Source organism: Vigna angularis, chromosome 8, assembly GCF_016808095.1.
Source record: "Vigna angularis cultivar LongXiaoDou No.4 chromosome 8, ASM1680809v1, whole genome shotgun sequence".
In the NCBI taxonomy this organism is placed as follows: Eukaryota; Viridiplantae; Streptophyta; class Magnoliopsida; order Fabales; family Fabaceae; genus Vigna; species Vigna angularis.
In genome coordinates this window covers 26,155,122-26,227,210 of record NC_068977.1, presented here as the reverse complement: position 1 = coordinate 26,227,210, position 72,089 = coordinate 26,155,122, and the positions used below count along the sequence as shown (strand labels likewise).

General features: G+C 34.8%; 2 protein-coding genes and 1 non-coding gene across 3 annotated transcripts; all 3 read left to right on the top strand.

Annotated features, from left to right (window-relative positions):
• Nucleotides 1–27,512: 27,512 nt before the first annotated feature.
• Nucleotides 27,513–32,501, top strand: LOC108343704 (protein SGT1 homolog B). Its single transcript, XM_017582041.2, has 10 exons — nt 27,513–27,904; nt 28,212–28,281; nt 29,312–29,436; nt 29,635–29,761; nt 30,602–30,698; nt 30,819–30,884; nt 31,171–31,309; nt 31,736–31,818; nt 31,888–31,992; nt 32,180–32,501. Exons 1-10 carry the CDS (start codon nt 27,745–27,747, stop codon nt 32,285–32,287), a joined length of 1,080 nt encoding a protein of 359 aa, XP_017437530.1. The 5' UTR covers nt 27,513–27,744; the 3' UTR covers nt 32,288–32,501.
• Nucleotides 32,502–38,519: 6,018 nt separating this feature from the next.
• Nucleotides 38,520–41,296, top strand: LOC108344189 (cation/H(+) antiporter 4). Its single transcript, XM_017582654.2, has 3 exons — nt 38,520–38,729; nt 39,008–40,033; nt 40,169–41,296. The coding sequence occupies exons 1-3, from the start codon at nt 38,520–38,522 to the stop codon at nt 41,294–41,296; spliced, it is 2,364 nt and encodes a 787-aa protein (XP_017438143.2).
• A 2,137-nt stretch (nt 41,297–43,433) lies between these two features.
• TRNAR-ACG (transfer RNA arginine (anticodon ACG)) lies at nt 43,434–43,506 on the top strand. The gene has a single exon. It is a non-coding gene; the product is annotated as a tRNA-Arg (tRNA).
• The last annotated feature ends 28,583 nt before the right edge of the window (nt 43,507–72,089 follow it).

Genomic DNA, 72,089 nt, shown 5'->3' with positions numbered 1-72,089 from the left:
AGCCTTAGAGCCGCCTTTTAACTAAGCCAGAAATTACCTTGCGGATCTTCTTGAGAGTTGCGTAGGGAGGCTTATATATATAGATTCGAATCAAATTGTGGTGGATGACACTATGAAACTATGGAGCACCAATTTAAGTTTTAGGACAATCGGCACGCATGAGTACTGTCACATGAACTTCACCAAGTACTTTAGGGTAAGGTTTTGGTGAGACGCATGATTCACGAGCATGTTCATAAGGAGGAGACCTTGATACTTCAACACGGGTGTGATGGTGATAGATCTGGTGCGGTAGGGGAAACACAAGTACAATAAAAGGGTAGAAAGGTGGATGAAGATCTAAAAGAGCGACCGGATCTACGAAATGAGTTCTCTACCACTATTTCTATTGGTGTTTGCAGGACATGTGTGGCCCATTAAGAACAAGTGGAATCAACACGGGTTGGGTGGCAACAATGTGAAGGGGAATTGTCAGGACCTTCACATTGGGCTGAACTGGGGTCAAGACCCTGTTAGTAGCAACAAGCGCAAGTAGATTGGGGTTTGAAGAAAAACAAACATGAAGCTTTGTTTCTATTTTTTAGTATGTTAAATCCCTCAACAACAAAGGGTTCACTTATTTTTTGGTTAGTTTCATTCGATTCGATGATGGAAAACCATCAAGCCTCTTTCATTGAAAGGGTTCAGTGAACTGTAATTGTGAAAAGGTTAGAAGATCTACCCAACGAAGGTGATAGCATTGTAGATTTGTTCCATGATTCGATCCTTCCATTAAAACGCAGCGTGTTTAAATTAGGATCACTATTACTCGAGAAAGTGGAGTCATCGTTTGCGTAATATGCATAAGGGATGCTCGTGTTTGTTGGCGCACGATGCAAGTTCAACAATAGTGTTTCGTGGTGGTAGATCTTCAAAATTTTCTTTTCTAACGAGCCAAGAAGAAGGTCCGATAATTTTGGCTAGTGAAAGATTTTCTATACTAGTTGTATCTTTAACCTGTATAAAAAAATGAAACTTTATATATAAGTTTTGGAACAGATATAAAAAGTCAATACTTTTTATACCTCTACTTCTATATTGATTCCAAAATTAATATAAAAACCGTTTTTAACAAGTAAAGAAAGGTTGTCTACACTAGTGTATACTTATAATTTTTGTTTATGCTTAATAATTAAATTATAATACTTTAATTAGTTTGATAATTTACTTAATTATAGTATAACATAATAGATAAAAAAGATTTTCATGATCAAACTTTAAAACGTTTAAATAAAACATACCAAACTTTGGTGTATTGTAATAAAGTTTTAAATATATTTTTAATTAATTAGAGAAAGCTTAACATTTCAAATAAAATTAAATAAGTAACCTATTTACAACATGTCACATAAGTGTCTCCTTTCTTCTTTTTCTTATTTTCTTTCTAAATATTTTTTTCTTTCTTTATAAAATTTCCTTTTTATGTTTTATTCCTTTTCAAATCTAATTATATGTTACAAAGTTACTTAACTTCAAAATAGGATTTGGGGTGAGAGAAGAGAAGTGTAAGAGCGAGAAAAAGATTTAGACTAATATGTGAAGATAGAGTGTTAACATTAATTTAACGGATAAGATTATTATTAAGATATTGGCAAGTATACCAAATCACACAAGTAATAAAATGAAAAATTTAGATATTGTTTTTTTAAGACACTCGTGTTTGTTTAGATAAATTATAGATTATTTATTGATTTAGACTAAAAACTTTAAAATAATGAAATGATTAAATTTTTAATAAGATAAATATAAATTCTAAAAGCAATTAAATTGATTAAATTAACTATGCAATAGAGAACTCACCGGATTGGATTTTATGTAATACAATGTAAACACATTAAACAATATACTTCCAATTTTTACTCTAACAATTACACCACATACTAGCAAGTCCTAATTCTTTATAAGAAATTCTAAACCTTACTAATAAAAACTCTAATCCTTAGATATTTTTACCAAAAACTCATTAAATTCCAATGTTTTAAATTGAATATTTGATAAAACTTTATGTATAGAGGCAAAATCTATTCGTTTTTATATCTTAATAAAAGGTTCTAAACTATTTTCTAATTACAAAATAGTAGGTTCATTTCTTGATTTCTTCAACAAAAATCAAACTTTCCCAATTTTTTATTTCTAAGAAAGATAATCAATTAAGTGAAAAAAATTAAGAAAAGTCTATTATCGGATTCGAATTGATGACCATGCTCTAACCTAACTAAATAAGCTAACATAAACAAAATATACATATATAGAATAATTTAATGGGATCTTAGTTATAAATTTTTAGTTATTTATAATAAAATTCAAATTAATACAAATATAACAAATATAGAAAGAAAATATAGAAAATCAAACCTCATATTTATTATTTCTATTATTTATTTTATGTTAGTTCATAACATAAAGTACAAGATAATAATTAAATTTATATTGATATAATGTATTTAATTTATTTTGATACCAACAAATAAGCAATCAATAATTATACAATCAAGAACAAAATACAAAAGTAGTAAAAAAGAAATATATTAAATATAATAAATCATTAAGAGTATAGATACATTACATCTAACTCCAGTAAATAAGGAATTTAGTTACTCTTAGATATTTTGAACACTAGAAAATAGATAAATGATGCAAATAATGATGGTGATTAATGTCTCCAACCTCGAGAATGTGTCTCTATCGTCTCTCCTTTATGGTTAGATTTTTATTCCCCAAAAGATTATTTTTCTAATATGTGGTGCATTCTATTTAATGATTTTCGCAATGCATTGTTCGTTGGACAACTTGAACTTGCTCGTTGAGTGAGTTGGACCAAACTAACTAGGCATAGAAAATGTACTTAAATGAATTGTAATTGATAATCCTTTATATTCTTCAATCTTTTGAGATTTTCATTTATCTATAAAATAATTCATAAATAAAATTCAAATACTTTTCTTTTCAAAAGTGTTTAATAAACTCTTAATTATTTTAAATAATAATAATAATATTAATAAAAAGTAAAAATAAAATAAGAAAAATAATGATAATGACGATTATTAATTACATTACAATGAAAATGAAATTGAAGATAAAAAAATTATGATATCAAATTGAATAAACATCATAAGAGAGTAGAAAATAGGATATTATAAGTAATAGTGTGTTCAAAATATTAAGACTCGTTTATTTTAATATTAAAACTTTAAAAGTATAAATAGATTTCAGTTAGTGAGTTCATTAAAAATAACATATAATCTCTCTAAAATTTGTTCTTATAGAGTATTTTACTCCCTCTCTAAGCTTTCTAACCCTTAGTTCTTTTGTTTGAATATTAGAGAGTGCCTAAGTGATCAATGTAGCAAGGTCTTCAATTTTGTCCGATCAATTATTGCAAAAGAGTAAGTTAATTTTTTCTCTTCTCCCAAGTTTTGTACTTTTTCCCATGCATGTGAACAATTAATCAATGCATTTGTCCTTTGAGTTCTCTATAGTACTATTTGTTGATTAGTGGTCCTAATGTCGTACCTTGATCATGTTTTATGATTTGTAGGAGCATATAGAGTTCCTTGAGCTGAAAGAGTCGTTTAGGTCCCTTAGAATAGCTTGAACTTTTAATAGGTAAAGAAAGCTAGTTATCATATCTTATAGTTATTGTGATGTTTGAAATTTGTGATGTATTTTTAAACTAGTCTGAAATTGGTAGAGTGAAATGGGTAAACTCTACGGTAATTGCTTGTTGAATGATTTTTGTTTTGGTTGTCTAAGAGTATGAAATTTATGACTTAGTTAAATTTGCTGTTAAATTATGGTTAATTGATATGTTGGTGTGTTGTTTAAAATTTGGTTGAAATTAACGTGAGCTGATGGACTGAGTCTTTAGTCATTTGAACCAATTCCTAAGTTAGGAATATCAATTTGGCCATCTGGATAGGTCTTTAATGCAATAAGATCATAATTTGAAATATGTAGTTTTTCTAATATGACACTGAGCACCAATTTAAATGTTGAGCGGACCAAAGTCCAAATGGTTTGGCATTGAGCGATGGTAAGGCATCACTGAGCATCAGTTACCACTACAAGTATGGAACTTAATTTCATGTTAATTCGTTGACCAAGAGGTTTATGGTGTTGAGCAAGAGAAAGTGCGAGAGCTTTGGCGCTAAGGGCCATATTTGGTATTGAGCTTTAGTGTATGTTTTCTGTGTTTACTGATTCCTATTTTGTTTGAAGTGGTTTAAAATGAATTTAATGCATTCTTATTTGGAGTTAAGGATGATTCATGGATTGTAAATATGATTGTGAATATGTATGGCATGTGGTTTGAGAAGAATTTCAAGAAGAAGCTCTTGTAATGGTTTTTATTTAGTGTATGTATTGATGTAAGGATTTCGTATTGGGGGTTATCATGACACTCTAATAATCATCCAATCTTAAGTAGAAACGGATAGGGTATGTCGGGACAAGTGATCATGCTAAATTTTACCATATTTTAAGCATCATTTTAGTGGCAAAATCAACTCCTTTCTAACTTATAACTTGTTAAATCCTCTTCTTTTGTCTTGTTTAGCATCCTCTTCTGCTTCCAGAGGGCGAGCGTTCTCTCTTTGCTTATGGACGAGCGTCCTAGTCTTGTGTTTTTCTGGACGAGCGTCCCCTCTAAACGTCCTGGACGAGCGTCCTTTTCTTGACGACGAGCGTCCTGAATCTTGGACGAACGTCCTGCATGTGCGAGCGTCCTGCATGTGCGACGAGCGTTTCTGCGTGCCTTGGTTGGTTCATCTCTATAGTTTGTTGGAGAGTCTTCCAAGCTCATTTTTAGCTACAAAATAAGGGATTATTGATGAAAGTACATCAAAGTAGCCAAAAACACAATTATTTAGAAAACAAGACAAAAGAAGAGGATTTAACAAGTTATAAGTTAGAAAGGAGTTGATTTTGCCACTAAAATGATGCTTAAAATATGGTAAAATTTAGCATTATCAAATACCCCCAAACTTACAACTTTGCTTGTCCTCAAGCAAAAGTACTTCTCCTAGCAAACAATTCAATCACAATGGTCTAGCAACTCAAGCATAGTTTCAATCAAATAAACAAAATCAATCATGCTTGCTCAACTTATAAATCACATTCAAGAGACAATATAGTCTTAGCAAGCTAAACTTCAATCATCGTGCTAACAGTTCAAAATCACATGATAGATGCAATTGATAGATCAACAAACATGGCAAGTTATTTTCAATGAGTGCATGGAACCAATCCTCACCAAGGAAAGTGTTTCACTCAAGCACAATGGTGTATAAGGATGTGTGTCTAACTCTCAACTATCACAATGTTACATAAATCAACTTTGCCTTTTGTTTCAACAATTTCAAACACATTAACAAACAAGTTACATCACAAGGACTTTTTGAAGCTTGTATTGTGGCTGGGCTAAGAAGAAAAATTGGTTTTTCTAGACAACAAAGCACTTTGAGATAAGAGATCAAAATTTTTAATTCATGATATAACATAGTATCTCTTTTTCTCCAAAATTGAATAAACTACTCTCAACTTATTTCCCAACTCTTTTTCATTGAATTCATGTTTTTGTTTTTCTTCTTCTTTCTTCTTTTTCTTTCTTTTTAACTCAACTTATTGTTTTCTCAATGCTCCCCTTTTGACAATAACTCCCCCAAACTTAAACCATTCTCCTCATTCTAACATATATGTTCATCTCAACTCAAGGTAAGGAGGTTAAGGATTTTTCAATAAGCTTAAGGTTCCAGGGGTGAGAAAGTTTTCTTTCTAAGGTTCAAAGGTTTAGCATTGGCTTTTAGGCTCAAAATGTAGAAGAGGTGGAAGAACAAGATGGCCTTGATCATTTGTAACAAGCAAGTAAATAGTTCAAATAGAGAAACTTAGGCAAAATCAATTGTGCGTCCAAAGTAATAACATTCAACAATAAACTCTGAGGCACAACATCTCACAGGTTTACTCAAGGTTCCAAAATTTGATAAACATCATGCCAAGAATATTGATCACAATTAAAACCAAGCATCTATCTAAACAGATACAAGCAACCACAATCTCTGCTCAACAAGCTCAACCACATAATCTCAATTAGATTTTCAAAACAATTCTCATGGATAAAGAATAAGCACAAGAGATTTGCATTCAATTCAAGCTTAACATATGATTCACTCAAATCACTAGACCAATTGCACAAGAACTATCCACTAGGCAAGTAAAAAAATAATAATCCAAATTCAAATACTGAAAGCAAATAAAACAAGAAATTAAAACTGAAAAACCGAACAAAATGGACTCTTTGCATCTCCAGCAGTGTAGGACACTAGCTTCACTTTCATCTACAACATCTTCCTCCAACAGTAGCTTATACTCCGCAACTGCTCCACCTCCCCCATCAGTAGGGGCCTGGCCCCCAGGCCATGCTATACGAGTAGCAAATCTTCAAGTCATAGGTTGCTCAGCTCAAGCGTGCCTCAAAGGTTGACCAATGGTGGTTTTCAAACTTGTAAACTCCTAAGGAAAATGTTATCTTGGACAAGAAAGCTCAAAGTAAAATTAGCATCCCTTAGTCAACAACTGAAGAGAAGAATCCATCAAACATACTAAAAGAAAAATGCACAAGAAAGCAAAGAAACAAGACAATGAAAGCCAAAATAAACAAAGACAAAAGTACAAGAACAAAGAGGGAAGTCTTAGAATTAAGCTTCCCAAAGGTACAACAACACAAAAAGGTATAAAAACACATCAAAAGGAGTGTGTGGAAGAGTGCAAAAGAATGGGAAATTCATCATAAATCAAGAAAAACAAAAGTGCAGAACCAGAATTTTTGGTGCTGGGCGCCCCTGGTGCAGCTCGCGCCTGGGCGCCCCTCAGCAGGGGGCGCTGGGCGCCACTCAGTCAGTTGAGTGCAGAATGGCCCTGGTGCAGCTCGCGCCGGGCGCCCCTAAGCCAGGGGGCGCTGGGCGCCATATCAGTTTTCTGCATAATGCAGATTTCTGCGAAATTGGCCACTCACCCTGTGATTTTTGGTTCTAGACCTTCATTCAATGCACTCACACACCAAACAAGCTAAAACTAACCTAATACACTTATACAAATCATAAAAACAACATCACAACTCAAAAATCACAACAATTCAAAACTACACAAACATGCATAACATAAACCAAAAATGCAAATAACACAAAAATCACACAAACACAAGTAAAAAGGGTAAGAAAATTGGGTTGCCTCCCAAAAGCGCTTGCTTAACTTCATTAGCTTGACGGATTACTCAATGAAGTGCAAATGTTGATGTTGGTGTGCTCCTTCCACCAACTCTTCTTGAATCACATTCTAGCCACCAAATCAACTCTCTTAGCATAATTCTCTTCATCTTAGCCCTTCCACTACCTTGACATCTTCAAACACTCAATCTTCTTGATCAACTTTGGCTTGCTAGGCTTGAGCTCATTGTCTCTCATCAAAGGGTGGTGGTAACTAGTCTTTCTCTTTTCCTTCTCCCTTTCTTCTTCATCTTTCACTTAACACTTGGAGCATCTTCAAGGGAGGAAGAATTTTGGGCAGCTTGTAGTGCTCAAGCTAGTTGTCTCCTTGTGTCCTATAATTTCTTCAATCTCAGGGTCTTCATGATGCTATTGAGGCTGCAGTCCTCCTTGTATGAACATCCCCTACATACACTTAGACACAACTAGGCTAAAGCCACAAATTAACCCAAATAAAAGTGAAAATCTATTTACAACAAAAGAGTTAGTTCTATATACAAAATCAAGTCTACATAAGTTAGAAACCTCACAAAAGTCTAGTATTGACACGAGTCCCCGGGCAACGGCGCCAAAAACTTGATAAAGCCAGAAACTTGTTGGGCTCGATTTCGGCAAGTGCACCGAATCGTTCAAGTAATAAACCGGTAAGACCGGGTATCGTTTTCCCAAGAGACTCGTAATACTAGAGAATTTTGCGATTAACAACTCATCTAGACTAAAGAACATAACATCAATTTACAGAACAAGTGCAGAAATGTAAATTCACACATAATTACAAGGTTGGACTTTGGTATTGAAGACACTTGGAAATGGAAAAGACTAGAAATGGTAAGAAATGACATTGCTAAGGCTGGTTTTCACCAATGCACTCTTGTGTATGACCAATTTCGTCTCCTCTCTATCAATTTACTAAAGTCAATCCACTAAAACACTCTAGCCCTAATTCCTTAGGTGAAAGAACCTAGGTTTTCCTTATCAAACCCCAATTCCTTGGCAATCTAACAAGCAAAACCCGCATTAAAGAGCTGGGATCTAAGACAACATGTGAATCATCTTCCATTCCTAGAATCAATGACCCACAAGGACTCCTATTTCAGTTCCGGGTTTCATCTTACGTTCCCATAATCCATAAAACCCCAAAATCAAGTCATGAACGTTCCCATTACATGAAGGCTTTAAGATCGGAAACAAGAATACTAGATATTGATAGAAAAGGCAAATATATATATTCAAATCATTCAACAATTACACAAGAATTCAATGGCTACAACTAACCCCAACAAGATGAGTTTGGTTCTTCATTTCCATGGAGAACCCTAAAGCTTACAAATGTGGAAGATTGAAGAAGAAGGAGACCCAAAGGAAGAGGAGGAGATGTTCCCACAAGCTCCTCACGCCCTCCATGAGCTCCAGCCGTGAAATCGCACCTCTAAAGAACCAAAGACGCAAAACCCTTCGCGTTTGTGGGTTAAATAAGCTGTCTGCCACATCAGTAAAAAGTCGCACCCGGCGTCCTCTGTCAGTCACGCCCGGGCGCGAGGCTCTCGCAAAAAGTCATAATTCGCGAAAAGTCGCGCCCGGCGCCCCTCTATTTTCGCGCCCGGGCGCGAGACTCTCGCAAAAAGTCGCGCCCGGCGCCCTGTCGCGCCCGGCGCGGACCATCTGGATTAATTAAAAGTGGACGAGCGTCCTCAAAGTGGACGAGCGTCACTTCTCGCTGTCGAGCGTTCACTGAGCGCCTCTATGGACAAGCGCCTCTTCTCTCTCTGGACGAGCCTCCTCTGCTATCTTCTCTGGACGAGCGTCCTGCCTGGCTGGACGAGCGTCATCTTCTGCCTGGCTTGGGCGAGCGTCCGCTCGTGCTTCCACTTTGGACGAGCGTCCGCTTTTCTCCCTTGGACGAGCGTCCTCTTAACTCTCTGGACGAACGTCCTCATCAGCTCCTGGACGAGCGTCCTCTTTTGCCTGGCTGGGACGAGCGTCCCTCTCAGCTACTTGGACGAGCGTCCTCTCTGCCTGGCTGGGACGAGCGTCCGCTCGTGGTTCCTGGACGAACGTCCTTTTCTCACGTCATCTAGACGAGCGTCCTCTTCTGCTTCCAGAGGGCGAGCGTTCTCTCTTTGCTTATGGACGAGCGTCCTAGTCTTGTGTTTTTCTGGACGAGCGTCCCCTCTAAACGTCCTGGACGAGCGTCCTTTTCTTAGCGACGAGCGTCCTGAATCTTGGACGAGCATCCTGCATGTGCGACGAGCGTTTCTGTGTGCCTTGGTTGGTTCATCTCTATAGTTTGTTAGAGAGTCTTCCAAGCTCATTTTTAGCTACAAAATAAGGGATTATTGATGAAAGTACATCAAAGTAGCCAAAAATGAGCTTGGAAGACTCTCCAACAAACTATAGAGATGAACCAACCAAGGCACGCAGAAACGCTCGTCGCACATGCAGGACGCTCGCACATGCAGGACGTTCGTCCAAGATTCAGGACGCTCGTCGCCAAGAAAAGGACGCTCGTCCAGGACGTTTAGAGGGGACGCTCGTCCAGAAAAACACAAGACTAGGACGCTCGTCCATAAGCAAAGAGAGAACGCTCGCCCTCTGGAAGCAGAAGAGGACACTCGTCCAGATGACGTGAGAAAAGGACGTTCGTCCAGGAACCACGAGGGACGCTCATCCCAGCCAAGCACAGAGGACGCTCGTCCAAGTAGCTGAGAGGGACGCTCGTCCCAGCCAGGCAAAAGAGGACGCTCGTCCAGGAGCTCATGAGGACGTTCGTCCAGAGAGTTAAGAGGACGCTCGTCCAGAGTGGAAGAGCGGACGCTCGTCCAAGGCAGAAAAGCGGACGCTCGTCCAAAGTGGAAGCACGAGTGGACGCTCGCCCAAGCCAGGCAGAAGAGGACGCTCGTCCAGCTAGGCAGGACGCTCGTCCCGAGAAGAGAGCAGAGGACGCTCGTCCAAAGAGAGAAGAGGCGCTCGTCCATAGAGGCGCTCAGTGAACGCTCGACAACGAGAAGTGACGCTCGTCCACTTTGAGGACGCTCGTCCACTTTTAATTAATCCAAATGGTCCGCGCCGGGCGCGACGGGGCGCCGGGTGCGACTTTTTGCGAGAGTCTCGCGCCCAGGCGCGAAAACAGAGGGGCGCCGGGCGCGACTTTTCGCGAATTATGACTTTTTGCGAGAGCCTCGCGCCCGGGCGCGACTGACAGAGGGCGCCGGGCGCGACTTTTTACTGATGTGGCAGACAGCTTATTTAACCCAGAAACGCGAAGGGTTTTGCGTCTTTGGTTCTTTGGAGGTGCGATTTCACGACTGGAGCTCATGGAGGGCGTGAGGAGCTTGTGGGAACATCTCCTCCTCTTACTTTGGGTCTCCTTCTTCTTCAATCTTCCACGTTTGTAAGCTTTAGGGTTCTCCATGGAAATGGAGAACCAAACCCATCTTGTTGGGGTTAGTTGTAGCCATTGAATTCTTGTGTAATTGTTGAATGATTTGAATATATATATATGCCTTTTCTATCAATTGCTAGTATTCTTGTTTCCGATCTTAAAGCCTTCATGTAATGGGAACGTTCATGACTTGATTTTGGGGTTTTATGGATTATGGGAACGTAAGATGAAACCCGGAACTGAAATAGGAGTCCTTGTGGGTCATTGATTCTAGGAATGGAAGATGATTCACATGTTGTCTTAGATCCCAGCTCTTTAATGCGGGTTTTGCTTGTTAGATTGCCAAGGAATTGGGGTTTGATAAGGAAAACCCAGGTTCTTTCACCTAAGGAATTAGGGCTAGAGTGTTTTAGTGGATTGACTTTAGTAAATTGATAGAGAGGAGACGAAATTGGTCATACACAAGAGTGCATTGGTGAAAACCAGCCTTAGCAATGTCATTTCTTACCATTTCTAGTCTTTTCCATTTCCAAGTGTCTTCAATACCAAAGTCCAACCTTGTAATTATGTGTGAATTTACATTTCTGCACTTGTTCTGTAAATTGATGTTATGTTCTTTAGTCTAAATGAGTTGTTAATCGCACAATTCTCTAGTATTACGAGTCTCTTGGGAAAACGATACCCGGTCTTACCGGTTTATTACTTGAACGATTCGGTGCACTTGCCGAAATCGAGCCCAACAAGTTTCTGGCTTTATCAACAAGTAGAGACGGGTGGGGTATGTCGTGACAAGTAGTAGGAAGTCCTTAGTCTAGTGAGTTTTCCTTGGCCATAGATGTTTGAAGGATTAACCTTCAGTGCAGTAACTTGAGTAAGCAAGTTGACCCACCATACACAAGTGCAAAACTCCTAAAGTTTGAGATCAATACATGTATTTGGATGGTTAAGTCTTGAGTTAATGTTTATATTCTTAAGATTTGTTTGATTTAATTGTGTTTAATTGTTATATTCATAACTCAATTGTATGGAAGTTTCTTTGGTAAAATTAGCTTACCCTTTTGTCTTTGTTTGTTTGTGTGATTGTATTTCTCTTTTGTAATGATCACCTTAATTGTGTGAACAAATGAAGATGTTTTAGTTAAGCTGGTGTTCAATGGCGATGGTGCATATGCATAGGATAGAATGAGTAGTTTTATGTGTATATTTGATTTTTTTGTATAACTCTTTTAAACCTTTAACTTTAGTATAGTAACTCTTAGAATTAAGATATTGTTGTATATATTTTGGTGTTATAATTAGGTTTGGATAACTGTAATACCATTTTATATGTTTTTTTAAGTTAATTGTTCTTTCTTATGGGATATGTGATGCTTCCATATATAATAATAATAATAATAATAATAATAATAATAATAATAATAATAATAATAATAATGTTAAAATATTGAAATGGGATGTTATAATAAATATAAAAACATAAATACTAATTGAATCTATAAAATACAAATGACTCATAATATTTGATTTAAAATTATGTAAAAAGGAATAAAAGGTCTTATAGACAACTATGTTTTTTTAAACGTGTCTCTCAAGTTTATATTAAGTGGTTTCAAGGGAGTAAAAAAGTGAATAAATGTTGATTTTAAATATAGGTGATATACACTTTTGAAAAGGAGCCTTTTTCTCACTCAATTTTGTTGTATTATTTGATGTGGTTTCGTATTTTTTTAAAAATATAGTTTATTTTTGTTAAACAGATAAAAATTTCTTCTATTAAATTGGTAATAACACCATTTAAAGAATGTAAATATATGATTTTACAATTTGAATATTTATAATGCATACATTATTTATATTGTCACGTTAATATTTTCTAAAATGTGTTAACACCGATTTATTTTAAGATATCACATCAACTTTTTTAACAAAAAAGTAAATAATAAATTTAGACGAAGAAAAGATTGAAAGACTATATTGTATAATTGGGACAAAATATAGGACATAACAAAAAACTATTAAATCATTTCAAAAAGACTAAGTAACCAGAAATTGGGATTTAGAGTAATGTATTTCAAAATAGCAACGTAGATGACTTTTGTATTAACTTCATTCATACAAAATATAGAAAGGAATTGGAATCATCGTAAAGTAACGGGTGAATTCCTTTTCTCTTCATAAAGAGAATATGACAACGCAAACAAAGGGTTTTGGTTCTTCCCTTCTTCCCCAGCCTCAAGAGAAGAACAAAAGAATTTACCAAAAGAAAACAAATGGGAGATACTAAGTCACATTCCACAAAAACACGCTTCTTCCTTTTCGTAGTTACTTCTTTATAGATAAATATATTGATTAACACAATCATATATCAAAGTCTAACTAAGTTTTTCATAATGAAATATACAATATAGTTTAGGACTAACTAATATTATAAATATTCAAATTGACAATTTCATATAATTGAATAAAACCTCTGTAATTCTATTATAATTATAAGTAAGGATTAAATATGTTTTTATTTTAAATTAAAACTTGTTTTTATCTAATATTTTAATATATTTTTATTTTCAAATTTTAAAATAGATGAATGTAGTTTTTTTAATTTAATATCTATTGAAATTTGTGATTGATATGTAAAAAAATTTAAAATAATTAAATTAAAAGAATTTATTCATTCAATTTTAAAACTTGAAGACTGAAATACTGAAATGTATAAAAGTTTCTTATATAAATAAATTTCAATTTTAGGTGAAATTAAGGAAAAAATAAATACTTAACCCTAAGTATCACACATAACAAATAGACTAAGTTTCATTATATTAAACTCGCACAAGATTTTTATCCCAAAATCGGAAAAGTCTAAACGAAAAATGGTTTGATGTACTAGTTCTACCTAAGACTTAGATTCAAGGTTGATGGTTAATTATTTTGATTTGAGAAATTGATTTTATTATTGTTGGATATCTTGATCTCTTAGTATTAGCATTTTCATTCTAAAAGTTAATCTTATTGTTTAAGTAAATTCTGGTCATAATTCTAGTTTATTCTTCTAGGTAATTCTAGAAGTTATCTTGCATCAAATGGGTGTCATACATTTAGGACAAAACTTATGTTATATTATAACTGTTATTTTTGTTCAACAATCAAATTTAAAATATTTAGTGACATTTGATAAAAAATTATTATAATATTCAATTCTTGAAAATAATAACAATAATATCGGTGACATTACGTGTGAGATTTTTTTTTGGAAAAATTAATAGTTGATAATTTAATTTATAATTTATTAGCTAGTCATGAGAGATAAGATTATAGTTTATGTAACATCTGTAATATAAAATCTGAGATTTCAAGTTTATTATTAGCTAAGTTATAAAGAAGATAATTTACAACAAACAAATTTGAGATTTCAAGAGAAGAAAAATCTTCACCTGAAAAGCAAAAAAGACTAATTATAATGTTGTTTCACCACTAACACCTGAGCTGAGACAACTAGAAAGATGTCCTTTCTAAGCTCACACTCATCAAGATGATTATCGTAAAAGAGAAAACACACATATAAACAAAAACAAAAGCAAAGATAAACTAATAATAAAACAGTTTAATATGGTAAAAATAAAATTCAACATACAATTTCAATCACCCAATTAGTAGAACATGTTCTCCCCATATCAAAAGATCTTTCCTATTCATACCATTGACTCAGACTTGGCCAAACCCTTTACAATATAGTATAAATGTCGAGCCATGAAAAGTTCTTCACCTAGTATGGTGAAACAGTTGACTCACTCAAAGCTACCACATAAGATTAGTCCTTAAAAATGCCCTTTGTCACCATGAAGAAAGGTCCTCAGGCTAGGATCTCCTGCTCCTCTTATGACATGACTCATTACTCTCTAATTGAGCATGGATGATCATTAGAGTGTCAGGATAACCTCATATCGGCTTCTTACAATTTATATTAGTCTCCCATAAACCAATAAGAGATTCCTCCTTGAAATTCCCATTCATAATAATTCACACAACACATTCACAATAGTTCACACAACACATTCACAATAGTTCACACAACACATTCACAATAGTTCACACAACACTTACAAAAAAGAAGGGCATTACCGAAGGTCATAATCCGTCGGTAAATCCCTTATCGCTAACAGTAACTGATGGTCTTTGGCCTTCGGTAATTACCGAAGGGCGAAAGCCTTCGGTATCATCTAGGCAAACCTAAGTCATATTTTTATTTTTTATCCAACCAAACAAACCTACATAAAATGTTCACAGTATAGACAGACCTACATAATATTTTCAAACCACATATAGACCTCCATAATATGCATCCCAAAATCATTCAATCATTAATGACAAAAACAACAATATAACATCATTTGTATTCTTCAAATTTAAGAACTTTTATTTATAAATGAAACATGAAACATAAAACCTATCATCTAGACATGAAACATAATGTTCTAACATCCAAATGTTTTAACAACTATGTTCAATAACAAAATAAAACTAATATTCTACATAGTCATCATCAGAATGATCTTCATCATCTTACTACTCTATAGATGGTTGGACTAGTGTTGGCTGGACTGATGTGGGCTGCTGAGGGACGACGGGTGACGGGAAGGGTCGTGGCTGGGTCGGAGGGACGGTGGAATGAATGTTTGAAGCATCAGGCAGCGCGCTCATGACCAGGGACTTGAAGTTTGTAAACTCGTTTTTCAAGTCACTGTAATTTTCTCTCAAATCACGATTTTCCTGGTCACGTTGTAGTAGTTGTGTCAAGTGCTCGATGGTCTTGTCAGCAGTAGTGGTGGAAGAAGAAGGTTGGTGCTTCAGAGTACCTCCTCTTGATGCTGTATAGTTTGCAGCAAGTTGTCCTACACCATACACTCGTCCCTTTTTCTTCCCACCAACGACATTGACCAAGCATTGTGTCCTACGGATGTCGTCCTCCTCATTACTTGCATCATCCGGTGTTTGAGCTTACCCATGTTCGGATCTAACTTGTGAAAGTCTCGTAACTTGTGAAAGTCTCGTAACTTGTGAAAGTCTCGTAACTTGTGAAAGTCTCGTAGAAAACTTGTTATGATAAGAACATTACACATTTTTAGGTTTCTTTAGGTCAATTTCGAAATTGTCACCTATTTAGTACACTTTTAGGTTTTAAGTAGTGTAATTTTAGGTCCTCAATAGTAAATCTAGTATTTCTTTGTATTTTCGAATTGTGCCCTCATTTTTATCTTTCTTTTATGTTTTAAAACTTGTGTAGATAGTTTATTTACTGTTTTGGTTAGTACTTTAATACACTATGCATTATGACTACTTTTAGCCTATTCTAGTAACTAGTTTTAGGTTTTAGGGTTTCATATTTTGAGTTCTAGATTGTTTTTGTAGTGTGAGTTTCTAATTAGCTAGGTTTTACCATTCTAAACTTGTTAGGACAATTTCTTTGAAGTTACTTAGGCTAGTTTAGTGTAGTTTACAAAATTTGACCATTCTAGTGCATTTCTAGTAGTCATTTTGAGGTTTTAGTAGTGATTTCAAGAAATTGTGTCAAGAATCAATTCTTCATGCCAATACAAAATATCACTCGGCTTTATGAAGTAGGGAAAGAAGTATATCTTCACACACCTCACAAACTTTAGAATATCTCAGCATTCATGCCAATACAAAAGAGCAAGGTGGCAGCCAACCAAACAGTAGCATGTACAACAGTATAATAATACAACATGGTTTTATCAAAAAGAACATAGCAAGAAAAATACAAGCATAAGTTGATACATTATGCATCATAACACCACAAAAAGGGCCTAAAATCAACCCTTAAACCTCTAAAAGAACATGTTCCAGCAAAATATGACCACCAGGATAAAGCATAAACCAAGCTGCACCTTCTAGACTTAATTTAAAGTAGAATCAACCAACACCACCACATACATCAACAAATTTATAAAACAAATTCAATACTCACCTCTTTAGTAGACTTTATTTGGTGGGTGTTAAACTGAGATTGGTCGCACAAACTCAGAACAAAGTCTGGTCCCCACTAATGTAGCATAGGGCAACCAGAATATCAATCATAGGACTCAATAGAATTAAGTTTTAAAATGTAGAGTTAAGTCTTGTATTTATTTACTAATTATTTACTTACTAACTACTAAACAGGTTTTAAATGAATGAAACTAAAATAAAATAATTGAAACTAATCTAAACTAACATCTGTTTAAAAGAATAAAGAATTTGAAATATAATGAAAAAGAAGAAAATAACAGTATCAAAACATCAAATCCTACTCTAAACAGAGGTAGCTAATAACAAACATGCCAATATTATTCTCAAATAAAACTGAAATCAAATGAGCAAACATTTAAACTAATAAGTAGAAACAGATTGATTGATTGATTGGAATCATGAATCAGAATAAAAAGTGCAAATTTTAGTGTAGAAAAGCAGCCATTTACCACTCAGGAAGACATCCTGGACAATCATACCTACTGTGTGGTATTTAAATTCTAAATCAGAACCTAGATTGGGTAAATGTCCACTTACTATACCAAATTACAGCAAGTTCAATTCCTAATTCATGTTTTTAATCATCACCAGATGCAAAACCTAATCTAAATGCAATTGAAACATGTAATATACTCTAAAACATACTAGACTCTAATCAAAATGAAATAACAGAAACAAAATACAAATTATAGTGTTTTTATTTCATTAGACTCATCTCCAAACTCGAGAAGACATCTCGGTAAATCATGCTCACTGTGGAGTCATGTAATTTCCTAAGGAATTTCAATGGTGTGGAGTTATAGAGTCTAAATCAGATTTTTCTTTACAAAACACAACAAGAAAGACTCTCACATCATCAATCAAGAACACAGAAATAATGGAAAAATCAAGCTAACAAAATTATCAAATGCTCAACACATGCAAACATCAAGAAAGAAATTTTATTCACAAGAAAACAAGGATTACACTAGAATATACCGAAGAAAAGGCGAGCAAGAACGCAAGAAACTCGAAGCCGAAAGTGTGATAAAACCCTAAACTCTTACGTTCGCTCTATCTATTCCTAAGACTAAAAACGTAAGCTAAAAATATATGTATATGTGAAAGTAAAGTCTGTGCACATGGCAAAAGCAAACCCCTTTATATAGGGTTGAAGAAGAAAAGAGAAAAAGAAAAAAAATGGGAAAGGGGAACCTTGCTTCACTTGGACGCTTCGTGCTTTTTGATCGGACGCTTCTCCTCTCTTCTTAAACTTTAGCTCCAGTCATCCTCTCTAGACAAGATCCACTTCACTTTGCCTTTGGTTGCCTCAGTCTCTGAGTAAGTACTCTTGAGCCATGAAGCTCTTCTTTCTTTCACTCTGCCCAAGCCCTAGCTTTTGTTTCTTTTTTTTTCCCCTCTAGCTGGAATCTAGCTTTTCTGCCAAATGTGCTCGAGTGTTTTGCAAATGAGAATGAAGATAGGGGACCCCTAAGGCAGCTGCTGCCAAGACTCCAATACGCTACGTTTCACTTAAGCCCAAGATGTGCACATGCAGCGGCCCATTGCTTCAATTACTTCCAATGGTGGCAGTTCAGACCATCATCGCCCCAAGCGGCCCAATTCCAGCACGTTCTCAGTTGCTCAATTGTGGTAGCAGCATCAATTCCAATCTGTCAGCCCAATTCAGTAGCAGCCCAACATCATTGGCAGTAGTAGTGGCCCAATATAGTTTTGTTGACCAAATCGCCCAATTGACTAAGGCCCAAAACCCAAATCTGCGGAAAAAAAAATCAATCAACAATTAAATAAAAGAACATTTCAGAAATTAAAGAAAATAAAAGCCTGTCTAAACAAAAATAAAGAATAGAATTCTTAAAAAAAAAACTAATTTCCTATGTATGAACAAACACTAAAAAAAAACTCCTAAAAACCTAATTCTAAGTACAATTTTATAAAACTAAAGAATTTAAAGAAAAACCTAAAACTAGCCTAATTCTAAATAATTAAAGACTAAAAGAAGTTAAGAAAGACTCCTAATCACAGAAAAATGTGCAAATATAGAGAGTTATCAGTGGGCTGTAAGTTTGATAACAAATTCCTGCAAGGACATAAAATTGCAAGATGTTCAACCATGGTTTAAATGCCAAACAGAAGAAATGGAAAAATTGGACTCAAACAAAGATCCAAAAATTGGTGGTTTGAGATTCAAAATTACACAACAGCAGCTCGAGATCAAAACTAGCCACTTCAACAACTTTGTTTGATGAATTGAAACATTTGGAAACTAAAATTTTACTCAAAACCAACCTGCTACTCAAAATCCCTTTCTACTTCCTAAAATTGACTCAAAATTGGTGGTTTTAGAAGTAATTTTGTGCCTAATCCATTCTGACCCTTTGCTAACCATTTCAACACTCTTAATTCATCAAAACACACTTGTTTGAACTCTAATTAGGCACAAAATAGAACTACAATTCAGATTCACTTTGCAAGTTCCAAAAATGGCTCAAATATAGGTTTGGCATACTAAATTGCATAGAGGTCATTCTAACATCATATGAATAGTTCTAACAACTTTAATACATCAATTTGAACTTGTTTCAACTTCTAAACTTCACATAATGAAATGAGCCAAGCACAAAAGAGAAAACAAAAAAAAAAGTTGAAATAGAATGAAATGAGAGAGCCAAAGGCTGCAACAAAGGCGAATTGAATGTATTTAAAATGTTTCTGGTTTAAAAATTTGCAGCAATTGGGTGTATTAGTGATGGTACACTCACTAATAACTTCTCCGAAGATATGCGATGCAGGGAATACAAAAAAAAGGTTGTTAGAGTTCAACACCAAATCTACACTTTACTCATTGTTGGACCGTACCATATCAAGAATATCATGTGCAACCCCATCTCATACCTTTGTGTTCCCTCTAACAAAAAAACTTCTTTCTTATTTTGTTCCATATTTTTATAATTTGGCTATAATAATGTTATTTACTACAAAATTATTTATATAGTTCCAAAGGAAGATGTGCTTAAATATATCTATATAATTTCTATTATATATTGATATAGTAGCTTCAAAACAAGAATGAACACTGAACAAAGAGAATTGAATATACAAAAGAATGAGAAGCACTTGTATAAAGATACAAAGTTCATCAAATATAAGGTGTGATATATAAAAGAGCACATGAATCACTCACTTCTATAATAGCTTATGTGAGGTAATATTTGGCACAATTTTTCTTACACCTGACACTTTTTCTTATTAGTATCTATAGAAAAAAAATAGTTAAAATCAGTTTTCAAAATTTATACATAATTTAAATTACAAAAGTTATTCTATTATTGAATTTTTCTCATGTAGAATTGTTCTCCATGATAATAATTTTCCTTATTTATTTACTAAATGTATTCAGTATTTACAATCTAATATAACAACAAATTTAAGAGAAAGTTTTACTACAACTATAAGTCTGCAATGGAGATGCCAAGACTTAGAATTCAAACCACAATGAACTTACCTAATTTTAAAGTTTTACTACAACTATAAGTCTGCAATGGATATTTTCAAAACTCACACTTCCTATGTTCAGAGCAGAGCAACTTCAGTTGCAGGTGGTCCTCATCGTGGCAACCCAGACTAGCCATAAACAATTACAAAAATTTTTCAATTCAAAATAATCAGATCCAAAATACCTAAAACTGCACATGTTGAATCAAACAATAATACACTAATTTCATACGACAATAACTCCTAATCTCTATTTCTCTATATCAGATTTATTAACTTAATAGAGCATCCAATACATATATCCTTTCCAAAACTCCACAACCCCTCTCATATCAACACAAAACATCAACAACTTAATTTCATTTCCACCGAACATAATGTTTTGTAATGGTGTTAAAATATTATAAAATATTAAATTAAAATAGATATTAATGTTAATATATAAAAAGATAAATAAATTATTGTAATGTATCTCATTTTACCTTAACTTAATAAAAAATAATTAATAAATTTCAATGATTTTTTTTTATAACATATAGTGCTCTTCTTCCATATACATTTTTTTTGAGGTAAAGTTTATCTCTTAAATTTAATAAATTTAATCCAAATAACTTATTTATATTTATATTATTTTAAAATTTGCATACAGAAATCTTGCTAAAATGATGTGATTGCAATTTTTTTAATTTTAAATTTTATAAATAATTTTTATATATTAGTTAAAACAAGTAACAATAAAACATTGCACACTATTATAATTCCTAAATTCATTATATTAATTTTTATATATTATTTTAATTGTTTTTATCCTTTATATGATTTTTAAACATATATATTAATAGATAATAAAAAAACTATTATAAAATATACCAAATTAAATATAATAACTTAAAAAATCAAATCTAATAAAAATAGAGTCATACGTGAAAAAGAAAAAAAAATACATGCTTTCCATACAATGGTTTAATTAAATATTAAAAATCTGAAAACTTTTAGAATTCTTAATTGAGATTTTATTAATATTTTTTATAAATGTTTTAAATATTTTTTACTTTTAACTTTTTTGTTTGATTTTTACAATTAAGGAATGATGTGACCACTACTATTCTTTTTTAGTTTCAATTTATTAATAAACTTACTCATTTTCTTCTTAATATCTTTTAAATTCTTAATAACTCACTTTTTCTTTCTTTCAAGAATTGAAAAGGAAGATGAAAAGATAAAAATAACATTATTATATTATTATTTTGTTTACAAAAAATCAAATATTAAATAAAATGAAGAAGTATTGTGAATACTCAATAAAATTACTTCAAACTTAACTAAAAATATATAATATAATTAAAGAACATTACGTGTGTGTATATATATATATATATATATATATATATATATATATATATATATATATATATATATATATATATATATATATATATATATATATATTGTACCAGGAGATGCCGGGCGCCGTACAGAGGACGCCCCTGAGGCGACCGGTGCCGCCCAAACGACGCCCATGTCATATCCGCCTCAGACAAATGCTCGATCGCCCAAGTCTTGGCCGCCCAAGTAAGTACGGATTGAACCTAGCAGGAATCCGGCGTCGCACGTAGGGACGCCCCCTAATGAGGCCGTCCAACCATCTTGGTGGATACGCCGACCACAAGCCTAAGAGAAACTTTGAAGAACTCACAAGGAATCCCATCACTACGAGATAGCGTCGCACTCTCCATGCTCACAAAAAGTGTCCTACAGAATAATGGAGATCACGAAATGCCGAGCGTCCGCCCAACGAAAGACCGGGCGTCCGCATAAGGGATCGTCTGCCCAACGAAAGACCGGGCGACCGCATAATCGATCGTCCGCCCAACGAAGACCGGACGACCGCATAAAGGACCGTTCGTCCCAGTAAGACCAAGCTGGTGAAAAAGAGTGTTCCAACGAGAACAACTCTCAGCATTGGCCGGGCATGAAAGCGAAGGACCGTCCGTCCCAGTAAGACCAAGCTGGTGAAAAAGAGTGTTCCAACGAGAACAACTCTCAGCATTGGCCGGGCATGAAAGCGAAGGACCGTCTGTCCCAGTAAGACCAAGCTGGTGAAAAAGAGTGTTCCAACGAGAACAACTCTCAGCATTGGCCGGGCATGAAAGCGAAGGACCGTCCGTCCCAGTAAGACCAAGCTGGTGAAAAAGAGTGTTCCAACGAGAACAACTCTCAGCATTGGCCGGGCATGAAAGCGAAGGACCGTCCGTCCCAGTAAGACCAAGCTGGTGAAAAAGAGTGTTCCAACGAGAACAACTCTCAGCATTGGCCGGGCATGAAAGCGAAGGACCGTCCGTCCCAGTAAGACCAAGCTGGTGAAAAAGAGTGTTCCAACGAGAACAACTCTCAGCATTGGCCGGGCATGAAAGCGAAGGACCGTCCGTCCCAGTAAGACCAAGCTGGTGAAAAAGAGTGTTCCAACGAGAACAACTCTCAGCATTGGCCGGGCATGAAAGCGAAGGACCGTCCGTCCCAGTAAGACCAAGCTGGTGAAAAAGAGTGTTCCAACGAGAACAACTCTCAGCATTGGCCGGGCATGAAAGCGAAGGACCGTCCGTCCCAGTAAGACCAAGCTGGTGAAAAAGAGTGTTCCAACGAGAACAACTCTCAGCATTGGCCGGGCATGAAAGCGAAGGACCGTCCGTCCCAGTAAGACCAAGCTGGTGAAAAAGAGTGTTCCAACGAGAACAACTCTCAGCATTGGCCGGGCATGAAAGCGAAGGACCGTCCGTCCCAGTAAGACCAAGCTGGTGAAAAAGAGTGTTCCAACGAGAACAACTCTCAGCATTGGCCGGGCATGAAAGCGAAGGACCGTCCGTCCTAGTAAGACCAAGCTGGTGAAAAAGAGTGTTCCAACGAGAACAACTCTCAGCATTGGCCGGGCATGAAAGCGAAGGACCGTCCGTCCCAGTAAGACCAAGCTGGTGAAAAAGAGTGTTCCAACGAGAACAACTCTCAGCTTGGCCGGGCATGAAAGCGAAGGACCGTCCGTCCAGTAAGACCAAGCTGGTGAAAAAGAGTGTTCCAACGAGAACAACTCTCAGCTTGGCCGGGCAAGAAAGCAAAACGGCGACCGTCCATAACTTGGCCAATTTTGGCAATATGATCAGCCGACCGGCATTCACGTAGCAAAATCCGGCATTCGGCAATCACCGACCCATTAAGACCAGACCGGCGACAAAGGGTTCCTTCGGGGACCGCTCACACCCCGGCCGGATCATTATTAAAACTGGGAAAGAGTAAAGACATACAAAAAGAGACATGCAAAGTGAGAAAACATAATTGTGTATTAATCATTGACGCTAAAACGCGCCCCGATTTACAAAACTACCGCCCGGCCTACTTTTAGACAATCCGAGAGGTTGGGGCGGGCGGCAACAAAATACACATCACATCGAAAAAGGAAAAATCTAATTGTCTCCCCCGGCGGCGGCCTCCACAGGCGGTTCGTTTTCCTCGGCGGCATTCAGATCCACGAGGACACCGTCGAAAACATCCTTCTCTATATCTACGCCCAGAGAAAACGGGTCCTGGACACCCGCCAGAAGAGTTACTTGGCGAAGGGCTTTGTTGAACCCTTCCTCATGTTCGAACAGAATTGTTGACTCTAGCTCAACAATTTGTTCCTTGGCCTTGGCAACTTCAAGAGTGAGCTCCTCATTTGCCTTGACACGCTCGGCTTCAGCCTCCTTTAGGCGGGCAACCTCCGCCTTCAGCTGGCGACCCTCCTCCGCCATACGTTCTCGCTCGCCCCGGGCGGCTGTCAAACCTTCTGCGGCCTCCTTTTTGGCCTTCTCAAGAGCGGCCTCTAACTGCTCAATCTTCTTATCATATTCGTCTTGGTTGAGGACCATTTGCTCCAGGGTCAACTGAAGGGAGGCTGCGTTTTTCTTCTCCCGGTCGAGTTCGGCCCGGACCTCCGCAACTCCGGGGCGGTCAGCAAAATTCCTGAGATACCAGGCCAAAGCGGACGTCCGGGTAGACATCTCCAACATGGCGTTGGTTAACTCCAGCTCAGAGAGGGGTTCGATGAGCGCCCTTTGAGAAGAGCTCATGTGGAATCTTGCCCGGTCGCTCATGCTGAACTCCGGGCTGAAAACGCCACCAGGTAGGGGGACGGCCAATACCCTCTCCCGATCCTTCTCTTTGCCCTTATCCTTCCGGGCCTTCTTTGAAGCTGACCGAGACGAAGAACCCTCTTTGTCTTTACGTCCCTCAGCAGCGGGATCTTTTCTCTTTCGAGTAGGATCCGCGGAAGTCTTGGCCACCCCGGAAGTTGGACCTACCTGGACGGCAGCAATTTCAGGCGGGAGACCGGAACCCGAAACCTTCACTCCTGAACCTCCAACCTTGTTAGTGGGAGGGACCCGTCCAGTCGATGCGCCGACAGGAGGCGGGCGCGGCACTTTTGGAACACTGGTTGGACGGGCGGTCGACGAGCTCGCCCCGGACTTCTTCCTGATGGTGAGGAAGTTGGATTTGCGAGGACCCGGAGTCGTCATTAGTTCTGCAAAAAACAAAGAAATTCAGAAAAATTAACGTCAGTATGCGAAAAACAAACACACCCAATGTGACAGGACCATACCGAACGCCTTTGGTCCACAATCCTCAAGACTAAGGCATTCAACCAAGTGACGGGCGGATATCCGGCGGGGGAGGGTGTTAATGGTGCGCACGGCCTCTAGGTCGGCTGATGTCAAATCCCCGAGAGAAGTCGCCCTTATTCGCCGAGGATCCCTCGTCCAATAGAAAGGGAACAGCGGCCTCCCTTCACCATCAGAAAACTCATGGAGACCGGCTTTGGCAACGATTATTTTAAAATAATGTTGTTTAAAATTTTTGAAGGAGTCAGAGAAAGGGCGGAAAAGAGTCCTGTCCCGCACAGACGTGAAAGATATCCAACCGCCAGAAGCAGAAGGGCGGACTTCGAAATAGTAAAAGAAGACCGGGACAGTCGGGGTGACACCCACTGCCGAACACATCGCTACAAACGCCTGTATAGCCGCCCATGAATTAGGGTGCAGCTGCGTAGGAGCCACATTAACCGCCCGAAGAACGGCCGTTTGAAACTGAGTAAAAGGCACCCGGATAAAAAGATGGGTGAAGAAGGCCACGTACATGAAGAAGAAATCATATGGACTAGACCGCCCATCATGAAAGACCCTTTCATTTAATAAAGTCACCCCAGCAAGAATCAACCTCGCATCTTCCATATCCCGGACGATGTGGATACGGCGGACCCTCCACTCTAAATCCTTGCGGTAAGCATAGCAGGAAGCATACCGGCTGGGAACAACGGGAGCCAACTCAGACGCCACAATCCCTTAACCATCCGGCTCGAAGGGCGACCCGACTACACGAACACCGCCCTTGATCAGGAACAGAGGCACGCCGTGGAAGATCCGGTCGTTCCCCGAGACCGGTGACTCAGGATCCCCCCCCAGAAGATCCAACCGCCTCCCCCAAAAAATGAGAAGAAACCGAGCTAAGAGAATCGCTGCTGTCACCACACGCCGACCCCTCCCGGACTCCGCCCGACGACCCAGAAACAAACTCAACGGACATAGACGCCATTTATTACCTGAGGGAAAAAGAATCTCGAGCTCTGAAGTAAGGAAGATAAGTGAAAATGACCCCGTCCAAACCCACTATTTATAGGGAGGAGTTAGTAACCGTTAGAAACATCCTGGCCGTTCAGATTTGGCACCATCAACGCCGCAGATTGATCGACGTTTCACCTCTCGCCAATGGAAACGCGCCACACGTTTTCCCGCTTAATTTTCAAATTCGAAAAGCCCACTGGATAAAGCCCAATAGCGAGTTCCAGATCCAAAGTTCGCCGCACCCAAAAAATCCTACGTTCACTACGTGCACTAGGACTTGGGGGGCTTGTGTACCAGGAGATGCCGGGCGCCGTACAGAGGACGCCCCTGAGGCGACCGGTGCCGCCCAAACGACGCCCATGTCATATCCGCCTCAGACAAATGCTCGATCGCCCAAGTCTTGGCCGCCCAAGTAAGTACGGATTGAACCTAGCAGGAATCCGGCGTCGCACGTAGGGACGCCCCCTAATGAGGCCGTCCAACCATCTTGGTGGATACGCCGACCACAAGCCTAAGAGAAACTTTGAAGAACTCACAAGGAATCCCATCACTACGAGATAGCGTCGCACTCTCCATGCTCACAAAAAGTGTCCTACAGAATAATGGAGATCACGAAATGCCGAGCGTCCGCCCAACGAAAGACCGGGCGTCCGCATAAGGGATCGTCTGCCCAACGAAAGACCGGGCGACCGCATAATCGATCGTCCGCCCAACGAAGACCGGACGACCGCATAAGGGATCGTCCGCCCCAACAAGGTGCCGGACGACCACACAGAGGATCGTCCGCCCAATTTAGTGCCCGAGTCGCCCATAGGAAAGACGAACGCCCATATTCCACTGACCGGCCAAATCATCAATCATTATGGCTCAAGTAAACTGACCTGGTTTAGAGGTAAGTAGAAATTAAGAGCTATTGGGCTGATTGGGCCATGATTGAAATCAGGAGCTATTGGGCTGATTGGGCCGTGATTAACTGTTCACTAATCCCAAGCCCATAGCGAAAACTATAAATACAGGTTCATGGTGAGTGGTAAACAGGTTAGATTGCATGCATATTTATTGCTGTCCCTTAAGAAAAGCCATTGCTCTGAAACTGACTTTGGCATCGGAGAATCTTTTGTAGGTCTCCACCCCTCCGGATCAACAGGAAAGTCAAGGCTCGGGAAGAAGATCCGCCACCGGGACCAGATCGCAGGAGAGCTTGAAGGTTCAGAACCGCACGGCCCGACACATCCGAAACATATATATATATATATATATATATATATATATATATATATATATATATATATATAATTCTTTTGTGTTTATATTTTTTTTTTCAATTTTAAAAATTAAATTAAAATAATTATTTTATCAATATTATCTTTTAAGTAATTAATTATTACGTAAATTTAACCATTTTTATTTGATCATTTTTATAAATTTAACTAATTTTTAATTAAAAATCATCTACAATATTTACAATAAAATTATAAAAATTATTTATATTTAAATTTTATAATCATAATAATAATTTTTTTATTAAATAACTGCACACACGTAATATTATTCTTTGTTATTTTATGTTTCAAAGAAAAAATAATTATCAATTACTAATTATCAAGAGTAATAATTACTAATATAATGATTACTATTTAAATTATTATAATTATTATAACTTATAACAATATAATGTTTTTTGGGAAGACTTGTGAAAGTCTTCTCATTTCCCCCTTGCAGTTTACGTCTTCCACTCTCTCTATCATACCATACCCATCTCACATCCCTCTCTCCCGTCAATCCATCATTCCTATTCCTTCTTCTTTCTCTTCGAATTCCAAATCACACACTCCATCTCTAGAGTTTTCTTTCTCTTCTTCCTTCAAACCTTCTTTTTCCTCTCTTCTTTGCTCCCATGGCTTCCGATCTTGAAGCGAGAGCCAAAGAAGCCTTTGTCGAAGACCACTTCGAACTCGCAGTGGACCTTCTATCTCAGGCAATTAACCTCGAACCCAACAAAGCTGAACTCTATGCCGACCGCGCTCAAGGCAACATCAAATTGAACAACTTAACTGGTACACTCTCACTTCCTCCCTTCAAAAGTTTGTTTTTCTCTTACCCTTTTGTCTATTCTGTGGGAATCATTGAGTTTTTGTTACTCCTGTGTTCAATTGGGTCATGTGGGAGGAGATGGGAGTTTGACCAAGTTTTTATCGATTAATGTCTGTTTTGTTGGTGTTGTTTTTTCATAAAAAAAAATTTGACAAATCTTCGTATAGTCTTTACTTGGGATTGTGTTCATGGTTGTCTGCACCCTGCAGACATGTGGTTTCAATGTTTTACTAAGTTAGAATTTTGATTTGCTTTTCCTCTTTTGTGCAGAGGCTGTTGCTGATGCTAACAAAGCAATTGAATTGAATCCTTCTCTGCCAAAAGCATATCTACGGAAAGGGTAAGTACAACGCCACCTTGTCTTTAAATTTTTTCAAAAGGTTTGATTATTCATTTGTTCTTATACCTGTATTCTATTTGTTAGTCCCTGCAGTTAGAAACCATTTGTTTTAGTTCCTACAAATATGCACCTTTTAATTCTTTTTAGTCTCTGTTGGCCAAATTTGTAGGAACTGAAATAGATTAATAAGTGTGTGTGTAAGGACTGAGAGAGTTAACAGTGTATCTTCTAGTACTAAAATAAGTAGTTCTTAGGTGCAGGACTAAATTTCAAAACATTGAACTCAACCAAATGAGTAATCAAACATTTTTTAATATATAGTATCCAGAAATATTGTTACTTTTGGTAAGTGTTGTCAAAAGCAACCTCTTAAATAGAGAATGACTACTTAATCAAATGGTGGTGTTCTATTAGAGTAAATGATAGATTCCTATTTATGAGGATAACAATAGGAAACAATGCTAAATGGGCATATAAGAGTGAAAGGTGGAGATTCAGTTGAGGAGACACAATGATATAAGGTGGCACAATATCTACCCTCTTAAATAGAGAATGACTACTTAATCAAATGGTGGTGTTCTATTAGAGTAAATGATAGATTCCTATTTATGAGGATAACAATAGGAAACAATGCTAAATGGACATATAAGAGTGAAAGGTGGAGATTCAGTTGAGGAGACACAATGATATAAGGTGGCACAATATCTGTATGCATAACCACTTCAAAATTGGCAATGTATACACAATGTACATATATCTGATACTAGCATGCATATTATATAATTGTCTTCTTATTGAAACATGGCCTTATATTTAAACTATTAATGTGAATTTTTTATTGACTAATGAAGAGATTATTATGCTTGAATATATAATTTATTTAAATTTAAATATGACAGTATTTTACGTGATTTACATGATGGTTAATGACGACATCTGAGGCTAAAGTTGATTGAAATTGCATTCTGTGCATCAGCAGATCACATCCTATTTTATGTTTTGACATTTAAATTTATTGTTTCAATTGCAGTACTGCATGCTTGAAGCTTGAGGAGTATCAGACGGCCAAGGCTGCTCTGGAGACTGGTGCTTCATTGTCTCCAGACAACCCAAGATTTGTTAATTTAATCAAAGAGTGTGATAAGCTCATTGCAGGTGAACTTTGTTCTTTCTAATGGTAAAATCCTTTTTATTTAATTAAACTTATTTGTCTTTGAGGTGTAATTTTCATGTTTTAGATTTTGTTTTATGTCTGACTGATGACTGTTTCTTGACTGTTGGAAGTGAAAATGTGGATTGATGCCATTTTTGGCTAGGAAACTGACTTGAACTTGATGGACATGTGTTGAACAGAAGAATCTTATACCACCATACCTATACAGGAAAAGACCATAGCGCAGGATGATAATCCAAAAGATGTTCAACAACAGGATGATCTTCCAGAGAAGCCACCAGTTGCTGTGAATAAACCTAAATATAGGTCAAACATGCTTTTACTTTATGGTTATGCATATTCACTAGGACTATTTGTGTATATATTAACAGTGCTTCAGCTGTTTTAGTTATTGTGATTATGTTTTGTATTTGATATTTTTTGTCTTAAAAAGTAACACTCCCAAATGCTTAATCTTTTAGATGAAGTTTATGAATAGTTCTGTCTATCATTTTCCATTTTTTGGCTTTAGATGAACAATGAATAAGCTCAGAGTTTTTTGCTGAAATTTATCTTTTCATTAAAAGAATGGGGGAGAAAATATCTAATTTTATACCACTTTATTATGGACTTTGATGCTGTGTTTGAACTAATTATCCCAAAAGTTAAAGATTTGGGTAAAGTCAAAATGAATGATTTTATTTTATTTTTTTATATTTAATGTCCTGGCACATATCTTCATTCAAGAGACCTTTGGGCTTGAAGTATGGCGCTACACTGGCCACTGTTCCATCCTCCATGTGCACAAATTTAGCTTTATGTTAGAATAGTAGAGATAAGGATCAAAGGCTAAACTGCTTGGTCATGGTGGATTATAGAGCCATTAACCAACGATCCGAGAAGATTACATTGTTCAATTAAATATCATGAATCATTTGATATCTATCAATTAACTTATAGAGAGGATATTCCCATAGTTTTTAATTTTTTTAACAATTTTTAATTTAGTATCTGATAGGGAGAACTTGCAAGCAAGTCTGCAATGCTTAACGTTGTATTGTTTGCTTGTGATAATGTTCTACTATGTGAACTGGAATATTTCTATTAAAGGAAGGAACTAAATTAAATTTCTCAGGCTTTGACTCTTTGAAAACAAAATTTATGCAGGCATGAATTCTACCAGAAACCTGATCAGGTGGTTGTAACCATATTTGCAAAGAAAATCCCCAAGGAAAGCATAACTGTTGAATTTGGCGAACAAATAGTATGGTTCACATCATACAATATTTATTAAATGCTTTTTTATCTAGCCTTTGGTGCACTTGTATTCATTTTGGTGAATCACATTCTAATCTTAGTCCCTCCTTATTTTTTTCTTTTGTAGCTAAGTGTTAGTATTAATGTCCCAGGGGAAGATGCATATGTTTTTCAAACTCGCTTATTTGGAAAGGTATGAACAAGACCTGTTTGTCAGCATAAAAGATTGGATCACTGGGAAAATGTATCTTACAGTCTTTTATACGTGCATAGTGTAGTTTTGGTTTTTTCCTAGTGTGGTTGATACTGAAGATAGTTTAAGCTTTGGTTATCTCGTCCTATTTTTATTTTTTTGGCTGGTCTCAAGCACCTTTATTTCCATAGTTGCATTTAAACTCCTTTGTATGGTTTATATTATTAGTGCTTTTTGTTATTTTGTACTGTGTATACTGTGTTGAACTTTGGTTTTCCTCTATCAGATTGTACCCTCCAATTGCCGGTATGATGTATTATCAACCAAAATTGAAATTCGCCTTGAGAAAGCGGAACCTATTCATTGGTCATCTCTTGAATTCACCAAAAACGTTGTAGTTCCACAGATGGTTAATGCCTCTTCAGGTAACTTGACACTTATTTGGATTTTGGAGTTTCCTTCCTCTCTTGTTTGGTGACTTTGGTATAATGGTTTCCTTTTTCTTCATGTGGTGACTTTGGTATAATGGGTCCTATGTGATGGATGTGTAGAGACCATAAACATGGGACTATAATTAGTCAAGTGAAGGGTGGGAAGGTGTACTGTTTTTAAGGAAGGGATAGATTAGAAATTGCACAAGTTAAGGAGAGGAAAAGTTGGGAATTTAATGAATTAAAGAACGAAAATGTAAAACTAGAAGTCACTGAAAAAGGGTGGAGATTTTATCTTAGCAGGAACATAAACCGTTTTACTAGAGGCTAATATTCTAGCTACAATACTGGTGAACATTTGCATGGCAAGGTCCAGTTTTTCATGCTAAAATGCTTTATCCCTTTTCGTGAATTTTGCAGTTACTGCAAGTCATAGACCTTCTTACCCGTCCTCAAAACAAACCAGAGATTGGGACAAGATCGAAGCTCAAGTCAAGAAAGAGGTTTGTAAATGTGTTAACTGTTTGTATTTTAGTGAGTGCAAATCTTGCTCCTAACATTCTTCATTTCAGGAGAAAGATGAAAAGCTCGACGGGGATGCTGCATTGAACAAATTTTTCCGGGAAATATACCAAGATGCAGATGAGGATACCAGAAGAGCAATGAAAAAGTCATTTGTGAGTTTTACATTCTTCATCTATCAAATTCTGCTCATTACATAGGCCAAACTTTTAAATCCTCTTTATTCAGGGCATGTCTAGTGAATCACAATCACAACTATTATTTAGAGAATGGCAGCAAATTGTGTTCAGTGCATGTTGGTGTATTCATTGCACCTTACCTCTCTTCAATTTTATTATATAGGTGGAGTCTAATGGAACTGTGCTGTCTACAAACTGGAAAGAAGTGGGATCAAAGAAGGTGGAGGGAAGTCCTCCTGATGGCATGGAGTTGAAAAAATGGGAATATTAAGATACTTTCTGAATCAATGTTTATATATAATTTGGTGTGGGATTATGCTTTTAATGCTTTCTGTTGGTTAGTTAACTGCTGAACTAGAGATCTTATTTTATTCGAATTTTTTTTTCATAAGGTTTGTCCGTCTTCGCTTGGACCTGAATTCATGGTTGTTGGTTGAGGACAAGGCTGTTCATATTTGGTTAATATAATGCAACTTTCTGGTTTATCTTCCCTTGAGTCATTCTTTATATTAATACAGCTGAACCAATGTTAGTGGAAGATGGACCATAATTGTTGAAGGAAACAAATGACAGTCCACAGTTTTTTATACTGGTTTATCATATATCATATCTATTTCCAACCCCTTCTACCATAGAAGTGTTTGACAACAATTTTATACCCAAAATTGTTTGTCCAAGTATTCAATAAAGAGTGAAGATGACAAAGTTATAGCATAATTATAAGAAAAGTTTAAATAAAGTAAGCTAAAGATTCGTCTCATATAACGTCTAGTTTCTTGATGAAAGGATGGCCTTTTATATAACTTCTTTGGGTAAGTGAATATATAAGTTTCTTAAAAATGCCACTTTTATGTTGTACAAATGAAAGACTTTTGTAGTATCTACTTACTACTTTGATGGAAGAGATGATAAAGTATTAGAAAATTAACTAACACGTAATGTATTATTTGTTTGACCAGCATGCTCTTTTCCTATTTTGTTCTTTTTATATGAACTTCTCTTCATTAATTGACTACTTTGTTTCAAACGAGTACTTATGCAAATTTAAAAATAAAAACAATCTTTTAATAGATGTAAATATATTTTAGCATTATAACATATCATAAAGAATTTCTTTAAATGTTTCTAAAACTATGTTTGGACATGGCCTGAAATTTGAGAAATTTTGTTTTTATTAAAATTTTAGTATTTCCTCCATTCCAAAACTATAATTGTTTCATAAGTTATATCTTTAATTATACATGCTAAAGCAGTACAATTTTCGAAGAACTTAAAATAAATAAGTTTATTTTTGTCCACAAATGTAACAGTTAATATTTTGAATAAATATGTAGAATCTAAAATAATTAGTTTTGGAATTAGAGATGCCGTACTCATACTTTTATCCCAGGTTAAGCATGCTTAACCATGGAGTTCTTATGAGTTAGACTACCGAAAATTCCTTTAAGTTATCCTTCAACTGTATAGTCTCATACCTATACAGTCTTTAGATTCCTCTCATTCCAGTGTATGTTCGATTCATCCATGTGCCCCTTCCACTAGAAGCCTGTCAGGAGCCGCTCCTTGTCAGTGCCCCCTGCACCATGCCTCTTGCACCGGCGATCACTCCCCGCCCTCGTTAGTGCCCGGGTGTCACATGCCCACCAGCTTCCGTCTGGTTCGTCCTCGAACCACACCGTACTGGGAGAGGCTAGGCTTTGATACCATTTGTAATGTTCCGGCAACTCATAGGGACCATTGACTGCCCCCACAGATCACCACCAGGCTTTCCAGTGTGCTTTGTCCTCACTCGCACACTTTCTGGGAAAACTTCCTAGAAGGTCACCTATCCCAAATTACTCCAGGCTAAGCACGCTTAACCATGGAGTTCTTACTAGTTGGGCTACCGAAAAGCAAATGCTTGGTGATATGAGTAGTCAAATCAATTCCTTTAAGCTATCCTTCAATTGTATAGTCTCATACCTATACAGTCTCTAGATCCCTCTCATTCCGGTGTATGTTCGATTCATCCATGTGCCCTTTCCACTGGAAGCCTGCCAGGAGCTGCTCCTTGTCAGTGCCCTCTGCACCATGCCTCTTACACCGGCGATCACTCTCCGCCCTCGTCAGTGTCCGGGTGTCACAGTTCTAAATATTGGTTAAATAGTTTTCTTATAAAAAAATCATAATAAAAAATATATAATATTATCAAATATTTAATATCAAAGTTTTTTTTATGTTAAATATGTAGAAAAAAAATATAATTATATGTATATCAAATAATAATTAAATATATGTTAAATAATTATAGAAAAGAGTAAAAATTATTGTTTGTCTTATAAATAAATTACAAAATTAAAATAAAATAATATTTAATATAAATTTTTAGTTAATGTGAGGATTTCCAATAAAAAGTAAGATGAATTTGAACAAAACTCATAAAAATCACTAAAAGGAATTCATTTGCTATCTCTATTTGAAAAAAATACTAAAAAATTGGACGAGATAAGTTGGATTTGATTTGGACAATAAAAAGTAGGGTGTTGCTCACTCCATCACCACCCTATACTTCCTCCACCTCCCCACATTATTTTAAATATAATTATATCCTTAAGTTAAAAATATTTTTACTTTTACCCTATTTTAAATAATTTGAAACCCTAATTTTACTTTCCCAGCACCCACCCACGGAACTCTCTTCCCCTTTTCCTATTTTCGTTTCACCTCCCCACCTCCCGCACGTCCATTCCTTTTTTTTCCCAGTTTTTTTTTTGTTTGAAAGCTTCCATTGCTGCCGTGGTGTGAAGGAGCGTCGTCGCCGTGGTGTGGAGGAACATCGAAGAACGTCTAGAGCATCAACCAGCGTAAGGAAGTATACATCAACGGAGGTGACATCCTTCAACGGATGTCCCCTAATAAAACAAACTCTAAAATAAAAAACGTAACCTACGGGAAGTGACATCTTCAACGGATGTCAACATCCGTTTAAGGTAAAATGGATGTCGACATCCGTTTTTCCTTAAACGGATGTTGACATCCGTTGAAGGATGTCACATCCGTTTAAAGGTTACGTTTTTTATTTTAGGGTTTTATTTCAAGGTTTATTCGAATACGAGGAAGCACTCCACGCACTGCACCATGAGAGGGAGACTGCTTGATAATTCTTTCCACCACCAGCAACCTTTGCAACTTGTAGTATCTCACAACGACGAAAGAAAGAGAGGAAGAAATATAATGTTAAAATGAAAGAAAAGTATTTTACTCATGTACAGAACTAGAATAAGTTATTAATGAAATAGGTTGTGAATGGGTAAAATTAAAAAATAATAACCCTAAAAATAAAATTTTACTGAGGGACAAAATAGTAAAGAAGAGGTGGAGGGAAAAAGGTGTGGTGGTGGAGGGAGCAACACCCTAAAAAGTAACATAATCGAATGCATGAAGTTGTACTAATGTTTGTGTAATAGTTTTTTTTTCAAGTTTGCAAAAATATTTAGTGTATATAAAATTGGAGCATTCTATTTTTAAAGTTTTGGGCACAGGTTTTTGACACACAATTACGTTCTAACTTTTAATGTTTTATTTTAGATATTTAAACATTGTAGTCGTCTTTTAGATGAACGTAACAATTGTTTCCAAATATCTCTTACAAGGTTCAACATGAGGATGTTAGAAAAAACCCAAATATATATTTTTAGGATAAATTTTGTAGAAGATTTCAAGTCAATTAAAAATAAAATTAATATATAACACTAGTAAAAAATATGGATTTTAACTCATGCATTTAATATCGGTTTTGTTGTAATCGAAGTATAAAATGACGTGATAACATTTTTGTAATTATCGCAAACATATATGTCTTGGTTAAAAAAGAACTGAAACCTAAAAGAGTCTATAACCTCAATTGTTTAGAGAACCGATATCATAGAGTACTTATGCCTCGATTCATTGTAAAATTGAGGCATAAAATAACTGATTTTTTTTAGAGGTTTTAGGCAGCGGTTTTTTATAGAACCAAGGTAATAATATGTATTTAACGTTAAATTTCACAAACAGAGCCATTTTCTGTGTGTGAAACTCTGCCATTGCTCTCCCGTCTTCCATTTTCGCGATCATCATCTTCAACTTTTTTTGCATTGTTTCTTTCCTTCTATGTTGATTAAGTGCTTAAGTATGATTTTCTTTCGTTTTGACTAATTGATTTTGTGGACATGTGTTCTTCAAATAAATGCTTTGGGATGTTCATTTCGTTTCATTTTCACCCTAAATTCACTTTAAAGGTTAGTTTCGTTTTAGATTTTTCATGTTTTCGTTTAGTTGTTTGTTCATCATACATCATACACATCAGAACATTGGTATACTCCAAACTCAGAGTATGCTTAAATATTTTTCAAAGTTAAAAAAAACAATTCTCGATAAAAGAGAAAACAACGTTTTTGTTCAATCTGGAAGGACTACTAGCTAGTTGCTCGAGTCACCACAATATCATAAATTTTTTTGTACCCTAAATTCATATATAATAATAGCAAATCGGACAACCAGTGTGAAAGTTATGATGATTTTAAGATTTGCAATCAAACTAATTTTTAAACTTCATATTAAAGGCTCCTGGGATTTTTCTCCTAAAATAGGAGTTTAAAATAGTGCTAAAAAAAATTTCGTTCAAAAATAATAACCATAGTTATGAAAACCAAAAATCACATTAAATAGTTATATGTTGGACTGTATTTTTGGGTTGTTGATACTTGCTTTTATGTGTAGGTTTGTTTCTGTGTTTCTGGGATTGTGTGATATGGTTTAAGTGATATGGAATGTTTACAAAAACGATCAATTTTAAAAAAAAACATATTTTAGATAGCGATTCTGGTAAAAACTGAGGCAAAAGAGGGTCTATTGCCTCAGTTCTGGATCCAATCGAGGCAATGAATGATATTGTCTCGGTTGGATCCAGAACTAAGACAATAGATCATTTATTTATTTTTTATTTTTTTATTTTTGCTTTACTGCTTTTAAGTTTTTTGAACCGAGACAAAATCGTAAACTTTTTACCTATTTTTTGAGCCGAGGTCAAAAGTCCCGACTTTTTATCTCATCTGAATATACTTCGATTCTAACACCACTGTTATAAACCCAAAATAACTGAAGCAATATCCCTTCGTTGCACCAGTGTAAGTATTGATAATATATGAGTTTTGATAATTTTCTTTTATTGTAATTTGATTTTGTAAGAATGAGTTTGTTTAACTTTAATTCTTAATATGGTATTAAACTATTTTACGACTAGATTTGTTGAAATATATTAACATTTATATAAATATCTAGTTTAATATATGTATATATTTTAATATCTAAAATATATTACAAATTTTACGTCAACTAAAAATAAAATAAATTTATAAGGTATAACTAAAAATAATTATCATCTTAAAAGTTGATAAATTTAATAATCAATTTATAGTATAAATAGATGCAATTATCATTTTTTAAATCTTTCAATCCGATTACAAATATAAATAGTTTGAAGTAATTTGAACTTTACATTTGTAAATATAATAATTAATTTATAGTTAGAAGTAATTTATACTTTATAATTGTAAATATAATAATTAATTTGTAATATATAAGTAGATACAATAACTCTATAAACCTCACAATCCATTTACATATTTATCCTATGTTTTGCGATTGTTCATTGTGCAAAAGTGAAACTTCTCATCCTAAAAGATAGTTAACAAATTAAGTGTTAGTGATGAAGGTATATTCGTATATAATTTGTCCAATTAAAATGTCAAAATATCAAGTTGCCTTCTAACATACAACGTAAAAAGATACCGTATGTTAAGAAAGTTAATATAGTTTGATCTTGTTAATTTTATTTTAAACCTTTTGTCTATACAGTTTATAGTTTGATAACAAAAAGTATAAAATTACCCGAAAATTCCATCTCATTATACGATAAATATTTTAAAGATTGTTTCATCAAATTACTTAAAATGTGTTTATATTCTAAAAAGGTATAGATAAAATTAATTAATTAATTTGAGCTTAATTAATTTACATGATCGTGATGTACAAGATGGAAGTTGGTTGGTATCTCCCTGTTAATTTTTTTATAATTAAAGACAGTTGTTTAGTTTCGCTCATCTTATCTAAATTTAGAAGATTTGTTTTATTAACAATAATAATTTGACAGTGACAATTACAAAGTACAAACAACAGAATATATATGTAATTTGGTATAATTAGAATGGAAACTGGATACTGCAAGGACTAATAACCTGTTAGTTTTCAATGATCATACAAAACGACTTCTACCATTGCCTTCAAATTTATATGTTTGACCATGAAAATTCAGGAAACAAAAACATAACAAATATCTACTGTGAACCTCTTAATATTTCTGCAATTGTTCCTGCATTATTGTGCTAGCTTGCTGCCCTTTATTGTCTTTCTTGAGTTTTATTCTTTCTGATACATAAGGGTTGCATAGAACACAGTTATATATATAAAGCATGACAACAGAAATGGGCGATAAAGAGTTTTACGTTACATCATGCACGTACTTGCCCCCTCGGGTGAATTCAGACACACCATGGTGCACCACAAATGGCATGCTTCCAACTAATGCTTTTCCAATGTTGGAGATGCAGATATGTATTATCTTTCTTGCAACCTTTCTCTTGCACAACATTCTGGGCCGTCTAAGATTCCCCAGATTCACTTCCATGAGCATTGTAAGTTCTTCCCTTCAACATGCATGCCACAATATCCACTTTAATATACTTGTCAATTTCAAATTACTTTCGCATGAGTACTAACCAATAGGAAGATTAAGATAATATTAAACATGCACTTATTCATTTTCAGTTCATGATTTTTTTTATACCATTATTTGATGCATCTTTAAGCTTTTTAGTTGATCGTGTCCATAACATCATAGGCATTGTGCAGATGCAAGAATTGTTACTGTTTTGGATATTAACTAACACATGGTGGTGGGTGTTCTGAGCAGGTTGGCCTGATACTTGCAACCAGCTTCACTGAAGAATGGGCTCGGAAGAGTAGAGAGTTGTTCTTTTTTGACTCTCAGGCAAGTCTGGGGATGCTTTCAGTTTTTGGCTACATGCTTTTCCTGTTCTACACAGGGGTGAAAACAGACGTGAGTGTGATTCCCAGGACCAAAAGTAGTTCAGCCACCATAGGGTGTGTTACTATACTGGCTCCATTTATATGCAGCATGACTGTTGTAAATTTATACTCCACAAAATACCTGAACAGTGATCAGGTAGCAAAAGTTAGACTTATCACTGGTGTGTTCTCGGTGACTCCTTTCCCTAACATTTGCACAGTATTAAGTGATCTCAAGATTCTGAATTCGGAGCTAGGTAGATTAAGCCAGTCCGCAGCTTTGGTTACTGAGCTCTTCAATGTGGTCTTCACATCAATCCTTAGTATCTCCAAAATTTTGTCCAGTGATCCAGAAAAAGCCTGGTTTTGCCTCATAGTTTTCATTTTGTTTCTGCTAATTGTTATGTTCGTTTATCGCCCAGCCATGTTTTGGATCATAAAACAGACCCCAGAGGGTTCTCCTGTTAGTGATCACTATGTGTATTTCATACTCATAATGGCTTTTATGGCTTCCTATATCACACATCGCATTGGATTTTTGGCTCTCTTTGGTCCTTTTGCATTGGGCATGGCTACCCCAGAAGGGCCTCCATTAGGCACTGCAGTTATCAAAAAGATTGACACTTTTGTTAACTGGATGTTCATGCCTCTCTTTGTGACCACATGTGTGATGAGGGTGGACCTCAGAGACTTCATGAAATGGAGAGACGAAGTGAGTGGAGAAATTGACCAGTTCATGTTGCAAGCCCTGATTATCATTGCAGTAACTAGCACTGTCAAATTTGTTGTATGCGTGCTGCTTCCTTTGTACCACAGCGTGCCCTTCAGTGACTCAGTTTCTCTCTCTTTGGTCTTGAATTGCAAGGGCGTAGTTGAATTGGCTGGATTCTCTATAATCAGAGATCTCATGGTTAGCACTCTCTTTCATGTCTTCTTAATTACTTCACCTCTCTTGCTCCAGAATCATTGTACATGAGTTTGACAGAAAAAACAAACGAATCATGATTCTAGGATAATGTTTGTGTTCGTTATGTCTTTAATGCAGGGCATGCCAGACAACGTGTTGGCATTGGTGATAGTGAGCATAATTCTGAGTGCTACAGTGGGGCCATTTCTTCTGGCATATCTCTACGACCCCATGAAGAAATATGCAGGAAACTACACCAAGCGAAACATCTTTGACCTCAAAAACAACTCCGAGCTTCGAGTTCTGACATGCATCCACAGACCCGACAACATTCCTCCGACCATCAACCTTCTCGAAGCCACCTTCCCCACCAAAGACAACCCTCTCTGTGTCTACGCCCTCCAGCTCATAGAACTCATCGGAAGAGCAGCTCCTGTCTTCATCTCTCACCAACTCCAATCAAAGAAAAAACACGACTCAAACGCTTCCATGGCAGACAAACTCATCGATGCGTTCCAAAACTTCGAGCACGAGTTCAAGGATGCACTGGTGGTGAACACCTTCACATCAATCTCACCAACTGAGTTGATGTACGATGACATCTGCACTTTGGCGTTGAACAAGTTCACCTCCCTCATTGTTCTTCCCTTTCATAAAAAGTGGTCTTCTGATGGCAACAGCATTGAGATAGAAGATGAGTCTCTGAGAGAGTTGAACTTCCGTGTCATGCGGAGAGCTCCATGTTCTGTTGGGATATTGATTGAGAGAATGCAAATGACGCATATTTTCTCCCCAGAGACGCCTTACACTGTTTGCATGCTTTTCATTGGAGGGAAAGATGATAGAGAAGCACTTTACTTTGCTAAGAGGATGACTAAGAATCCGCATGTCAGACTCACTGTGGTCAGGTTTTTGGCTAGGAATAATTATTCGGAGGTAACGGATTTGCAGGAACTACTTGACACTGAGATTCTGAATGATATCAGGATTAACGGGAAGGTGGGTGAGACTAATATGAATTACATAGAGAAGATTGTGCAGGATGGACCTGAGACGGCTTTGGTGATTCGGAAGTTGGTGAAGGAGTATGATTTGATCATTGTTGGAAGACAAGCTGGGATTGAAACTCCTCAAACATCTGGGTTGTTGCAGTGGAGTGAGTATCCAGAACTTGGGGTTCTTGGAGATTTGTTGGCTTCAACTGATGCTGCTGGCAAGGCTACTGTGTTTGTGATGCAGCAACAAAGAAGAGAAAGTGATGCTTAAAGGCCAAATTTGGTTTTCGTTTGCTGTGGATGGAACTTTTTGTTGCTGAAAAGATTAGTCTTTGAAGTTCATGCATGACTAATTTTTTTCAAGTGTAATTTTGTCAAACAGCTGAACTGCATAGAAGACTGAATTTTCTTTTCATATATTCAAAAGATGAAGTTATTTGTCAACTATGCCATTCCATTCTGTAAATGAAAAGCTCCGTCAACATTTTGGTTTCTATAAATACGAAAAACATTTTTAATTAATTATATAAATGTTGTGTGGATCCTTTAAAACCAAAATGTTGAATACGAGAAATTCAGTATTAAGAGATTATTTTAAGTTAAATAAAAATTACATAATTTTGGGATGACGTGGATAGTTAAATAAAATTCAACTTAAACCGTTTTGAATTAAAGTAGCACAAATTTAATATTATATTTGATCCATAGCAAACTACAATAAAATTTTACGATAAGATCAAATAAATAACTTTTTCACATAAAGAAAATCAAATAGCCCACTATGTTACTAGTGACAATATGGGTTGGATGGATGGGCTATTAATAAGGTGAAGAGAGTTACTCCCTACACCATCACACATTACTTCTTTTACCACCACATTTTTTTTAAATTATAAAACTATTCTTTATATTTTAAAATATCATACACCTCCTCTTTTTCTCTTCAACGGATGTGTCCATCCGTTTAGTCCGGAAGTTTTTCATGTATTCTATTTGTCAAATGTTGGTAGTGAACGTTTTAGGTATTTTAACCTTTATAAATGAGTTGTTTTAAATTGTAGGTAATTCAACTCATGTTGCAGTTGCAATTTTTGTACGAACATGCTAACCTATTTTGAGAAATGTTAAAGTATGCATTCTTCTTATGACGTGTGCTAAAGTTAATTTTAAATCCATTTTTTATTCCTACTTTGTGCTTTTCATGTATGGTTAGTCAACTTTCTTCTATGACTAAGAACAATCACTAATGTTGAGATGGTTAACTGCTCCCTTCTCTCACAACATCGTGCTTATTGCTTAATGTAATCTATTCATGAAACAATGTTTTTTTTTCTTCCTTGTGATGTTTGCTGGAACTTGGTGGAATTAGCACTGGCATGGAACGACAAAAGACTTTACTGCAGGAACGGACAGATGTCAACATCCATTGGAGATGAAACAAATGTTGACATCCGTTTCAGAGAAGGGTAAAATTGGTATAGAGTGGTGCAAGGAGTATTCGGTGGTGGTGGAGGGAGCAACTTCCTAAGGTGAAACAACGACCAATATGGCAGGTTGGACCACTGGCCTACTCTTAAAAACAATAGAAATTTTAACAAATCTTAAAACATAGATCCTATAACTTTTTTAAGAATTTTGTTTTTTAAACAAATATAGGCTTATTACCATGATTGGGTGATGTTATGAACTTTGTCTAATATGTTAGATTAATAGATGGGATTGTGCGTTTTGATATATATATATAAAAACTCTGACCGTTTTATTAACTAATTTTTAAATTAAAATAAATACCTATAATAAAAAATTACGTATAAAATAAACAAAGACTTATATACAACAAAATTATAAAAACTATTTACATTAATATTTATAACTATTTTTTATGATTTTTTTATAATTTAATAAGATTTTTTGTTTTAATAATTATTATAATAATACTTTTATTTTTTTTTATTATTACAAGAAAATAATACACATGATCGTAGTACATGTGTTTTTACTGATATTGATAAAAAAATATGTATTTAAAATATAAAACAAATTATTAATATATTTTGTTATTTAATCAAGTTTTTCCTTAGATTTTATTTTATTTTTCATTTTCTTCACATGCATGAATATAATGGATCATGATTTTCAACCAGTCATAGTCAGATTTTGACATGTTGGTGATAGTTGGCTAAAATGGATGGAATTGACACATTTTCCTACCTTTAATATGGAAAATAGATAGTTCTGTAGTGATTTTAAAAAGTTAATTTTAGCATTGTTTATTTTAGTAATTTTTTATTATGTTGTGTCATTGCAAAATATCCTGATCAAAAGTTCAAGTCAATAATGTTGTCTCAGTCTTTGAATATAATATGTTTAAAATATATTTTAACCTTCATGCCATTATTAATCACAAGGACTCCATGGCCCAATGGATAAGGCGCTGGTCTACGGAACCAGAGATTCTGGGTTCGATCCCCAGTGGAGTCGTTTTAACACATTATTTTTAATATATATATATATATATATATATATATATATATAGTTTGATATATATATATATATAGTTTGATAGGATTTATAAAATGAGTCAAAAAAAATTAAGAAACACATTGGACTTTTTCTTCATCAGAATACTAAAGTTAAAAAGAAAAATTATATGATTTGAAAATTTACACTTAAAAAATAGATATTTTATTAAATTAATTTAAATTTTAGATTAAAGACATAATTCCCTTTATAAGTAGATATCTTAACATGATTACATTACTTAAACTCAACATGAATTTAGTTTTTAAAAAATACACTCACATTACTATATAATTTTATTTGTTTTCATCCAACAATAGTGTCTAACATTGGTAAAATCATCTTTGTTAAAATAATTATTAGTGCAAAATCCATGTTCTAACTTGTATATTATTGATAAATGGGTTTTTTGTAAATTTCACGTAACATTTTACTTCGGTTTGTAATATTTTACATATACAAAAGAAATAAAAGAGAAGGGCAAAGAAAAAACAGAAAGAAAGAGAAATAAGTGTTCTTAGACAGTGTGAATTCCCAATGCATGTGGGAGAGCAGGTCTGGTGTCTAAGTACAGCACGACAATCACTTAAAACTGGAAAAGATAAATACCATTTTGGCTCCATAATTTGCATGCCACATGGCACAACACTCTCTTACGATAAGTGTTCCTCAAAAAGGTCACATGAACTAGTGATCCATTCTTTTCAACATAACGAGTGGTTTCTACCCATTTATCAATAATACACATGGCTGAAATTAAATACATTTATTAATCAAGTACACAAAATTTATTGCTGCACCGTGTATCATCATCGATTCCTCCTTTCTTTTATTGCATGATGTTGTTATCTATAAGTATAGTCAAGAATTAATTTTTTATATATTTTTATTGATAAAACTTAAAACCAAAATCCTACTAGAAACTATAGTTTAATATATTAGGATTAACAAATTTGTTGATAGAGTTTTATTAAGTGAATTGAATAGAAGCAAAGGAGTGCATTTGATTAATTATGAGAAGTGAGGGAGATGAATTGAAGAAACATCACACTTTTTTCTTCTTTAGAATTCCAAAAGGGTGTGTTTGGAAAGAGTTATGCAACGTGTTCCTAAAATGGGGTATAGTGTGAGAGATTTTCAAGAATGTTAGAATAGAAAAGGGTTGGATTTGATGAGAATCGAGAATGTGAAGTTGAATATTATATTCCGTGAGGGACATGTGGAAGCAAGAGACATAGTAATGGGTGTAAAATTGAACTTACATCTGTCAAACTATTAGGTGGGAGAGTTAAATGGTCTTATCATGTTTAATATGATAACAGAATCATCATTGTTAGTAAAAAGGATGTGAAGATGGAGATGATATGATGCTAATAAATGGGGATGAGGTTGAGGTAAAAGAGATTTATTGTTCATACTGTGGAAAATTATCCCATTTGTTTCATCGTAAAAAATAAGCCCAAAACTCATTTACATGTATGAAAGATTACCTGAGTCCTTCGAGTAAAAACTATTTCGAAAAGTTTATTGGTGATCTTGTGTTAGAACTAAGTTTAACAAATATTGCGTTTGGTTTTAAATGTGTGCTTAAGTATAAATATAATTTAATATTAAATTATGTTGTATGTAAAGCATTTAATTTAATTTATGATAATGTTTGACATAATGATCAAAAGAAAAATTTTCATTATCATTAAAGAGAATAGAATCACTACAAAAGCGGAAGCAAAAATGGGATTATATACATAATAAAGGAACCTTACAATAAGAAAAATAGAAGAAAAGATATGTTATTTCTCTCTCACCCCTCAAGTGAACATGAATATTATGCATGTTTAGCTTGGATATTAAAAGAAGAAGGATAAAGAGACTTTGTAAGAACGTCAACAACTTGATTGGTAAAAGGCACATGAAGAAGTTTGATGAGACCATCTTAAAGCTTTTGTCTAGTAATGTGACAGTCTATGTCTATAAGTTTGGTTCTTTCATGAAAGGTAAGATTCTTTGCAATGTGGATAGTATACTTGTCACAATAGACTGAATAGGGAGTAGGACACAATATATGTAAATCTTTTAAAAGGTATTGCAACCATTAAATTTCACAAGTTAGAGAAGCTAAGGACTTGTATTCAGCTTCAGAGGAGGATTTGGAAATTGTGGTTTGTTTCTTTGACTTCCAAGAAATTAAAGCAATTCAAATAAAAGCACAGAAGATAGAGATGGATCTTCTAATGGTAGCACAAGTGACCCAATCAAAATCAGAGTAGGCATGAATTTTAGAAGAATTATCATTAACATATAACAATCGAAAACCAGGAGCATTCTTTAAGTACCTAATAACTCTCATGGTTTGTTGCATATGAGGTTGTCACCAGAAGAGACAAATTGGCTAAGTTGTTGAACGACAAAAGCAATATCGGGTCTCGTATTGGTAAGATAAATTAACCTTCCAATTAAACGACAATAAAAAGAATGATCTATGAGGAAAGTTCCTTCATCAGCATGCAATTTTACAGAAGGATCAGCGAGTGTAGAAGCTAGTTTACATCCTAACATACCAGCTTCAAAAATCAATTTAAGACAATACTTTCTCTGATTCATACATAATCCAGCACTAGACCTAGCAATTTTAAAACCTAGAAAATATTTGAGATCTCCATGGTTTTTAATGTGGATTATTCTTAAAAATGGTAATTTCAGAAATTGTTTCCAAATAGAAGGATATCATCAACGTATACCAAAATGATGATGATAGTAGAAGGAGAATGTTTGATAAATAAAGAATGGTCAGCTAAAATTTGTGTATACCCGAGAGATAGTAACTCAGATGTCTGCTTGTGATTTCAATTTTTGCTAGCTTGTTTTAAACCATAAAATGATTTATGAAGCTTGCAGACAAGATTGGGATTAGAAGGACAAAGACCAAGAGGAGGCTTCATGTATATTTCTTTAGTTAAATCACGATGGAGGAAAGCATTGTCAACGTCTAGTTGATGAAGGAACCATTGATTGGGAACAACAAGGGCAAGAACAAGATGTACAGTGGTGATTTTAACAGCAGGGGAGAAAGCCTTTAGTTTGGGTGAAACCTCTTGCAACTAAATAACCTTTATATCTATTAATGAAGTCATGTGATTTATGCTTGATTATGTAAACCCAACGATAGCTAATAGACTTCTTGCTAATAGGGAGATTAACCAAAGTCCAAGTTTTGTTCTATCAAGAGCATTTAATTTAGAATTCATGGCTTGTTGCCAACATTCAAACTTGCTAGGCTCTTTAAAGGATGATGGTTCAACTTTTGTAGAGATATTATGACAAAAAGAAACATGGTTAGGAGAGCAATTATTATAAGAAAGGAACAAGTGTATATGATATGGGGTAGTATGGGATGATGGGATGCTTGAAGTAGTAACACAGTAATAATGGTCTAAGTACCTATGTATACTTTTGTTCCTAAGAGAAACTCTTTGTCCAACAGCACGAACAATGGTGTTGTCATAATTAATGTTAGAATTATTGTATGTTGTGTAATTTGTTGTAGTGGAAACAAGTATCACATTCGAAAAGTAAAAAATGGTAATATCAGAAATTTCATCATTTGTAGGATAGGAAAGTGGAGTCAAAGAAATATAATAAGGGAAAATATTTTCATGAAAAATGACATGACGTGATACAAGAATAGAATGTGAATGAAAATCATATCGTACAAACCTTTGGTTCTAGACTTGTATCTAAGAAAAATATATTTATTACTTTTGGAATCAAGCCTTGGGCGTCTTGCACTAGCAGAACTGGAGTATGATAAACACCCAAATACTCTTAGGTTTGAAAAATCTAGTTTGATGGAATAGACCAGTTCATAAGGAGATATATTTTGAAGGTTGTTGGTAGTATATTAATGATATGAATGGCGAGCTTTATGGCATAAGACTAAAAAATATTTGGAACTTTTGATTAAAAGAGGAAAGACCGACAAACATTAAGTATGTGTTTATGATTCCTTTCAACAATGTCATTTTGTTGGAGAGTAACAACACAAGTAGTCTCATGAAAATTCCTTTTGTAGTATAAAATTTATTAAGAAGAAATTATTTTCCATTGTCAGGTCTTATTATTTTAATTTTATAAGAAACTGGTTTTATGTTAAAATGATGAAATTTTGAAGTAAAGCTTTGACATTAGTTTTATGTTTCAAGAGAAGAATCCATGTGAAATGGCTATAGTCATCAACAATGGTAAAAAAATATTTATATCCATCAATGGAAGTAGTAGAGATGGGCCCTAAGTATCAACATGAATGAAATGAAAGAAACAAGATGATTTAGTTTTGCTAATAGAAAATTGAAGATGTAGCAGCATTGAACATTGGGAGTATCAGACTGGGTGGTAGAGGATTCAATGGATGTTTGGGAAACAACATTAGTCATGTTGGCAGAAGGGTTGGATTAAACATGATTATGTTTGGTGGTGGATTTATAACCTTGGGGAAGACCATATTTGATTCAGATATTTTCATATCTGTGATTCTTTCTTTGATAGTGGTCACAATATTTGGTACGACCACTAAACTTGTTAATACTTCCTCGTCGACGAGCACGAGAGAACCTTCCATAAGAAATGTTATAATTCTTGTTCTGATGTTCCTGAAAATAAACATTAGTCGTGGAATCTTGTGTAGTTTGAGATGAGGAATTATGGAATTTGCGTTCTTGCTAAAGGACTAAAGAAAAGGTTTTAGGAAGAGCACGTATAGGTTCCATCAAAATGATTTGAGAACGAACTTGGGAGAATTCATCGTTTAAACCACGAAGAAATTTTATGACAGAATCATCATTTCGTTCTTGTTGAATGATGGTCAATAAGACACAAGTATAAGGGGAAGGGCATGTGCAGAGAAGAATGGTTTTATACAAAGAAAGCTCTTTCCAAAGAATTTGTAAACAAGTATAGTACTGAGAGATAGTAGATTCACCTTGTTTACAAGATTGAAGTTCCTATTGGAGATCTAAAATACAAAATTTATCACCATGAGAAAAACGCTGGAAGATTGTTCCAAATCTTGTAAGCAGAGTCTACCCACATGACAATATGTTTGATTGGAAGAGACATAGAACACATTAGCCATGAGATCACCCTCTTGTTACATCTTTTCCATGCTTTATGAAGAACATTGTCAGGGGGAGGGCAAGAAATGGTACCAAGAACAAATTTTTCTTTGTTCTTGGTTTCTAGGGCCACAAGTATATCATGCCTCCATTTGTGAAAATTGGTGTCTGGGAGAGGACGAGTAACAAAAATTAGGGCTAGGTTTTCTCGAAGATGAAGAAATAAAGGGTAAGCAGGACTAGAAAGATTATCAGAGAAAGAGGTCGGAGTGGCGATGAGGGAATCATAGATATTCAATCTGATACCATGGGAGTGTTTGATAGAATCCTCAAAAAAATAGTTCTCATTATCATTGAAGAGAATAGAATTAGTACAAAGTAGAAGCAAAAATGAGTTGTATACAGAACAAAGGAAATAAACATAAATGGTTACAACAAGAAAAACAGAAGAAGAGATATGTTATCCCTCTATCAATTTATCATAAAGTTATATAGTTAGATAGATGCAAATGTTGTTTAATATATGTTTTTTTAACAATGATAAGATTTTTGTTAAATAAATGTAAGCAATTATACTTTGTAAATAAGATTTTGTTTGAATAAAAAATAAGTATATTTTTGTTTAAAATATATAAATCTAAAATATTTCATAATAGATGTAAAAAATGTTTGTTTATACTTGAAAAATATATATGTTTCTTCGTTATTTAAAAAAAATCTCATAGTATTTTCTCAAAACATAAAAATATCTTGAAAAATAAGTTGAAAATTATTTCAAGCAAACATTTTTTTTGAAAAAAAGGTAAGATGCTAACATTATGAAGTCAGTTAGTTATGTCAGGTATTGTGTTTTGTTCAAAAGGAGAAGGAGAAGTCATACATCTTACCGTGTGAAGCTTTGTCATGTTTTAAAGGTGTTGTTAAAAAAGTCACATGCATTGGATGTTATGTCAAAAGCTTTGAATACATCTTGAAACCTCAAAGCATGCTCAGACTCAAGAAGAAGTAATAGTTGACAATGAACTTCAAAATAATTATGTTCAACAACTATTTTCCTATTAAAAGCAATATATAGAATATTTCTTTGAAAAAGGAAAGCTGACAACAACGAAAGTCTTACTATAAGAAAGTGAGCAAGATCTCAAACTTCTAACCCTTATAGCCATGAGAAAGAACAATGTTTGTGTTTATTAGTAATATAGAATACTAATACATTTATATAAGTCGTAAGACATTACCTCCTTCTATTGGATGAACTTGTGATATTTTATATCATCTTCTTTGTAAACACGAGTGGTTATTATCAAAATAATACTCGATCTTAGCCTAGAGTGGTTTTCAAAGAATACCTAGTCTTGATAAGGAGTGATTGCATTCAAATGATAATTTGTATTTAGTTGTGTAGTTATGTTGTAAAGAATACTCAATTTTTGCCAATTACGAGTGAATGTACTCCAAATTATTCTTTATATTTGTGTTTCAAATAGTAATGTGTTTAGCCAAGAGTAATTGCATTCCAAAGCATATTAGTTTTAGTTAGGAGTGGTTGAGTTCTAAATAATTTTTCTTTTATGGTTTTTCAGAATTGATTCTATTCCAAATAATACTAAGTGTTTACCGATGAGTGAATGTGGTCCAAATAATACTCAGTTTTAGCATAAGGTCCAAATGATATTAATGTTGTATCTTATAATAGTAATTTGCCTAATGAAACTCACCAAGTTGATCGAGAATTAAACATAATATTTATTAACAAATAAATTAGTATAAAAACAAAATATGAACCTTCTACTTAATCTCTTTAGATTGTGTGTTATTTACACTATAGGAAAAACAACTTTTATTGGCAGATTATTACCGACAAACCTTTGGCCGTCAGTAAATTTGGTTTACCGACGACTTGTGGAGTAGGACTTTACTGAAAGATTATGGTTGTCGATAATGGACACGAGTCATTATCGAAGGCAAATGACCGTCAGTAAGTGGATGGTGTATATGAAATTAGAAAGTGAGATTTTTCCTTCCCCCTCATTTCATGAAAATTCCTTCTTCCCCAATATTCAGATTCTCTATCCGAACTCCCTATACGAACACCCTCTGTCGCTTGTGCACACTATTCCCTACCCTAACCACAATTGGGATACGCTTCTTCCCCACTCCTCCATTGTAGGTGAAGTCCGTCATTCCCCAATCTCGTTTTCTTTTCCTATTACCCTTTTCAATATGCGTCATTGATGGAACCTTTTTTCTTATAGCGGTTTTGTGGTGTCCTGAGCAAGGTGGCGGGTGGTTGAGTTCAAGTTGTGTGACGACGGGGTTTTGGGTGCATGACGACTACTTCCATTGTTGCGAGGGAGGATATTCGACGAGGCGCCATGATTAGGGGAGTGTTGTTGCGTGACGAGGTCTTCCATTGTCGCTTTAGAGGTTATTGGAGGGGGCTGTCGTGGAGGTAAGTTGTCATTCTGATTCATGAACTATAAAACCTAAGAAGAATTTGTTGTGACTTTTTTCAATGTATGCTTTGAATTAGTTTGTGTAGTATGATTTGTTATAGAACATGTCATTATTGTTTTGTGCAATGATGATGTTGACTGTGTTATGTTTCTTTTGTTTTCATTTGCATTAGAACATAAGATGTTTGGTTCGATTCATGGTAACAAGTGATATAGTGGATTGTTCTATTTTGGGTGGTAATTGATTGAATGATAATGTTATAAGAGTTGTGTTCTATTATGAAATTGTTATGTACGAGTATGTAGAGGTGAAGAATGGTGATATTGTCAAAATGGTAATTAATTGTTTACTTGAGTATATTAATTATATTGTTATGCACTAAGTTAGATGCTAAAAATATATTAAGTGTGAACTGAAATAATAGTAACCTCAAATAGGGAAAAACCTAAATCAATTGTGTGGTAATCTAGAAACTAAACCATGGAATGAGAATGTTTTAAGTAATGGAACCTTGCATGGGTTAAGGATACCATGAAAATTTAAGCAGCCTTTGCCTATGTAAGAGATTCCACTACTACAATAATGATACACACCTTCAACGGACACAATTTATGTTTCCAGTTTGCCTCCATAGGCATATTAAGTAACTGGAATTTAAGCCTAGGAACGTCCATGAGAGATCTCATTCAAAAACGCAGAATGTACATGATACCCAGGTGATACTTTAACAGGATTGAAGGTGTAATAAAGCTAGCACAATTAGGTAATCTAATTTTTCAACAACCTTATTGCCTTGCAAATTTTTCGTATTTACAACTCTAAGTAAGGCATACTATTAGAGTTTTCATCCTCATCTGCAAATTTAATAATATCTTCTAACTTCATATCGAATATGTGTTTGGTATCTTCTTGCAAGATCTCATCCCATCCAATTTCCACATCCAACTTTAGCAACCTATCCATAAGAGCAGGCAGTAGTGTAGAATGGACAAAATATCTACTTGCACCACTCTTCAACTTGAACATGTTGTGCCAATTGACCTAAAGTAGAGTAATTTTAACATCCTGACAAGTCTAAAGTAGTGTAATCAAGGTAGAAAAGTAGTAAAAAGAAAATAATAGCCTAAAACTTAAAGTTTGAGCATTTAAAACCTAAAAAAGTGTACTTATAAGTTGAGAAATTGTCAATTCACATAAAATAGACTAATTTTAATTAATGTTAACATCTTAACAAGTCTAAAGTAGTGAAATGAACCTAGGAAACTTGTCAAAAGCAAAGAATTAGGTAAAACTCAAAGTTTGAGTAGTTGGAACCTAAAAAAGTGTACTTACAAGATGAAAAATTGTCTATTGACCTAGTAGATTAATTTAAAGTAATGTTAACATCTTAACAAGTCTAAAGTAATAAAATGAACCTAGGAAACTTGTCAAAAGCAAATATATACATTATTGGTCTAGATGAACGTACTGTTTTATTTTTATGTTTTATGTTTACTTTACAAATACAAGTTCTTAAATTTCAACAATACAAATGATGTTATATTATTTATTCCATCAATGATTGGATGATTCTGGGATACATATTATGCAGGTCTATTTGTGATTTGAAAATGTTATGCTGGTAATGTCTATGTTGTGAATATCTTATGCAGGTTTCTGTAGTTGGATAACAAATACAAATTTAACTCCATTATGTCTGGTTCTTACCGGCAGACTTATCGACGGTCGTTACCGACAAAAGGTTTACCAATGGATACATGGTCGTCGCTAATCCGTCGATAATAGGACATTATCAACGGTTTTTTGTTATTTCTAACAGATTATGATCATCAATGATGCCCTTCTTTTTTGTAATATTTATAATTAAATGTAGAAAAAATAATTTACAAACTAATATTTAAAAAAAAGTTTTGACTATTTAATATCCAATAATATATGTTTCAAATATTTCAAAAAGTTTTAAAACACGGTTCAACCCTCTCTTATTATGTTTTGACCTTTTTCTCAAAGTTTTGTACCTTTATATTGAAACATATGTACACTAAATAATTGAAATGTATTGATGTAGCAACGGGTGTTGGTGAAAGTTTTTGCACCAGAGTTAATATCTTACCACTCTCCTTTAAGAACTTATAGGATGAGAATGGTTGAAGAAGTCCGACAAACATGGTAATAAGAAATCATTATGAATTACCAAATGATATTATCCCATGAACATGAAAGTCTTGTCATTACGACAATTGCATATTATACATCCATGTTATTACTTTAAAGTGTTAGTTTTCCTAACATGAATTTTGTTAATTATTTTCTCAAATAAGAATGTTGTGAGCCAAAACTTAATTTTTTCTTTATCATAAAATATTCGTAGACAACATTATCCCTATACAATTTACAATTAAAATAATTATCACAAAACATAAACTCTCCTTCAGGATAAATAAAGTTACATCATAATAGGGTAGAATTCCTCATTTTCTCATCAGATTATCTTAGTTTTTTCTAAATCTAAAAACCGGTTCTATTCACCTTGAAAAGAACTTGGAGAAAAAAAAATGAAGGTTGAGAGAATTTTTTTTTTAAAAAAAATAAACTACCTAATTATCATATTTATATATTCTAAAACCACCTAAATAATTATATAATATTCTAAATCATATTTATTTTTTCATATTTTACAATGCTTTTCATTAGTATGTTATCGTATGTTAGGTTTACTATGATACAACTCCCATTTATGTAATTCCATTTTGATTGATTTAAATAAAAGGCTACGAAATTATTATTTTAAAATATTTTAGTTGATATTTAAGAAAATTTTAGTATCCTAGAAAATGGTATTTTAGAAGTTTAAAAATAACAAAACTAGATTATTTTTATATTAAAAGATTTTATTATAAATAGTTTCGTTAATAATGAGTTTCATTGTTTTTAAAACATATAATTTCTCTATAAACCATTTTTGTAGAGTTCTTTGACTTCTCTCTAGGAGTTCTTTTACTCTACTCATCTAATTGAAGAACCGAGACCGTAGGAGTGATCCAGGCAGTGAGCTCTTCAATTTAGACTGATTAGTTTCTCTGTCTGAGTAAGTTAAGTTTTGATCCATTTTCTCTAGTCCTTTCTTTCTACGGTTGCATGTGGGCCCAACTTATTTTGCATGTAATGTCTGAGTCTTCTATAAGACCCTCTATTGATAAATGGTCCTAATAATGTACTTTGATCGTGTTTTTATTTTCTGTAGATATAGATAGAGCTCTTTAAGCTGTGAGAGCAGAATAAGGTTCTCTAGAATAATGTGATCTTCAAAAAGGTAAGTTTTATTTAATTTTGGGTTATAAAGTATGAAATGATAGTTATTAGTATATGAGTTGTTTGATAAATTGCATTTGATTGAATGATTTTGGTTGGATGTGATAATTGATTGGAATGTGTTCTGGTTGTGAAGTGGTTAGTGATGAATTACTTTATGTATTAATAAGAAATGGTGTGGGTAGAAACATGAACTAGTTCTTTTAAGAGGGGGACGAAGGGAGGCAAGAGGTTGTTTAATAGGTGATTTTTAGAAGTATGAGTCTAAAGGGATAAACAACAGTGTGGGACATTTTGTAAGGTCAAAGAAAACTTATTAAAAGCTTGAATTGATAAAAATCTGAGATTGAAGTAAGTATGAGTCAAGAGGATGGCTGAGGGAGGTTTTAGGCTTGACTTTTGGGGTTTGATCTAGTGAGCTTTTGAATTATGAGTTATGTGTCAAAGAGGAAGGTTTGAGGTATGTTGATAAGTCATTTCTGACTTGTTGAGGTCCCTAAGTTAGTTAAAAGTGAGCTAGAACTTGTGGAATTTAATTTTGGTCTATAAGTTGAGGATTTAGTTGTTTTAAGTTGAAATCTTGTTGCATAACAGTGTAAAACTAGTATAAGATGGGTTATACACCTTTGTTTAGGTCTATGATAGTTTAGAATTCAGTTTATGAGTGTTAAAAGTTGGTAAAAATGGTTAAAATAGGCCATGGGTGGTCTAAAGGTGTTGTTTAGGCAATTTTTGTGTTGCAAAATTATGCAGCAAGGCTAGGCGAGTTATAGAGACTTGCTAGACAAATTTAGGAAGTTCTGACATTGGGTTCCAAGTGTCGCAACCGAAATCGCGACGGGATAGCGACCCGAAAAACAAAACGGGTTTGAGAAAAAGATTTGTGGAGTCGCCACCATAATTTATTATGGAAAAACTATGGAAAACCAAAAAATAAGACATGGTCTACGAAAAGAGATTTTCAGGTTCGGGAATCGGTTACGTGTAAGGAAGATATTAGCACCCTATCGCGCATGTCCAAAGGCAGTACCTTTAATTAAATGTAATAAGGTGACGTGGTTTTTTTTAATGTTTAAATTTTCCTAAAAAATAAAAATAAATAAAATAAATAAATAAAAAGTTATTAAGAAAACAAAAAAATATTTTTGTTTTATGAACCCGACAAGAATTGACCTTGGTCCTACGTACATCCATTTATAATGAACAATATCACGTAGTTCTTTATCTAGAAAAAGGTTTGTGAGTTTGTTCAAAAATTATTATTGATTGATTTAGATTCTTGAAAAGTAAACACTAAAAAAAAGATTTGGTTTAACAAGATTGATATTTTTTTATTTTTAAAGATTTTGTATTTTTTATTTTTAAGAACGGTGGGAAAGAGGACAGAAACCAATCAACAGGTTCACGCGTACTTATACTTCAAAAAATCATGATTTTTAAAAGAAAACCTTCAAATTGCGACAAAAAGATAAAAAAAGGTGTGAAGATGACGTACATTTTCAGCTTTCAATACTCCCTAATTCTTCCTTGATAGTTTCTGTTGGCAGAGTTCCTCTAGCGTGATAATTCACTTTTCTCTATACTCTCTCATACATTTTCTATCTCCATTATTTCGTAGTATCTCTCTTTTTTTTTTCGTCCCCCCCTTTTCTCTATACCGAGTGCGTATTTATACACACATTGTAACATTATGGGAATCTTGCCTTAATTGTGAATTAATTGACAATAAAACAAAATAGAGAAAGAATTGCTTTAATTGTGAATTAAATAAAACAAAATAGGGAAAGAAATGGTCATCATTACCAGAAAACAAATAATATTCAAAAAACATTGATTATCATTATGGTCAGAAAATCATATTTTCCTCTTTAAAAGCAGCTGATGCAACAAATCATATTAATATACCATTTTAATTATTGTTTTATAATTATTAGCATAACATTAATTCAGATTATTACCATATTAAACTAACATTTCAAAAATATTGTGTTTGATATTATTTTATCCCTTTTAACCCACCATTAATTATTGTTCTCTTATTATATTTTTTTATTTTTTATTGATTTACTTACCCGGACGAAATTGGGTGTTGACAGCTGCCCCTCTTTATTTGGATTTTGCTGAATAACATGAACCTTAGAGTTTTTGTGTTATCACAATAAAAGCTAAATAAAGATAAAGACGCTAATTTCGTTCGGATCTAAAGAAAAGGAAAGAGATTACCTCGAAGCGTACCTGGTAGAGCATGTGGCAACCTTGTGGACCTCGCTTGAAAAGCCGTGACCCTTGTGGAGGGTGTGTCATGCCCTAGGAACTTTATTCGTGAAACTTGCTGGTGAGGCGCACGAACCTCGTAACTTGATGGTGAGGCGCACGAACCTCATAAAATTAAATGGAGAGGCGCAGGAACCTCGTATAACTTGATGGTGAGGTGCAGGAACCTCGTAAAATTAAATAGTGAGGGCAGGAACCTCGTAAAATTAAATGGTGAGGGCAGAAACCTCGTATAACTTGATGCTCGTAAAATTAAATGGTGAGGCGTAGGAACCTCGTAAAATTAAAAGGTGAGGGCAGGAACCTCGTAAAATTAAATGGTGAGGGCAGGAACCTCGTAAAACTTGATGGTGAGGCGTAGGAACCTCGTGAAATTAAATGGTGAGGGCAGAAACCTCGTAAAATTAAATGGTGAGGGCAGGAACCTCGTATAACTTGATGGTGAGGCGTAGGAACCTCGTAAAATTAAATGGTGAGGCGCAAGAACCTCGTGGAGGGGGTACCACCTTTGATTTCGCTTAAGAGGTGTACTTGCCCTATGAATCTCGTTGTGGAGGGGGTATCACTTTGATTTCGCTTAAGAGGTGTACACTCCCTATGAATCTCGCTGTAGAGGGGGTATCACCTTTGATTTCGCTTAAGAGGTGTATACTCCCTATGAATCTCGCTGTGGAGGGGGTATCACCTTTGATTTCGCTTAAGAGGTGTACACTCCCTATGAATCTCGTTGTGGAGGGGGTATCACCTTTGATTTCGCTTAAGAGGTGTATACTCCCTATGAATCTCGCTGTGGAAGGGGTATCACCTTTGATTTCGCTTAAGAGGTGTACTTGCCCTATGAATCTCGCTGTGGAGGGGGTATCACCTTTGATTTCGCTTAAGAGGTGTACACTCCCTATGAATCTCGCTGTGGAGGGGGTATCACCTTTGATTTCGCTTAAAAGGTGTATACTCCCTATGAATCTCGCTGTAGAGGGGGTATCACCTTTGATTTCGCTTAAGAGGTGTACACTCCCTATGAATCTCGCTGTGGAGGGGGTATCACCTTTGATTTCGCTTAAGAGGTGTACTTACCTTATGAATTTCAATGGAGAGATGTATAAACCTTTGTTTTTATTATTTTTTTTGAAGAAAAAAAAGATTTGGTGCGAGGATGAAAACTGGGCTTGAGTGCCAAGATGAAAACTAGGCCTTGGTGTCAGGATGAAAACTGAGCTTTCATTTTTTTTTTTGAATTCTTTGGTGCCAGAATGAAAACTAGGCTTTGGTGCCAGGATGAAAAATGGGCTTGAGTGCCAGGATGAAAACTGGGCTTCGGTGCTAGGATGAAAATCGGGCTTTGGTGCCAGGATGAAAACTGGGCTTTCTGTGCCAGGATGAAAACTGGGCTTGAGTGCCAGGATGAAAACTGGGCTTTGGTGCCAGGATGAAAACTGGGCTTGAGTGCCAGGATGAAAACTGGGCTTTGGTGCCAGAATGAAAACTGGGCTTTTTTTTTGTGTGCCAGGATGAAAACTGGGCTTTGGTGTCAGGATGAAAACTGGGCTTTGGTGATAGTTATGAGTGGGGGCATGACCTCCCCATATGGGTATTGCTGATGTTGCATGCACTCCCCTTTCCTTCTCTTTTTCCGGTTAAAAACAATTTTTTTGGAATAGTGACCGAAGATGTAATTTTCCCATTCTTCAGCCCAAACTCGATTCTTTTGGTCTATGATGATGATACCAACGAAATTGGGAGTCACACTTTTGATCATATGCTCGTGAAAAGGTGGTTGTAGTGTGCTCACAAACATTGCAACCATCTTCTTGTTGTATAGAGGTGACTCCACCTGTGCTTCCAATTCTCTCTGTAGTTGCGCATACTCCTTAAAAAAAACTCATCCTCTTTTTTTCTTGCCATTTGGTGTAATTATAACTTGTGTGGCGCAACGTGCATATTGTATTTGTACTACCTTACAAAGGCGTCTACCAAATCTGCCCAAGAACGGATATGAGAGGATTCCATATGTGTATACCAACTCAATGCTGGATAAGTAATTTTTCGTCATAGCGTAAGGAGCCATTTTCCGGCAATACATGGTCAAGTGGTTCTTGACACATGTGTTACCCTTGTACTTCTCGAATTCTAACACCTTGAACTTGTGTGGAATTGTTACTCCTGGGGCCAAACTCAACTTCGACATGTCAGCAAATCCGTAACTTTCAAAACCCCTCTATGGCCTTTAGCCTGACTTCCAACACTTTAAGTTTACTTTTTGCTTCCTCTATGTCTGTATGCATGGTGGCCTTAGTTGAAACATCATGTGCAACAACTGTGTGAGGAGACTTGGATATTTCATTCACCTTTGTCTGTATCGTGTGGATAGGCCCTTGAGCGCTAGTACGTTATTGGTTATGGGAAATGCCAAAGAAGTGTGCTCTGCCTCTGAGTGATCTCCAATGGGCGGCGTGTAACCTGGTGGCAAACCATACATTGGAAACGTGAATTGTGTGCCCATAATGTTATGTGCTGGAGGATGAGCCTTATCCTCGACCTTTATAAATGAAGTCTCTCTTGTAACCTTCATGGCTTTCAAAGCTTCCAAGATTTGACCGATTTGATCTTTTAGTTGGCTACTATTAACCTTTTCAACTTCACGTTCTCCTTCCCCAAACTTCCATGGCTTCATAATTTGCTCGAGTCCTATAAGGATGTCGTATAAGTCCCGCAATTTTTACTTTTTTTATACTTTTTTGGCTTTTAGTATTTCTTCGCATTCTACGCCATGGTAAAGCGTGCTTGATGTATTGACATATGGGTGGGAATTCGCGTGAGATCCTCATTCACCCTTTCTTTTTTTTTTTGAAAATTCTGAACTTTTTCACTGATGTACTTTTTGAAATGGTTTCCATCGAATTCATGAATTCTCGTTGGAGTTGGCGATGCATGGTGTGTTATGTTTTTTTCTTCTCTTTTCTTTGAACCCTTACGATGATGCATGCATGATGCTGAATGTATGAATGCATGGACCTATAATGAAAAACCTGGTTTCGACAATTGCCTAATAGAAGACCTGGCTAACCCTAATATGTGAGAGAAAACCTGACTAACTTGAAGGAGGAAACCTAGATGTATGCTAAGCTTTTTGTATTTTTAAATGAAAGAGATTTGATAACCACATAAAAAAAAAGTTCCAAATATATACATGATAGTTATTTATGCAAATAAATAGTTATGACTTTTTTCATGATGCAATACTATGCAAGTATTTTTTTTTGTTTTTTTTTTAAAAAAGTAATGTCCTGCCTTTGATTGATTTTTTTTGTAATATTATTTTATTTTTGCGTAATCAATCTGAAAACAATGAATGTCAAAAAATTTGAAGTCGGATATTCAAAACAGTGCTTGGCATTTTCTTTTGACATTGATATGTGCATGCTTGAATTCACAGAAAAGTTGAAAGTGATAAGGGTTTAAAAGACTTAAAGGACATTGGGATAACCACATTGGCGGGTAATATGTGAATATGAGATACAACACATGGAGATATGGATCCATGAATGTCAAAGCTGCCCCAGTTTTTAGGCATGGATTTTGTTCAAGATAAGGAATGGGTATGGAAAGGATTTATCGAAAAAGGATTGCCCCAATTGGTTTGATTTTCTTTTGCATGCTTTTGGTTAGTTAGGGAGTTCCCAAATAGCATAAGCGAGAATAACTTTGGCAAGACCAATATGCTATAGTTTTTGGGTAGTAATAGTGTTCGTTAGAGCCAAACTCTTTTCTTTTGGGGAAGGCTGGAGGATGAGTGTTTTCAAGCAATGCACACACACATCACAACAGAAAGTACTATCAGTTACTCAAAATAGTTGGTCGCAAAAACGTATGATAATAAATTACTCAAAATGTAATGATTTCCCTTTCTATGTTTTTTTGGCGAAATGAAAATGATAAAACTTTTTGAGAAATATTTTTTTATTATATTTTTGTCTTATCACATTCGTTTGTTTTTTTTTTCAAGAAATTGAATTTGAAGAAAACTATCAACTGGGCCCAATGGGCTTAAAAAAAAGGTTCTTGTTACAGTGAATAAAAATTAAGTTTGCCATTTTCATTTTTTTCTGTGTTTTGAAATTTTGATTTTTTTCAAAAAACAATTCTTTCTTAAATAACATGACGTCAACCTGACTTGTTCAACAACATTTTTATTTTTATTTTGGTTTAAACCCTCCCTTGGTCCTCAAGTTTATATGAAAATCTCAGTTGGGTCCTCAAGTTTTTTTCTGTCTCAATTGGGTCATATTTTTTGTAAAAGTGAGCACATTTTGCCATAACCGTTAAGTGTTGTGAGACGGCGTTAAAATGGTGTGAGCTGGATTTTTTCATTTACTGACGTGGCATTGTGCACTAAAATTGAAATGCCACGTGGTGCCAGATCTTCTCCTCCCTCCCCCTCTCCCTCTGCGCATCTACTCGGCGCAATTTTCCAACCCTAATCGCGTATTGGAAAACCTTGAAAAAAGGTTTTGTAAGAAAGAAACAAAATAATTCACTGAATTCCAAAAGCTGGAACCCTGGTTCACGTAGTACATGTTTTGAACAGAATGTGTGCAATTACAAACAAACAGAGATGGAGAATTGTGAGAAAGGCAGGGAATTGTTCAGATGCTGCATTTCATCATTCCTGTGGGGGCAGCCATACCAATTCACAATCTCTTCTTTCACAACCAATCACTCTCATTTGGGCCCTTACCAGTACAAATTTAATCACCAATCTCTTCTTATTCTCTTACAAGGTCCCACTCAAGCAAATCGATTGAATCACAAATCAAACCCAACAAACCAAAACAGTTTTAACAAAACTAACTTACACCGAGTCTAAAGGCGCCGCTTAACGGAAGCTCTGTTTGTGCCGGTGTGGTTATTTTTGGGGTTGGACAGTGCGGAACCGGCTTTAACGGCAAGATCGCAGAGGAGAGTGAGGGACAAGGGGGAATGAGAATGCGAGAGAGGGACGAGGAAGTAGATTCGGCTAGGAAGAAGATTCGACCCGCCAGGTTCATCACCATGATTGACGAAGGTCTTCGGAACGATTCCGATGCATGTGCACCGCCACCGCCATTATTCATCCATGCGACGGCTGTGTTGGTGGTTTTGGCGGAGGGAGAAGATGCGCACGCGCCCATTGCGCCGAGTAGATGCTGCGAGAAGATCTGGCACCACGTGGCCTTTCAATTTTATTGCACAATGCCACGTCAGTAAATGAAAAAATCCAGCTCACACCATTTTAACGCCGTCTCACAACACTTAACGGTTATGGCAAAATGTGCTCACTTTTACAAAAAATATGACCCAATTGAGACAGAAAAAAACTTGAGGACCCAACTGAGATTTTCATATAAACTTGAGGACCAAGGGAGGGTTTAAACCTAATAAAGACTCAAAATAGGTTTCGAAGAATTATAATTTTTTTTGATGAAGAAACATATCTTTCCATTAAATTATGATCGCCTTATTTTCGAAAAACTTAACTTAGATAAGTTGCCCCTGTTTTTTTTTATTTTCAATTTTTTACTTTTTATTTTTTTGCCAAAAAGATTGCTTGCAATCACTTTGAGATAATACCCTTTATAAACTGATTTTTTTTATGGATAAAATGGATGATAGAAAATGATGAAGAAGAAAACTATTTTCACAATTTCATGTTAATAAATGCTTCAAAAAAATGAAAGTTTTATTAATTCATTTGACTAAAAAGTGTTTATTTTTCCTTATTAGTTTATTCATTAAAGCATGATATTTTTGTTCTTGTTTTTTTATTTAAATAAAAATATGACACATTTATTGTTATGTATAAAGAAAATGAAGGAAAAAAAGATAAAAATGTTGCTAACGCATATGATGTATGAAGATGTCTATCCCAAAAAACAATTAAAAGATAACATGTTTTTTTTTTATGCTTTTAATGTAGGTCCAATGTCTTAAGGTCTAAGCATTGCATATGCAATCTCACAAGAAAAGCTTCCTAAACCTAAAATCAAGGCCACCAGAGCTATGGTCCTTTTCATAACATTTTCCACAACAGTTGAGATGCAACTAGGTGTGAAATTACATGTGAAGAAAACAGACACTGACTGAGATTCTCACGATAGCCAAACTGGAAGTAGTCCAGATGTGACACCGCTACGCAATCCCTCTAATTTTATGTTGCACTCAGACCCGGGTATAGGGTCCCACTCATAATATACATAATAATAATAATAATAATAGAAAAGAATATAAATAAATTACAAAAATGATAATTAAAAATTCGTCTAGTTGTATGTAAATATTTTTAAGTAGTTGGTATTTAATAAATATAAATATTTTATATTTAGCATATACGTAGATAACTATTTCAAAACTCATTTGCATACTTTTCTTTTAATCAAACGCTAAGAATCAGTAGACTCGTTTTTAATGAGTCATTTAACTATTACCTCAAATAATATTATATTATTATGTTTTCAATATTATTGGTCACTTCAACTATTTACTAATAATATTTTATATTCTCTATTATTGGTTGACTGACCCATCATTACACCGCCATAGAGTTTGAATGAGAGTCATGATGCTTTGTCCATACATTTAATACCACTTTAAGTACTAGGTGGGGATCCACAATTTTTGGAATGTGATTCAATAATTTAATACATAAATTATATGAATTATATATCATATTATAAATTATACTTTAATTTAAAGAATGTATAGATAAACAAAAAAATTCAAAAAAGTAAAACATGAAAAAAGTTATATTATATTTTAAGTAATTATTTATTTTTATTTTTATTTTTGTTTCAATTATTTTATCACTAAAATAATTAACACATACCTTTAAAAATGTTCAGAAAATATAGGCAATTCTTTTAACATTCATGTATGATAACAAAATCTTGAAAAAGATAATAGAACAGCTATGAACGAATACATAGTATATATTCATATTCAAGTAATTATTTATTTAAGCTTTGGAAATTAGAATTAATTTTATCCGAAATTTGAATATATTTTAATTTTAAAATTTTAAAATTAAATATAACTTTTTAGTCTAATAATCATTTTTCAACAGATATCAAACAGAAAGATATCAAATGATATAAAAAAATTAAATGTTAATGTGAAACATATTAAAATTTTAATATAATTAGGTTAAAAAATTATATTTATTTGTTTTAAAGTTTAAGATTAAAATGTATTTAAATTTTAGATAAAAGACAAACTTTAATTTTATATCAAAGTTCAAAAACAAAATTATATTTAACTCAACAAAAATTGTTCATAATACATAAGTTTATTTATAATAAAAACTAACTATTTAAAATTTAATTATATTAATATTTTAATTAATTTTTCTTTTCTATTTTTTAAATTAAAATTAATTCATATTATTATATTATTAAAATAAAATTGTCAAGTGGGTGTGTTTGATAAAGGTCTGAAAATATTTAATTTTTCAAAACCTATCATCTAATGATTTAAATAAATAAAAAACGTAAACTTGATGATGAATCTATATGCATGCTTGAAAGGTCCATGTGAACATATTATCCTTTGATTTTAACAAGATGGTAAATAAAAGGTTTCGAAAAATGGGATAAGAGAAAAGGAAATAGAAGAAAAGTGGAAGATCGTCAAAAATATAAATTTGGAAATTAGTATAAATTTTATATATATGGCCTATAGGAATATGATTTTCTTGCCACTATTTGATTAAATTCCAATTTACTTTCCATAAATTCATAAGAAAATAACAAGTGACTTAAAAAAACAAAATACTTGAAAGGAACTTATTAAAAAAATGGAAATGCAAAAGAAAGCTAAATTGCTAAATTAATATGAAGAACAACTAATTAATGTGTGTTGTGTGAAAAAGTTTAATTAAGTTTTTAAGTTGTTAAAAGATGAGAGTTGTAACATCTATAAAAAATGTAATGCAATATTTTTTCATAAACAATGTAACAAAAATATATTAGTTATGAACTATATAAATATTTTATTATTTTCTTAAAATGATATAAGATATTAATTCATGAACTTTAAAAAATGAGTGCTAATACTTGGTGGATTGAGTGTTAAGAATGAGTAGGCTAAACTCTTTACTTTTGAGTTCTATGTGGCTAAGTTATGTGTGGTCAAGCTCCATGAGCTAGCTTTGTATGACCGAAATGTATATAAGCAAGCTATGTATGATTGAGTTCTATGTGATCGAGTTCCGTGTGGCTGAATTCTGTATGATCAAGCTCTATATGACAAAGTTCTGCATGGTTAAGCTTTATGTGATTGAGCTTTGTGTGGTCAAGATTTAAGTTGTTGAGCTTTGTGTGGTTGAGCTTTATGTTTCCAAACTTTTGATGGTTGAGCTTTGTGTGACCAAGCTTTGTGTAGTCAAGCTTTGTGTGGTTGAACTATACGTGACTAAGCTCTATATGGCCAAGCTCTCTATAACCGAGTTTTGTATCTCTAGCTCTTTATGCAGGAGGTATGTGATTGAGCAGATAAAACACATAAGATAAGTATTTTATCTCTTCTTACGAAGATATAAAAAGGTAACTAATATTGTATAGTAAAAATATGTGCATATATATATATATATAATATAAGAACGGGATAGATTTACTTTACAGAAAGAGTAAAGGAGGAGAGAAGAGAGAAAGAAAGAGAAGAAAAGGAAGACCAAGAAAAAATATAAAGAGGAAGAGAATGTGAAACATACACAAAAACTTAAAATAAATTTCCTTTAAATACAACTTATTTATTTATTTTTATATTTACTCAATTAGGTGTCCTAAACCCCATTTTATTTATTTATTTTTAGGTTTAAACCCTTTAGTTGTCCTTATTTTCGTTCGGTTTTCCCATTTTGGTCCCCTTCTTTTAAAGTTCCCCAATTGAGTCCTTATAATTGCTAATTTGAAGTAATTGAGCCCCTGCCGTTAAAATTCGTTAACTGTGTTAATTTTCTGCACAAGTGGTGGGATGACGTGTCTAGTTACTTAAACGTAGCATATTTAGAAGTGAAATGTGGCCCCTAGCCACCATCAACGCCTCTTAGGCCACTTCAGAACCGTCGTTCCTCGCGCAGCACAGCAACACCATCGTGAAGCATCTTCGCGAAGGCACAACCCAAATCACCGCTGCGAGTTCATCTTCTTCCTCAAGCCTCCAATATCCTCCGCGTCTTCACCATCTTCTTCTCCTTCACCACAAAACCACTACACCTTCGTCGGACAACCATCAACCTTCAAATCGTCCCCAGTTCACACTTAACACCCAAACTGCGAAACCTCATTACGAAGAACCCTAAAACCCCAATAGCAAATTTCATTCTCCTCCACCAATAATCCAATTCCAAATCGCAACGGTGAAGAACCTGCATCAGAAAACGCAGAAAACCCTCCATTGCGAAAGCATTAAATCGCGATCGCACCATCACCTTCATCTCGAACCAAAACCTTCAAGGAAAGCCAAAACTGAACCAACCAAAACTCCTTTGAACTGTTCCGCTTGTCGGCAAGGGATTTGCAGAGGGTGTCATCGATGGCGGCCATGGTAGAAGATGATAGAGAGAAGGCGAATGTGAAAGTGGATGGAATTGGAAGCACATCGAGCCAATCCAGAGGTTTGTTGCTCCTTCTTAGTCGCGGACCAGTGATATGGAGTTGCAGAGAAGTTTTGATGGTTGGCGAGATGCGAGAATCCACAGCGACGGCAGTAGCGACCTTCTTCGTTCGATCTATTTTTTTGCAAGTGATTTTTGGTTTGCATTGGGTTTTCGAGTTCAATCCCAAAAGCCGCAATTGGCTTGGTTTCCTCTTCATTTTTGTGTTTGGGAAATCCTAAGTTGTTGAATTCAGCAGGTGGAAGAGTAAGTGTAGTGAGCGTTAATGGTGGGAGAAGAAGAAACACAAGCTTCATTGATGGCTAGTGGAAGGGAGAAAGAGGGTGTTTTGGTTTTTGGTTTTGTGAAGGTTAGGGGTAGTGTGGTGTAGCGGCACTACTGGCGTTCTCAGGGTGGCTTCACGGTTGCGACGGAGCAAGGTGGTGACGACGAGATTGAAGGTTTCGCTCACGACGGGTAGGGTTTCAGGAAATTAAGTTTGTGCTGTTGGAAAAGATGACTCTGACGTAGCAGGAGTGATGTGGCAAAAACTGACCACGTCATCCTCCCACCTGTGCAAAAACTTAACTCCGTTAACGAAATTTAACGGAAGGGGCTCAATTGCTTCAAATTAGCAGTTATAAGGACTCAATTGGGAAACTTTAAAAGAAGAAGACCAAAATGGGAAAACCGAACGAAAATAAGGACAACTAAAGGGTTTAAACCTTATTTTTATTTATCTTCAGTTATACATTCGTTATATTATTTATTTATAGTTATGCACTGATTTTATTTATTTATATTTATTTGTAGTCATGCATTGATGTTATTTATTTATTTATATTTATCTCAAGTTACTATGGATGACAATGGCAATGCAGGAAAGGTCAAATGGGTCGACCTGCAGGCATATAGTGAAAAGCGTAGGATGGATTGAGGTTCTAAGTCTACTAGCCCGCATAAGCTCAACTTACATAATCCACAACTCACGCAAGCTACAATGGGGCAGGGCAAGTTGGTCTATTGGTTTGCAAACAATTCAAGACCCTAATTGCTTTTCCCAAAACTTACCTTACTCATTCTCTTATATGTATTTCTCGTTACTCTTTCACATTCTTCTTTCTCTCTTATGAAGCATAACACAAAGCATCTCATTCATCATTTCTTCTCATCCTATAACAACACACTCACATAGCGATCCCAGTAGTTCGTGCATGATTATTAAGTTTAATGAGAATGTAATAGATATAATTTCAACTACTTCATTTTAAAACTATTAAACCAAGAATGAAATTTGCGAAAATTGTTCAACCACTACATGGAAGTGAAAAAAAGAGAAATTTCTAAAGTATGAAATTTACCATTAGTTGAGAAAAAAAGTATGCGAATCAATTTCAATGCAGGGCAAGCTTTCAGCCTGCATATTTTATGCAAGATGGGCAAGTGCGAGCTGGGCCTAAACGAGCTGGGTCAACCCACATTGCCACCTCTACAAGTTATGCACTACTCTATTTATTTATAGTTATCTCCAATTATACATTGGTCCTATTTATTTATTTATTGGATAAGCTAGGTAGACTAAGTAGTACACGGATGGGCCGGTCACTCTTAGACTGATCATTCTTTGATCACCCTAGTTGATCACCCTGGTCGATCATCCTTGTCGATTATTTGAGTCGATCACTCTGACCGATCATCTTGGCTTATCACATTAGTCAATCATACTAATCGACTGATTAGTTGTGGAATAAAGGTCATATTAACACTTAGTCAATAATAACCATGAATCAACCAACTAATGATGATTAAGATATGATTTAACGATGATTAAGCCAAAAAGGGGTTAAAGTCCATAACAAGTACTATAAATAAAGGTTCAAGGTATGATATGCATTGTAGCATTTTAATACCCTTTCAATCGGTCACCTATTGTCTTTAGAATCAAAGTACCTTTTACAGGTACCATCTAAGCGATTTGGAAGTCACAAGAGATCTGAAAATCAAATGAACAAGAGATAGGAATGATATAGGACAAACAATTAAAAGTACTCAATTGACATTGTAAAAAAATTTATATTTTTCTCTAGACCTAATTATTTTTCATATTTATCTTTAGTTACACACTAGTCTCATTTATTTATATTTCAAATATTTATTATTTTATTTATTTATGAAAAATAGAATAATGATAGTAACTATAGTGAAATGATAAAATTGAGAGATTTGATTATTCTAGCTGTGTGTATCATTTTAGGAATTTAAAACACTAAATTTTACTCAAAATGAAATATTTTTGAATTATTTTATTGATTATGGAGAAATTTATTTATTCCAACTAGTCATTACAAATTTAATTCAAATGTAAAGGATAACAAAAATAAAGTTACCAAAAAGATATTAATGTCTTACAATATTCGTTAACGTAACAATTCTCTGTTAGCATTTAGATTGTTTTGGAAAACATTTGTCTAGGCTTGTATCAAAGGTACTATATGGTATTTGCTTATACATATAAAAAGTGTACATCTATCATGTACTCTCTCTAAAAGGATCACACGACTATAGACGACTATAATGCTATATGTTCGTTTGAAACTATTTGAACTCAAATGAATGCATTTTATTTGAGGATGAATTGAATATCCCATCTCGGGGAGAAAAGATAGTATTTTATAATACGATCCCCAATTAATAATAATAATAATAATAATAATTATTATTATTATTATTATTATTATTATTATAATTATATATAATATTAATTATTATAATTTTATATTATTTTTACTATTAAGATATTTTAGTAATCTTTAATTTTTATCAATTAAATAATTTTTTTTATCTATCACATCGGTCAAATGTAACATCCCAATAATTATAGCATTAAACTAAATAGAGTTCTTACATCATTAATACAATACAGTCGATAGAAGGAGAAATAAAAGTTTTCCTCATAATTATACAAACCACAATTCAAATTTTAAACTTAATACAATCCAAACAACAATAACCAACAACAAACAGGTTCAATCAAACAACAACAACAACAAACAAGTTCAACCAAACAACAACAAACATGTTCAACAAATAAGTTCTTCAAAACGAAAATGAAAACGAAAACGAAAACTAACCTTCAAAAGGTGGGTTCGTTGGAATAAAGTGTTGTCACCGGTGATAGAGAAAGCAAAATGCGCTTATGCAGGACAAAGCACGAAAATAATCGGTCAAAACAAACGAAAATCATACATAAAAGGCATTTGTATCAAATGAAAGAAAGATTACATGTGATGATCGTCAAACTTCTTTCGAGAAAAGTTTGAGAAGAGAAGAGGGTCTCACGCGCTAAGATAAAGTGAATGAATTTTCAATCTCCCACTCAAATTTTTATTGAATTCACTAACCTTTTGACATCTAACGCTGGGGCATTCGACGTTTTATATCATTTTACGTCGAATTACAATTTTAAACGACATTTAATAATTGCATTTATTTACAAAAATGTCACCGATCATTTTTAACGTTGGTTATTTAGTTGTTGGACATTAAACGCATGACGTTATACGTTGTTTTTGTACTAGTGTTTAGACAAAAACTAACAACATAAGTCTTGTCCATGTAAACTAAACATCAGTCAATCCTCCATCTAGTGCCTATTCTACCAGCATCGCATCACCTTCTACTCACACCCACCAGATGATCATCGCCGAGAAAACACACAATACAGATACAACCAGACAACAAACAAAGTAAGGGTGAGCTAATGCAAAATTAAACAACATGGTATATTTAAAACTATAACATAATTCCAAATTTACAAGTCAAATAACCCAATCATGCAATAAACATAAAATAATCATCATAGTCTTGACTCATTGATAACGGTTGATTTTACCGTTATTTGTGATACAATTTTGATACTAAATCAACTCTCTTTGACTTTGAAGCTTGCTTAAACTCTTGTGTTTAGTTTAATTTTTGAATAAGTGAGTTGAAGTTATACTTAATGATTTTTATCACTAATTCCCTCAATTTTGTAGGTTTATTGGTATGATTGGAAGTAGAGCAAAAGTATCAAGGAGTTGGAACCCAGGAGGGACAGCAAAAGCACTAGGAAAGAAGGCTGAAAAAGGCGTAGGGCGCCTGATTGCCCTTTTTTGGGGCCCTGGGCGCTGGTTGTCATGCAACCACGTTTGGTTGCCCTTTTCTGGGGCCCTCAGCACTGGTGGTCACGCATGGACGCCTGAGCGCCCTCTTCAGGGGCGTTGAGGGCCAAGGATCTCGCAAGCACGCCTGGGCGCCCCCTCTAGGGGTGCTGAGCGCCAGTCATCTACACCGTAGGACGCCTGGTTTGCCTTCAGTTAGGGCGCTGAGCGCCAGTCTTCTCGTAGTTGCGCCTACTTGCCCTTAGTTGGGGTGTTGAGCGTTGGCGACGCTGGCCCATGACGAATTTTCGATCTATTTAAAGGCCTCTACACATTAGGGTTCACATCTTTTGACAACTGAAGCATAGAAAGAGGATTTTCGACCCTTTGGAGGAAGATTGGGCATGCAGGAACTTTCCTTTCCTCTTTCTAAGGTTTTCATCTCATTTTCATTCCATTGTATACCAAGGTTCCATTGATAATGAAGAACTAAACTCATTTGTAGTTGGGAATGATGTAACCTCTAAACTTTCATGTATTTGAACATGTTTTAAATAATTTATGCTTCTTTCATTGAATGTTAGTGATTTTCTCCTATTCGTAATGCTTGTCTTGTTTTAGCCATTCATGACTTGATGTTTGATTTGTTTGAGTACTGGGAAATATCTTATAAATCATGATCTGGAGGAATATTGACTAGGGATAGGGATAGGACATTTGATTGTCTTAAGCTTCTTCTCTTAATGCGAAATTGGTTACTAGGGATTCAAGGAATTGAGGTCTAATAATTAAGGCTAGGCTTTTTATGCCGAGGGATTGGGTTCTAAGTAATTTCGTAAGTGAAATTACCTTTCCAACGAAGAAGATGGGTTCTAATATGCATGAAAGTGATGTAGGTGAAATCTAACCCAACAACATCATCATCTCATATCATCTCAATATCATTCATTCATTGTTGTTTTAGCCTTAATAGATCAATTTTACATTCAAGTTATTATGTTTACTTTTATCGCAATTAAATCTCATTCAAATAAATTGTTCTCTAGTCTTAATTAGTTAAGTGATTATACAATTGTTTAGTAACACGAGTCTCTTGGGAAACAAATACTTGGTTTTACCTTTTATTATTACTTGATATGATTCGGTATACTTGTCGATTCATTGACATTCAGATAATAGTATGAATGTCGAACTCTTACTGGGTTCTACACTTCTTGTGGTACCTGCTGGCGCAATTCAAGCGACCACTAAAGCTACATCCTTTCCTACTCTATCCCAATACGGATCTTCGAATAAGGATTTCCTTTCCTACTCTATCCCAATATGGATCTTTGGGTATGGATTTCACACTTTCCACCACATAGTTCTTTCTCTATGTGAGATTGAGAGCATTAGAGTGAACCCCTAAGTCGGTGCTCCTACATTCATACGTACACAATTGACTCGCAATAATAGGAAGTCCCTCCTTGGAACTTCTTTCCACACTTCCCATACATAGATACATATACCACTATATCATACTCATCAACTCATAACATACCATATATCTCATCATAATCATCATATCATCATACAATATATCACAATCATTAATCATATTTTAAGAATAACTCATACATTACATAT

Excerpts from the sequence above, each read along its gene's own strand:
- LOC108343704 (XM_017582041.2), top strand. The coding sequence starts at position 27,745 with ATGGCTTCCGATCTTGAAGCGAGAGCCAAAGAAGCCTTTGTCGAAGAC. Across the intron at positions 31,819-31,887 it reads AAGCTCAAGTCAAGAAAGAG|GAGAAAGATGAAAAGCTCGA; the intron begins GTTTGTAAATGT and ends TCTTCATTTCAG. Across the intron at positions 31,993-32,179 it reads GAGCAATGAAAAAGTCATTT|GTGGAGTCTAATGGAACTGT; the intron begins GTGAGTTTTACA and ends TTTATTATATAG.
- LOC108344189 (XM_017582654.2), top strand. The coding sequence starts at position 38,520 with ATGGGCGATAAAGAGTTTTACGTTACATCATGCACGTACTTGCCCCCT. Across the intron at positions 38,730-39,007 it reads GATTCACTTCCATGAGCATT|GTTGGCCTGATACTTGCAAC; the intron begins GTAAGTTCTTCC and ends TGTTCTGAGCAG. Across the intron at positions 40,034-40,168 it reads CTATAATCAGAGATCTCATG|GGCATGCCAGACAACGTGTT; the intron begins GTTAGCACTCTC and ends TCTTTAATGCAG.